Genomic DNA, 72,089 nt, shown 5'->3' on the forward strand with positions numbered 1-72,089 from the left:
TTAGTCATGTCAGCAACCTCGTGGAACAGTGTTGTTGTTACAGACGGGCAGGGATTGCGGACCGTGATGGGATAAGGTTGTGATTGGCCAGGCCTGACTCACATGCCCCATACACCTGCCTGTTCCTCATGAGCTTGAAGAATGGTGAATGTGGGGTGTGGGGGTGTGAGTGGGGAGCAGGGGTTATTACCAGAAGGAGAAGGACTAAGAAAGCTTGCTGGGCAGGAAAATATAGCTCTCCAAGTCTACTGCCCTCTCAAGTTCCCCGCAAGATAGGTCCCCCATGTTCTTCCCTCCCTCTTCTTTTACAGCAAAGGGGATGCCCCATGACCAAAATTTGCTGGGAGTTTTATAACTTGCTCATTTGGCTTAACAGATGGGAAGATTAATTGTATATATGGCAAAACTGAATTGTGTCATGTTAGTTAGGACTTGCTATTGGTTCACATTTCTCTGAAAAATTTAGGCCGCTGCATTACACTCAGAAATATCCTGAAAGTGAAACAGTGAAGAGGCTACTTACCATATTCTCTATAAAAGCCAATGGGCTGCACCAAAGAGCTGCTCAAGGCTGCTTCTGAGGGACTTTATTCTAAGGAAGAGGGCAGCAGTGGGCAGGCATGAACTGTTCTGAGAATCAAAAACAGACAAAAAGAAGTGAATTTCAGTTACTTGGGCTTTTAAAACTGTGAAAAGCAAGATGGAGTCACAAAGTAACCATATATTTAAAATACAGGGCTGCTCTAGCTGATGTGGCTCAGTGGGTTGGAGTCCCATACGCTGCCAAAAGGTCATCGGTTCAATTCCCGCTCAGGGCACATACCTCGGTTGCAGGTTCCATCCCCAGCCCAGTCAGGTCGCATGTGGGAAGCAACCCATCAATGTTTCTCTCTCACATCAATGTTTCTCTCCTCTCTCTCTTCCTTCCACTTACTCTAAAATCAATGGGAAAATATCCTCAGGTGAGGATTTAAAAAAATGGTAGTAATAAAATAAAATGCAGGCCTTAATTTTGATCATTCTGTTCCAGATTCATCTGTTGACAGTAAGCAACGATTTTTTCGTGAAGTGAAATTATATATATATATATATATATATATTTTTTTTTTTTCTATTAACTTATATATTCTGCTCTTAGTACTAATTGTTTGGTTTGTGTTTTCTGAGTGAACTATTTGTTTTGTTTCAATACACAGTCTCTAAAAATATAAATACTATGTATTTTCCTGGGATTCTTAATTTTTGTAAATAAGTGTTTTAAGGTACCACTTCCACCAGTCCCTCTCTCCTCAAAAATGAAGGCAGTCCCACGGGGATTCTCTGATTCCATCCTGTTCAGGAATGAAGCAAGTGTTTAAGTACAGTGTGGACACCTGCCTTTTAGAAATATCTTAGGAGGGATATCTGTTGGACAGAAAGTAGTTAGAAGATTTCTAATGACACCAATGATAAAATTCCTGGTTCTATTACTTTGTTGTTTGTTTTCAATTGTGCTGTGTCTTCAAATTTGGTTTAGTTTGAGGGACTATATGATATCATTTGTCTGGTTTGGTGGACTAAATTATCACAATAATAACTTTTGTTGTTTACAATTGTATAAGGAGATTCTTAAAGCCTTCTTATCTAGGTAAACAAAAAGAAGTCTCACTTTATGCCGATACTTCCAAACAGCCTCCTCCTACTCGGGGTCTAGTTAAACAAAAAGTCATAAAAGGAAAAATCTAAACCTGAACGGTCTGTATTTTTTTGAACATGTAAATGTGATATGTGTGGAGTAATACTTCAGTTTATAATCTCCAAGAGGGTGGAAGCTTTATTTTTGCTTTATTCATGAGAATATTAAAAAATAAGAAATGACAAAATATCTTAGCTTTATAATTTAAATTTATAGGGAAAATGCATTTTGCAAAAGGAAGGAGAGGAATTCTACACTGGAGATTTCACCTGATCATCAAGCTTTGTGTTTATGGAGCACTGATTTATTTACATATCAGAGCTGTTTCTACCTGTGATGAGTTAGGCAGTCACCTGCATTTTTTATTTTGATAGAAGTGCAGAAATATTTCTCACCCAAAATGTCTATTGGGTTCTTTATTGCTGAAGTTTATCATTAGTTTTCATATCTTTTTTTAAAATTTACTATTTCATCTTTCCATCTTTTTAAAATACTGCTGTTAAAATGCATCTAGTTATATGTGGAATCTAAAAAACAAAATAAATGAACAAAAGAAACAGAAAGAGATGTGTAGAAACAGAGAACAAAGTGATGGTTGCCAGAAGGGAGAGGGTTTGGGGACTTGGTGAAAGAGGTGAAGGGATTTAGAAGTACCAATTAATACTTACAAAATAGTCACAGGGATGTAAAGTACAGCATAGGGAATATAGTCAATAATATTGTAACAACTATGTATGATGCCAGGTGGGTACTGGAAATATTGGGGGGAAAACTTTTTAAAGTATATATGATTGTCTAACTACTATGCTGTACACCTGAAACTAATATAATATTGAATATCGACTATAATTAAAACATTAAAAAATTTTAAAATAAAAATAAAACATCTCATTTTGAATCTACACTAATAAAAGACAAGCATGCAAATTGACCATACCTTTGCTATGCCTTAAGCCACGCCCACCAGCCAATCAGAACGACTATATGCAAATTAACCTAACCAAGATGGTGGCCAGCAGCCATGGAGCTGGAGCAAGCAGGAGGCTTGCTTGCCCCAATGATGAAGGAAGCTCTGAGCTCCACTCAAAGCAACAAAGTTTCAATTATAGAAGGTAAATAAACTCCAGATACCTGCTTTCAGCCGACTGTGGCCATGGAGCTGGAGTGTGCAGGAGGCTTCCCTCCTGCCCGCCCTGGCTGGCTCTGAGCTCCTCTCAAGGCTACAAAGTTTCAATTATAGAAGGTAAATAAATCCCAGAATAAAAAAGAAAAAAGAAAAAAAGGAGAGGCTGGGAGCTTCCGTGGCTGGAGGAGCTTGGCCAGCCTGAAAACGGCCCTCAGCCACTCACCCAGGCTGGCCAGGCACCCCAGCAGGACCCCCACCCTGATCCAGGACACCCTTCAGGGCAAACCAGCCAGCCCCACCCATGCACCAGGCCTCTACCCTATATAGTAAAAGGGTAATATGCCTCCCGGCACCGGGATCAGTATGACAGGGGGCAGGGCCCAAACCCCCTGATCGCACTGCGGCTCTGTGTGTGACAGGGGGCGGGGCCCCAACCCCCTGAGCAGCCCTGCTCTGTGCCTGATAGGGGGGAGCTCCCCAACTCCCCCCCCCCCCCCACAGGCCCTGCTCTGTGTGTGATGGGGTAGAGCCATAACCTCCCCATCGGCCCTGCCCTGAGTGTGAGAGTGGCGGCGCCCCAACCCCCTGATCGGCCCTTCTCTGTGGGTGATAGAGGGCGGTGCCCCAGCCCCCTGATGGGCCCTGCTCTGTGTGTGACGGGGGCAGCGCCCCAACTCCCTGATTGGCCTTGCTCTGTGCGTGACAGGGGACGGTGCCCCAACCCCCCAATTGGCCCTACCCTGAGCGTGACTGAGGGTGGCATCACAACCTCCCAATCTGCCCTGCTCTGTGCATGACGGGGCGGCGCCCCAACTCCCCAATCGGCCCTGCTCTGAGCCCGACCAGGGGCTGCACCTAGGGATTGGGCCTGCCCTCTGCCACCCGGGAGCAGGCCTAAGCCAGCAGGACGTTATCTCCCGAGGGGTCCCAGACTGCGAGAGGGCACAGGCCAGGCTGAGGGACGCCCCCTCCCCACCGAGCGCACAAATTTTTGTGCACTGGGCCTCTAGTCTTATATAATAAAAGGGTAATATGCAAATTGATCCTAACAGCAGAAAGACTGGGAATGACCGGTCACTATGACACACACTGACCACCAGGGGGCAGATGCTCAGTGCAGGAGCTGTCCCCTGGTGGTCAGTGTACTCTCACATGGGGGAGCTCTGCTCAGCCACAAGCCAGGCTGAGCACAGCAGTGGTGGAGGGAGCCTCTCTCGCCTCCTCAGCAGTACTAAAGATGTCCGACTGCAGCTTAGGTCTGCTCCCTGCTGATAAGTGGACATCCCCCGAGGGCTTCTGGGCTGCCAGAGGGATGTCTGACTGCTAGCTTGGGCCCAAACCCCTGGGGAGCGGGCCTAAGCCAGCAGGTGGACACCCTGCGAGGGGTCCCAGACTGCAAGAGGGCATAGGCTGGGCTGGGGGACCCCCTCCCCCCCCGAGTGCAGAAATTTTTGTGCACCGGGCCTCTAGTTTATAATAATAGTAAAGAAGAATCTATTTTAACAGCTTCACTGAGATACTATTTACATGCCAAAATTTTACTTTAAAATATACAGTTTAGTCGTTTTTAGTATGAATGTGCAACCTTCAATCACGGTTATCAAATTTTAGAACATTTTCATCACCCTGTTCCATATCCATAAACAATCCTCACTATTTCTCCTGACTCTCAGCCACTGGCACTGCTCTTATCTTGTCTCTCTGAATTTGCTTATCCTTGCATTTCATACAAACAGAATCATACAACATGTGACCTGTGACTATCTTACTTAACACAATGTTTTCAAAGTTTATCCATATTGGTAACATGTATCGGGACTTTATACTTTTATGACCAAATACTATCTCACGGTATGAGTATGGTACATGTTTATCCACTCATCAGCCGATGGACATTGGGGTTGTTTTCACTTTTTTGCCATTATGAATAATGCTTCTATGAACATTCATTATAAATTTTTGTGTGGGCACATGCTTTCCATTCTGCTGGAGGGACATATACCTGGGATTGGAATTGCTGGGTCAGATGGTGACTCTATGTTTACATTTGAGACATCACAAAACCGTTTGTTATAGTGGCTGCACCATTTTACATCACCTCCAGCAATGTGTAAGTGTCCCAGTTTCTCTGCATCCTCACAACACTGAGTAATCTCAACTGACCTATCTTGAAGTTCACTGATTTATTCTTATTGAAACATTTTTTTTTTTAGCAACTCACATTTGTTGTTGTAGTGAATTTTTATTTTGGTTATTTTACTTTTCAACTCCAGAATTTCTGTTTGGTTCTTTGAAATACTTTCTATTTTTGTTAATATTTTCTTTAATGTGATACATTATTTTCATTTTTTCCTTTAATTCTTTCATCATGCATTGCTTTTGTCCTTTGAACAGATTGATAATAGCTCATTTAAATTCTTTATGAAGAGTTTCTTACTGTAATATAATATTGGAGCCAAGATCTGTGTTTCCTCAAGAACTGTTTCTATTAAATGCTTTATTTCCTAGGTGTGGGAAATGCTTTCCTGTTTCTTTCTGTCTCATAACTTATTGTTGAGAAACTGAGCATTTTGACTAATATAAGGTGATAGCTTTGGAAATTAGATTCACACCTTTTCTAGGGATTGTTTTTATTTGTTATTGTTGCTGCTGCTGCTGTTTGGTGAAGTGAATTTTCGGGACGAATTCTGTGTGCAGCCTCTGAAATTTGTGCTCAGGTAGTTCAGTGGTCAGCTAATGACTGCACAGAGATTTCCTTAAATGCACCTGGAGCTTGTAACTCTGCCTTAGCCTTCACTTCCTGCTTCTGCAGTTTCAAGGTCAGCCAGAGGTTACATATAAAGACCTTCTGAGGTCTTTCCTGGCCATGCAAAACACCTGTGCATTATGTGACCTTCTACCATTCCAGGAATAGTTCATAACTTTTCAAAGCCTCTTACAAACATTGTGTTTCACAGACTTTTATTGTTATACTAGAGGCCCAATGCACAAAATTTGTGCAACGGGCTTGGCCCCTGTTGCCACAGTGGCCGCCTCTGCCTCGGCCCTCACCGCTGCGGCTTCATCCGGAAGGTTGTCCGGAAGGATGTCCGGTCTAATTAACATATTGTGCTTTTGTTATTATAGATTTATTCACCTATTTGTTTGCCTTGCTGATATTGCAGCCTAAGGCAACTGTGATATTAAACACTTGTTATGATCTTTTTCAAAAACACCATGGGGATAAAACTGTTTATAGTGAACTCTGACTCAGGACAAACAGCAACAAATGTTGTGAGTGAGACTTTTCCTGGGAGCTGCCAGGCTGTTCAGAGAAGTGCAATTCTTTGGGCTTTTGGGGAACCTCCAAACATATACCCCCATAGTTGCTAGCCTCTGTGGTTGCAAAGATGTTGTTTTTCAAGGCTACCACAGAGCTGGGGAGAAGGCAATGGGAATGGTCAAGTTAAAACACCATAAATCTTACTGTTCTTAATGAGATTCAGCCATTTTTCTTCAGTGTGTACTGTTTAGTTTCCTGTGAACCTTTAGATAACTTCCAGGGTTCTTAAAAAGTTGATTTTGACAGTTTTAACTCTGTTATCATTGTTCTGTGGGGGATGAATTTTCATTTCTTTTCGAGAGAAAGGGAAGGAGTGAGGGAGGCAGGGAGGGAGAAAGAGTGGGGAGGGGACACACACACACACACACACACAGTTTTATTGTTCCACTTATTTCTTCATTCATTAGTTGATTCTTGTATGTTCCCTGAGTGGGGATCAAACCTGCCACCTTGGTGTATCAGGATAATGCTCCAACCAACTGAGCTACTTGGCCAGGGCCATGGATTTACAAAGATACTTAATCCACCACTTCTCCTAGAGGCCCGGTACACAAAAATTTGTGCACTCGGGGTGGGGTTTACCTCAGCCCGGCCTGTGCCCTCTCGCAGTCTGGGACCCCTCGGGGGATGACCACCTGCTGGCTTAGACCTGCTCCCCAGGGGATTGGGCCTAAGCTGGCAATCAGACATCCTTCTGGCAGCGCAGCAGCCCTTGGGGGATGTCCACTTGCCAGCGGGGAGCAGACCTAAGCTGCAGTCAGACATGCTTAGTGCTGCTGAGGAGGCGGGAGAGGCTCCCACCACCGCCGCTGTACTGGCAGCCGTCAGCCTGGCTTGTGGCTGAGCAGAACTCCCCCATGTGGGAGTGCACTGACCACCAGAGGGCAGCTCCTGCATTGAGCGTCTGCCCCCTGGTGGTCAGTGTGTGTCATAGTGACCAGTCATTCCCAATCGTTCTGCTGTTAGGGTCAGTTTGCATATTACCCTTTTACTATATAGGATAGAGGCCTGGTGCATGGATGGGGGCCGGCTGGTTTGCCCTGAAGGGTGTCCCGGATCAGGGTGGGGGTCCCTCTTGGGTGCCTGGCCAGCCTGTGCGAGGGGCTGATGTTCATTTGCAGCTGGTCACACCCCCTTTAGGGTGGGGGTCCCCACTTGGGTGCCTGTCCAGTCTGGGTGAAGGGCTGAGGGCCGTTTTCAGGCTGGCCGGCGACTGAAGCTCCCAGCCTTGCCTTTTTTTCTTTTATTCTAGGATTTATTTACCTTCTATAATTGAAACTTTGTTGCTATCACTGGAGCTGAGAGTCGGCGCCTGCTCACTACAGCTCTGAGGCCACGGTCTGCTGAAAGCAGGTATCTGGGGTTTGTTTAGCTTCTATAATTGAAACTTTGTTGCCGTCACTGGAGCTAAGAGCCAGGCTCCTGCTCACTCCAGCTCTGAGGCCACGGACTGCTGAAAGCAAGTATCTGGGGTTTGTTTAGATTCTATAATTGAAACTTTGTTGCTTTTGGAGCTCAGAGCCGGGCTGCGGCAGGCGGGGAACCTTGGCTTCCTCCATCACTGGAGCAGGCAAGCCTCCTGCTCACTTCAGCTGCGTGGCTGCCGGCCGCCATCTTGGTTGGGTTAATTTGCATATCATGCTGATTAGCCAATGGGAGGCATAGCAAAGGTTCAATCAATTACCATGTTTGTCTATCATTAGATAGGATTAGTATCTCCCCTTAGGAAGATGAGACTAGAAACATATGAAATTGACCAGTGCCTAATGGAGAGGGCGCACAAGATTGAGTTAGGATAAATGGTTCTAGAGAAAAGGAACAGGAGACAAATTTTTCCCATTTACATCAATTATTTATTATATTACAGTAATAAATAGCCATAGAGTGTGTCTGTTGTTCTGTAGGTGTTCTATAGATCCTTTTTATTTTACACAGCCCCGTCAACTTTTACCCTCTAGTTTTCTATCCAATTAGCAGGTGTAGGGAAAAGGAGCACATCTTAGGGGCAGGTACACTTGGACAACAGACAGTGAGACAGGTTTACCTATAAAACGTAGATATAACAATCAGCAGGTGACAGTGTAGCACACTGTAGCACCCACTTTTCATAGGCTTAGCTAAAGAAGTCAAAATGAAATGCTCATTTGTCCTCTGTATTCTTTGCTTTTTAAGACACAGAATGCCTAAATATTTTAGAAAGGTCTCTATGAAAAATGTTTAAGGTTTGAACTTAACATTATAGGCTTCATTTACCTACAGCAGTTATGGCCAAGAAATATCACATATCCAAATGATATTGCTAATGGGACATTGCTATATCATGGGCAGTAAATTATGTTGAGCAGAAAGATTCTATAATCATTCATCTAAATACACCATAGTAGTTCCAGCTCCAAGAGTATTCACATGGAGAAAAATTATTAAGCCTCTTAAATGTGAGGAAAGTTGAACCACATAGGAGTAATGCCTCTGGGCACTTCTTATACTAACTCCTTTAAGTTTCTGAAAAGAGTTCTTCAAGTTGAAGTGAAAGGACACTAATTAGTAACACAAAAATATATGAAAATATAAAAATGCTAGGAAAGGTAATTATATAGTCAAATTCAGTATACTCTAATACTGTGATACGGTGATGCATTAATCACTTAATTCTAACATAAAGGTCAAAGGAAAAAGTATTAAAAACTATAGCTACAATAATTTATTAATGAATACACAATATAAAAAGGTAAATTGTGACATCAAACATAAAAAATTGGGATAAACAGTAAAGGAAGAGTTTTTGTATGTGATTAAAGTTATCATCAGCTTAATATATACTGTTATAGCTATAAGACATTTTACATAGGCCTGTGGTAAACACAAAACAAAACCAATAGAAGAAGCATAAAAGACAAAGAAAAGAGGATGAAAACATACTTTAGGAAAAATCATCAATTCACAAAGCAAGCAAGCAAAAGAAGAACTAAGGAACAAAGAAACCGAACAATAAGAAAACAATGAATAAGATGGTTTTAAAAATCCTTACCTATCAATAGTTACTTTAAATGTAAATGGGTTAAATTCTTCAATCAAAATTCAAAGAGTGACTGAATGAATTAGAAGACAAGAGCTAGGTATATGCTACCTATAAGTAACTCACTGCAACTTTAAGGACACACATAGACAGAAAGTGAAGGGATGGAAAAAAGTATTTCATGCAAAAAGAAACCAAAAGAAAGCAAGAGTGGCTATCCTTATATCATACAAAGTAGACTTTAAGCCAAAAACTGTAACAAGCAGACAAAGAAAGTCATCTACACTAACAAAAGAGAAACATGCAAATTGGTGTCACTCTGCTATGCCCACCAGCCAATCAGGATGAGTATGCAAATTAACCCAACAAAGATGGCGGTTAATTTGCATATGCAGGCACGGAGCAAAGACTGAAGACAACTGAAGATGACTGAAGACTGAAGGGGCTTGGCTTCTCTGCTGCGGCTGGAGCGGAGAAGCCAAGCCTCACTGCTGTGGCCCGAGTGGAGAAGCCAAGACTTGCTTGGCTCGAGGCTTGGCTTCTCCGCTGTGGCCGGACCAAAGGCCTGGGTTCCAGGTGCCGGAGGAAAACTGATGCCAGCAGCCAGGCGAAGGAAGGCCTATTGCACAAATCTTCATGCAATGGGCCTCTAGTTATATAATAATAAGTCAATTCATCATGTGGATATAACAGTTATAAATATGTATTCATCTAAAATAGGCAGCACCTAAATAAATTAAGTAGATACTAACAGATATGAAGGGAGAACGATTATAATAATAGTGGAATTCAGTACTCCCCTTTCAACATTGGATAATTCATCCACACAGAAAATCAATAAGAAAACATTGGGTGTTAACTGTACCTTAGAAAAATGCACTTAACCTATAAATACAGAACATTCCACCTATCATCAGCAGCAGACACGTTCTTCTCCAGCAGAAATGGAACATTCTCTAGGATAAATCATTTGTAGATCACAAAAAAAACCTTAGCAAATCTAATACAATTAAAGTCATGCCAAGTATTTTTTATGACCACAATGGTATGAACTAAAAATCAATAATAGGAGGAATACTGGAAAATCCACAAATGTGTTGAAATTAACCAACATACTCTTAAACAACCAATAGGTCAAGAAAGTCAAAAGGTATATAAAAAATACTTTTAAAGAAAAATGGGAACACTCCATACTAAAACTTATGAAAGGCAACAAAAGCAGTTCTAAGATGGAAGTTTATAGCTATAAGTGCCTACATTAAGAAAAATGAAGCTCACAGGTAACCTAAATATATACCTCATGAACTAGATAAACAAGGACTAAGCTCAAAGTTGGCAGAAGAAAAAAAATAACAAAGTCCAGAATAGAAATAAACAAAATAGTGACTAGAAAAACTATTACAAAATCAATGAAACTAAGAGCTTGCTTTTTTGAAAAGTTCAGCAAAATTGACAAACTTTCAGCTAGACTACGTAGAAAGAAGACCCAAATAAATAAAATCAGAACTGAAAGAGGAAACATTATAATTGACACAACAGGAATACAAAGGATTATAAGAGACTACCATGAACATTATATGCCAAAAACGTTGGATAATTTAGAATAAATGGATAAATTCCTAGAAGCATGCAACCTTCCAAGACTAAATTGTGAATAAAAATTTAAGCAGAATAATAGCAAGTAAGGAGATTAAATCAGTAATCAGAAACCTCCAAACAAAGAAAAGCCTAAAACCAGATGGTTTTAACTGATAAATTCTACCAAACATTTCTAAAGTAATGCTAATTACTCTCAAACTCTTCTAAAAAAATTGAAGATGAGGGAACATTTCCAAACTCATTTTATGAGGCCAGTATTACCCTTTTAACAAGCCAGACACTGCAAAAAAAGAAAAATAGAAAACTAAAGACCAATTTCTCTGAATGTAGATCCAAAAATTCTCAACAAAATACTAGCAAACTGAATTCAATAGCACATTAAAAGTATCATACACCATGATCAAGTGGGATTCATCCCTGGAATGCAAGGATGGTTCAACATGCACAAAGAAATAAATGTGATACACCACATTAATAGAACAGAAGATAAAAACTAATGGTAATTTTAATAGGTACAGAAAAATTTTTTAAAAATCAACATTTTTATGTAATAAAAATGCTCAACAAATTGGGTATAAAAGGAATATACCACAATATAATAAAGGCCATATATGGCAGACCTATACCTAACATTATACTAGATGGTGAAATGTTAAAAATCTTTCCCACTGAAATCAGGAACAAGACCAGGGTACCCTCTCACAATTCCTATTTAACATGGTACTTGAAATCCTTGTCAGAATAATTAGGCAAGAAATAGAAATAAAAGGCATCCAATTGTTGTCTAAGAAGTAAAATTGTCTCTGTTTGCAGATTATACAATCTTAGATGTGAAAAATGCCAGAGACTCCACCAAAAAACTCTCAGAACTAATCAACCAATTCAGGAAAGTTTCAAGATTCAAAATTAGCATACAAAAACCAGCTGTGTTTCTATACAGTAACAATAAAGTATTTGAAGAAGAAATTTTTTAAAATCCAATTACAACAGCATCAAAAGCAATTAAAAACTTAGGAATAAATTTAAACAAGGCAGTGAAAAATTACAAAACACTGATGAAAGAAATTGAAGAAGACACAAATAAATTGAAAGCTATCCCATGTTTGTGGATTGGAAGAATATTGTTAAAATGTCCATACTACCCAAAGCTACCTATAGATTTAAAGGCAGTTTTCACAGAAATAGAAAAAAAATCCTGAAATTCATATGGAACCACAAAAGACCCCGAACAACTAAAGCAATTCTGAAAAAGAAGAACCAAGCTAGAAGCATCACACTTCCTGATTTCAAACTATATTACACACTTCCGGTAATCAAAATTATTTGGTACTGGTACAGAAAACAGACACATAGACTAATGGAACAGAATTAAGAGCTCAGAAATAAACCTATACATATACAGTCAACTAATATTTGACAAGTTAGCCAAGAACACTACAAGGAGAAAGGATGGATAGCCTCATTGATAAATGGTGCTGGGAAAACTGGATATTCACATGCAAAAGAATGAAATTGGACTCCTGTCTTACACCACTCACTATAATTAACTCAAAATAGATTAAAGACAAAAGACCCCAAACTAAAATTTCTAAAAGAAAACATAGGGACATGGCGTTAGTTTTTTAAATTACGTATGGAGTTGGGGAGTACTGCTTAGTGGTTAGACAACCATATGCTTTACATCGCGTTCACCATGATGTTTCCAGTTCCCAACTGGCACCATACATAGTTATCACAATATTATTGACCGTATTTCCTAGGCTTTACTCACTTCCCCTAGATATTTTGTACCTTCCAGTCTGTGCCTCTTAGTCCTTTCACCCCCTTCACCTAGTGCCCCGACATTTTCTCCCCTCTGGCAACCACCAGTTCTCTATTTCTATGAATCTGTTTGCAGTTTGTTTGTTCCTTTATGTTGTTCTTTATATTTCACACATAAGTGAAATCATATGGTATTTGTCTTTTTCTGACTTATTTCACTGAGCATAATACCCTCTAGGTCCATCCCATGCTGTTGCAAATGGTAAGATTTCATTCTTCTTTATGGTCGAGTAATATTCCATTGTATATATGTGCCACAACTTCTTTATCCCCTCGTGTATTGATGGCACTTGGGTTACTTCTATAGCTATTGTAAATAATGCTGCAATGACCATAGGGATATGGGTATATGTATATATATATAAAACGTGTGTATATATGTATATATGTGTATATATACTGGTATACATATATATCTGTGTATATATATGTATGTATGTATATCCATCCTCAGGCAAGGGAAACAAATAAAAGAGAAATAAAATAAATGAGATTACATCAGACTAAAAAGTTTTTGCACAGCAAAGGAAACCATCACAAAATAAAAAAGAACCTACTAAATGGTAAAACATATTCTCAGATGACACATTTGATAAGGGGTTAATATCCAAAACTTATAAAGAACTCATACTACTCAACACTAAAAAAAAAAAAATCCAATTTTAAAAATGGGTAAAGGATCTGAATAGACACTTCTCCAAAGAGGACATACAGATGGCCAATAAATATATGAAAAGATGCTCAATGTCACTAATCATCAGACAACTGCAAATTAAAACCACAATGAGACATCACCTCACACCTGTTAGAGTGGCTATCATCAATAAATCAACAAACAACAAGTGTTGGTGAGGATGTGGCGAAAAGGGAACACGGGGGCACTGCTGGTGGGAATGCAGACTAGTGCGGCCACTATGGAAAATAGTATGGAGTTTTCTCAAAAGATTAAAAAGGGACCTGCCTTGCGACCCAGTGATTACACTTCTGGAGATTTATCCAAAGATACCCCAAACACTAATTCAACATTCGTCTTGACATGGACTTCACATCAAATCATCACATTGCACACCTTAAACTTGCATATGTTGTATGTCAATTATATCTTATTAAGGCTGAAAAGAAGAAGACATTAAGTAAAAACCAAGGACATTTTAATAAAGTTTGTAATGTATCAATATTGATTCATTAGTTGTGATAAATGACAATAGGGGAACATTGGTGAAAGTGGGTGTGAGGTATATGTGAATTCTTTGTACTATCTTTGCAACTTTTCTGTAAATATAAAACCACCCTAAAATTTAAAAACATGATTTTTAACAAAGAAAATATGTAAGATGCCTGGCCCCATTTTTGTTGTGGGTCTTTTCTGAGAGAAAAAGATCATTATGCTGATGTTCTTGGTTCAAAAAGTAAATCTATCTAGATACGCACATACACAAACATCCCTATCGATGTCTTCAATAGTGGTGAATCCAGTGGCTGCTTCTATAATATGACCCATTTAATACAAATGCAATTAGCCTATTTTAATGTTAACAGTGTGTCATTTCTTCTTGTAGTGCCCTGGCTGGTTACAATGGCACCATCTTTGCATACGGGCAAACAGGCAGTGGTAAGACCTTCACCATCACGGGTGGCGCAGAGCGCTACAGCGACAGAGGCATTATCCCAAGGACACTGTCGTACATTTTTGAGGAGTTGCAAAAGGTATAGAACTATAAGTTCATTTTGCATTTGATATATTCAGCAGAAATTTATTGTGTGCAAAATAGTTATTTTGACATTTTATTATATTGTATCAAAGTGAGAAAGTATTATTGTGGAATATCTCTGTCCTTGAGATTGAAGGGGAGTTTGGAGTTTTGCTGACGACGCGGAAATTGAGAAGGTGCCTCTCATTAAAGGGATGCTGTTCCAGCAAATGCTCAGAGGGAGCTCCTCTGACACACACGTAGGTTAAAAGAACAGACAACACATTTTACAGCTAATATTTCTTATTCTTCATTAAGAAACTGGAGAATGCCCTTTTGCCAAGACAGACCTTTATTTTAGCTGCTAAAGCACTGAATTGGACAACTGTTATCACACTTTTAATGGAAGCCCACAGGAATTTACTGGAGTAAAAGTCCAATTGCAATTAATCTATACTAATAAAAGGGTAATATGCTAATTAGACCAGACATATTCCAGTCATCCTTCCAGATGTCCTTCCGGACAAAGCCATGGTGGCGGGGGCCGAGGCAGAGGCAGTTATAGGTGGCCAGGCCAGCAGGGGAGCAGTTATGGGTCAGCCAGGCTAACAGGGGAGCAGTGAGGGAGTGACCAGGCTGGCAAGGGACCAGTTGGGGGGTGATCAAACCAGCAAGCCGAGGCAGTTAGGGGGTGGTCAGGCAGGCAGGCAGAGGCAGTTAGGGGCGATCAGGCAGGCAGGCAGGTGAGTAGTTAGGAGCCAGCGGTCCTGGATTGTGAGAGGGTGCAGGCCTGGCTGAGGGAAACCCCCTCCCACCCCCGTGCACGAATTTTGTGCACCGGGCCTCTAGTATTTCTATAAAGACAAATTCCCTGTCTATATTATAAGCATCATTTATTGTGTGGCTCCGAGTGCCATTTGTTTTATAAATATTTAATACAACATATAATACAACTAACAAAGTAGGCATCCTTATCCCCATTTTATATTTGGGAAAACTAAGTCTCAGATTAAATGTCTTTCTCTGGGTCCTTGTAAGTAGCTGGTTGGAGGCCCATGCCAGAAGTGCATGTGCTTTCCGTCTCCATGCCCGCTGCCCAGGCTGGACCTGCTGTGCTGGTTGTGTCTAAACACATTCTCTCCTGTGAGCCACTTCTCTGAGCTTCAGCTCTCCCTGTTTGGGAGCAGGGAGTGAGTTGTACTAGAGGCTCTCCACAGTCCCTAGCAGTTCCAAGTGCTCGGTTGTCCTCATTCTGTATAACCAATGCCCTAACTAGGTCAGTGTAACAGTCATCGCAACATTTCTCAACTGTATTCTGTTTGCATTTCAAGTTGCAACAATGAGAAGAAATCGCTGAGATCTGCATAATTCTAATTTCCAGCCATAAAGTAGCAATTACCCATTAGTTCAGCTCATCTCTCACTAGCTCACACATTCCAACTCCGCATGCCAGAATATTAGGAACAGAAAGAGTTGAGTATAGTGTATATGTTGAATCCAAACCCCTTCTTTTCATTTATTCATTTATTTCTGACATTAGCTGCTTTGTTTTTCCCCAGATCTCAGAAACTGGGGATATGCTTTGTCTTGGTGTTTATTGCTGAGGCCTAATGTGGAAGCCTGGTGTCTAGGTGGGGTCATGGGAGTTGTGCAGGCCAGCCTGCTTCTACTTGCAGCCCGTGGACTTGGGCAGTTTCTTAAAGGTTCTGGATGTGGGGTTTCTCTGAGAGCTGAGCTTTCTGTACTTAAAGACATCGCCCAGTTCTTGGCATGATGTAGGTGCTCAGTATGTGGTTGTTATTATTACAGCTGTCAGTGTCCACATGCAGCAGGTTCTCGGATAATGCCCTCTCCTTCCGCAGGTACATTATGACGCTGATAGATGCTGTAGGAACTTAACTCTTATGTATGTCAATTAGCCTCTGGTAAAATTGGTTTGATTACATGTCATTTCTCTTAAAGCCACAAAACCTAGTGACAACATGGAGGACTTCTTGTGCTATATAGGCATATAGAAAAAATATCCCTGACCAATTTCAAATAACCCTTTGAAACGCAGAACACATAAAGTCATTCCCCCTGATAAAGTTAAACAGAATAAACAAATCCTTTCCTAATAGAAAATATATTTGTCTCTTTGCAAATTTTGTCTATGGCTATCAAAATACATACACACACACACACACACACACACACACACAAATACAGTTCTAAAAGTCTACCTGTCGCCCCAGTACCTGCCATGTGTCAGGTGCATTGCTTTATGTGTTTGTCATTGACATTACTCTAGACCCCATTTCATCCTGAGTGACCCTGCGTTTGGAGAGCGGCCATCGGACCAATTTACAGCCAGGACAGCTCTCTGTAAATGGACAGTTTCCACGCTGGGGGAGCAGCACGTCCCTTGTAATCTAACTGAGCTGCGGCAAAGCCAGGCAGAGGCAGCTGGAGTGCATCACGGAGAGAGTCCAGAAAGTGCAGCCGCGACATGCAGCCAGGTGCTCGGCTGTCCCCAGTCGTAGCCGTAGAAGCCCCGTGAGCTCTCTAGGGTTCTTGAATAAAACATTTGACGTATGCGGAGTATTTATTCCGAGATAAACTAAGAGCGAGTACATACCGGGCCCGAAAGTGCCTGTGAGTGCGGTAGGAGCACATTCTCAAGGATTTTAAAAGAAGAAAATTGAGTCCATTATTCTAGAAATCACTGCTCATTCTTTTAGAGTACTGTGAGGCTCAGACTTGTTTGGGGCAGAAGAGAAGGCTGTGTGCAGGCCACACGTGTGTTACATTACAATCCGGAGCACTGAGAGATGGCCCTAAGGAACGGCAGCTCCCACATCGCTCAGCGAATTCTACTCCAGTGAAAGCCCAGAAACTGCAGCAGCTGGGGGCCAACTGCATTATCCCTGTCACCTCAGGCCGTGGGCCTGCCATCTTCCTGACTTTTTCTCATTCCTTCTAATTTCTGGAAAGAGAGAGTTTCTCCAGTGTAAATAAACATTCAAGTTAGCTGTTCTTTCTGCCTCTTTTCCTTTCTTTTCATATTCACATACTGAATTCTCCATTTGAAGGTTTTAGAAAGAGTCAACATAATGACAACACCAACAAGAACAGCAGTGACAGCTACAGTTTATTGGAGTCTATTGAAGGCCACACATTTAGGTTGTATTTTAAATACAGAGCCCTATTTTTCTCACAACAGATCTGCAAGATAAGGATGACTGTCCCCATTTTCATCTGAGGATAAGGGTATAAATGACAGAGCCCATATTTAAGCCTCGTCTTTTGTCTGATGCTAAGATGAGTTCAGAGGTGTATGCTCAAACCTCAAACCATAATCTGTGGAATATTTAAGATATCTTCAGATAAGTTTTAGAAACATGTTGCACTGGCCTATAATGTGCTCTGAGAATCTTCCAGAGAGAAACAGCATATGCAAGGTAGGGTGAAAGTGGGTTTACAATGGTCCATATGGAAAATAATACAATCTACACTAATAAAAGACAAAGATGCTAATTGACCGTACCTTCACTACACCCTAAGCCACACGCACCAGCTAATCAGAGCGACTATATGCAAATTAACCCAACCAATATGGCGGCTGGCAGCCACAGAGCTGGAGCAAGCAGGAAGCTTGGTTGCCTGGGCGATGGAGGAAGCCAAGCTTCCTGCCTGCCCTGGCCAGCTGTGGCCTCCGCTCAAGGCAACAAAGTTTCAATTATAGAAGACAAATAAATCCCAGATACCTGCTTCCAGCCAGCCTCCACTGGGAGCTTGGGTGGCTGGGGGCTGTGGCCAGCCTGCAAACAGCCGTCAGCCCCTCACCCAGGCTGGCCACACCCTCATAGGTGAGGGTCCCCACTGGGGGGGGCTTAGCCAGCCTGAAAACAGGCCTCAGTCCCTCACCCAGACTGGCCAGGCACCCCAGCAGGACCCCCCCACCCTGAAGGGGATGTGGTCAGCCTGAAAACGGCCCTCAGCCCCTCAGCCATGCTGTCCAGGCACCCCAGGGGGGACCCCCATCCTGAAGGGGCTGTGGCCAACCTGCAAACAGCCATCAGCCCCTCACCCAGGCTGGCCAGGCACTCCTATATAATAAAATGGTAACATGAAAATTGACCCTAACAGCAGAACAACTGAGAATGACTGGTCACTATGACACACTGACCACCCGGGGGCAGACGCTCAATGCAGGAGCTGCCTTCTGGTGGTCAGTGCACTCCCACAGGGGGAGCTCTCCTCAGCCACAGCCAGGCTGACGGCTGCCAGTACAGCGGTGGTGGTGGGAGCCTCTCCCGCCTCCTCAGCAGCACTAAGGATGTCCGACTGCAGCTTAGGCGTGCTCCCCACTGGCAAGTGGACATCCCCGAGGGCTCCTGGGCTGCCAGAGGGATGTCTGACTGCCAGCTTAGGCCCAATCTCCCAGGGAGTAGGCCTAAGCCAGCAGGTGGTCATCCCCCAAGGGGTCCCAGACTGCAAGAGGGCACAGACCGTGCTTAGGGACCCCCCCCCAAGTGCACAAATTTTTGTGCATCGGGTCTCTAGTAATTAATAAATAATAATGCAAGAATAAACTCTGTTTTGCATACCCACAACTGCACACCTACTTTTGCCCACCCTGTATGTGTGGACCATGGATCAGTTTTCCATGAGTATTTCATGGAATGTTTTAGGAAACACTGCGTTAGAATAAAGGCCACACAGAGTCTGTCTAGTATTTATTGTCTCTGATGCCTGCACTAAGCCAAACTTCAAGCCAAAGGATCATGTTGGAATGGTGCCACCACGGCACTAGGATGCTAGTGTAACTCATGGATCCCTTGCAGGAGAAGCAGCCAGAGACACCCACATGGGTAGTGTTTCCAACGTGCAGTTGGGAGAAATTTTTTTGCATGGAGATTCAGTCCATGCCGTCACCTTCACAGAGCAGGAGAACGTGAAAGTTCAGCTGGAGCTTGAACATTTTCCTACAGTCATGTGCTGGCTGAAACTTGCTTTACTTTTCCATGTATTTGTTTTAGTGAAATGGTGGTATCATTATTTCAATCGTTTGAGCCATTTCAGGAGCAGAGAATTGTATTAATTTTAATTATCCACCTTCCTTACTTGAATGCTATGGCAACTGAGGCCTGACATAGCAGGGCTCACAGCTGGTAGAAGTAGGACTCCAGCTTCTCTCCCCATCTTCGCGACTGGTCCTCTCTTCCCTTGAACGACGCCTGGTAAATGGGTTGTCTTGGATGTGGTTGAGAACTAACCAGGAAGTTAGTCCTTAAGTAAACCCTCTCTGAACATTCACTATGACAACCTGCTGACCTCTGGCACAGGCGCAAATATGTTCCCCTCTTACAACAAACAGGTGTTATTATTTGATATTTTGTATTAAAAACTGAACTCGGAAGTTTCTCAAGAGCTGAAAAATTCCGTTTTATTCCACTGCAGTGGAAGTGGGTTTGTGTGTGTGTGTGTGTGTGTGTGTGTGTGTGTGTGTGTGTGTGTCTGTCTGTCTGTCTGTTGACAGAGCTAAGACAAGAACCAGAGAACCAGTCCCCTCGACTTTTTATCCTGATTTCATTGACACCTATGCCATTGCATTTCAGCATGGCCCGTAGAAAATACCTCTCTCTAATCAGTAGCAGGACAGTCCTGATTTGCCACTTGGGCCAGAAAAACTAACCAGGTAAGGTATAGACCAGTGATGGCGAACCTTTTGAGCTCGGCATGTTAGCATTTTGAAAAACCCTAACTTAACTCTGGTGCCGTGTCACATATAGAAATTTTTTGATATTTGCAATCATAGTAAAACAAAGATTTATATTTTTGATATTTATTTTATATATTTAAATGCCATTTAACAAAGGAAAATCAACCAAAAAAATGAGTTCGCGTGTCACCTCTGAGTTCGCCATCACTAGTATAGACAATGGACTGGTAATATACACCCTGCGATTACCTAATTGACCTAAACCATTTCTGTCCCCTGAATTAACTTTACATTAGCTAATTATTGTCCATTATCTATTTATGTGCTTAGGAAGTACGAAAAGTTTAAAAAGATTTGTGATTAAAGATGAAAACTCTTTTGCTACTGAAATTTTTAAGCCAAAGTAACAATGCTGTGTTCTTTTATGAATAGACTATTCACAGAATGTAAATTTATTTTTTCTTAGTAACCTTTCTTTTTTTTGGCTGGAAAGTAAAACATGGTGTTATAGAGTTCTGCAACCACGTCAGCTCATTGTAAATGTGTATTGACTTTTTACGTATTACGTGGAACCAATACAAAGTAACAGACTGAAGTTGCTTGTAATCATAGGTATTGGCCATTAAAAAAAAAAAAGCTTCGTGCGTATGGTAGCTGGCAACTTGAAAGGGTCACGGACCGAACATGTAAACCATACAAAGTGAGAGAGAAACTGTGAGGAAGCTACACGATCAATGTGTTCATCTTCCTCTGCGCTGAGTCGTCGTCAGAGCCATTAAATCACGTCTCTCCCTTTTCCTACCAGGACAGCAGCAAAATATACACAACGCACATTTCTTACTTGGAAATCTACAATGAATGCGGTTATGATCTCTTGGATCCAAGACATGAAGCCTCCAGTTTGGAAGACTTGCCGTGAGTAGCAGAACAACAAAGACGGGGAGAATTGCTTTCAGATGTTTCCTGCAATTGTTTTCTCTGCAACTTTGCATGTTTCTGGTCTCAACTGTAATTAACAACCACTGGATAACAGAATCCTTTTGTAACATAATGGATGCTTTTTCACTAGTGATAGGAACTCAAATAGCTTAGGACTCACTTCTTGGGGAAATCTCTTGGTGTTGATGGAGGGAGAGCAGTGAGCGTCCTGGGAGTGTGAGCTGAGAGGACCGGTGGGACCAGGCAGCCCCACTCTACTCTGCCCCGTGGAACCCTTCACCCCTCCAACTGTGGCCTTTCTCTGAAGAAGGTATTCAAATTAGGCTTCAGCAGCAAGGAGAGAATGTGAAAGAGAGAAAATGCCCGAGTAGCAAAAACAGCTTCTCGACTATCATTAAGACTAACAGTGACAATCATTTGGTCACGATTGGCACTGGTGGTTTCGTGACCGAACTATAAATGGAGCCTTCAGAGCTTATCTAATAATAGAGTAAGTTACCCTGCCAGCATTTCTATAACATTACTCACTGCTTGTTTGAATATCTGCCTACATTAGACATATGTTAATTGGTAACTGCATATACTTTGCCCAGACATCTTCATATATCAGCAGATGCCAGAGCCAAGAAAACACACTTTAATATTCTTCTTATTAAATATTCTAAAACAATTTAAAAAATACATCAATCCTCTACCAAAAGAGATCAGCAGCCAGTTGTTTAATTTGTAAACCACCTTTATATATATTCTCCCATTAATGTTGAGTGACTGTTTTTACATATCATCTCTCTTATGTTTATAGTATTCATTAGAGAAAGTTAGAAAAGGGGATGTTTGTCGGTACAATAAATATTTCTATAAGAATTAAAGGAGCCCTAACCGGTTTGGCTCAGTGGATAGAGCGTTGGCCTGTGGACTGAAGGGTCCCAGGTTCGATTCCAGCCAAGGGCATGTACCTTGGTTGTGGGCACATCCCCAGTGGGGAGTGTGCAGGAGGCAGCTGATCAATGTTTCTCTCTCATCGATGTTTCTAACTCTCTATCCCTCTCCCTTCCTCTCTGTAAAAAATCAATAAAAAATATATTTAAAAAAAGAATTAAAGGAAAGGAAAATAAAAAATTGAGAGGAAGGAAAAATTACTTACTTCATGGAGGAAATTGGCCTTAAAGAAACTATTGGAATTACATTTACAAAAAGGCAAACGCTTCCTATCACTACTAAAAAAAATCCACTACATTACAAAAAGATTCTGTTGTCCAGTGTTCATTAATTACCATTGCCACCAGAAAGAGTGGCTTCATATGCTCTTGAACTGGGAGCAGCTCTCACAGAAGTCTGCCTGTCTAGTTCCCTGGTTTCATTGTGGTGAGCTGACATATATCAAACACTCTGGGTACCATCCAAAAAGGTAAAACTCTCCTTGTAGGAACAGCAGCATTAACGATACGAGGTGAGGTTGGACAGGCCAGGTGTTGAGGATTTGTGTGAAGTAAAAGCCAGCTTCTGAGGGACTCAGACAAGAGGCTTGGGAGAGATTTGCTCCTCATTTTAACAGGTGACATAAGTCATTTTCTAGCTCCAGTCTGACCTACTAGTATGTACCTCCTGGCTAAATCTCACTTAAAGCTACGTTGAACAAGTCACATCTACACTAAAGAACTTAAAACAGCTTAGCAATAATCCAGAAGTGAAGGGTTTGGCTATAATGAACATGAAAGAGGAGACGTAACATGTAAGGAGAGATATGCAACAATAAATAAATGAGAAATAAAATTAATTGATTATGCTCAGCACCTTGGCTTTGATTGGATTTGAAGAGAAGGTGAATCGTGTAGATTGGTGCCTTCCTCATTTTCCTGGTTGAGGAAAGGAAGCTGTAAGAGGTGTGACTTGCCCAGGGTTTCAAAACTAACTGGTTAATGGTAGAGCAAGGATGAAAAACTAGAGCTCTCACCTTCAGGCCAGAGCAGCAAAAAGAGCTTCAAGATCTTAGTGTGGGGTATAGAGAACTAAGGAGTCGTGGCCCTGAAAAGGAGCTCCAATTGGGAAACCTGACTGGGGGGGGGGGGGGGCTTCCTATACGTGATGTCAGAGTGCCAGACCAACGTCCATCGATTTGCAAATGCGACTAGTCCTTTGGCAATGAGTTTTTAGATGCAATACCACGGCATGATGTGTGAAGGAAAAAATAGGTAAGTTGAACTTCATGAAGTTCAACTTGTATTTATTATTTTTGTTACCCAGCGATGGACTCAGCCTTTCTATAAGAAACCCTGTTTTGTTTTGTTTTTTATTGTTGTTGTTTTTTCCAATCTATTTAAACTAAAAAACCACAACAAATAAACACAAAACCAGTTTACCCATTCCTTCCACCCCCACCTCTGGCAACCCTAATCTGTTCTTTGTATCTGTGAAAATTTACAACACAAAGAATGACCCCTAATGTAAATTATGGACCTATAGTTAATAAAACAACAATAACAAAAGGAATGAATTATTGATACATTTGACAACTTGAGTGAATCTCCAGGGCGAGTGAAAAAGCCATTCCTAAGTACTGTATGATATTATTTGCAAATCTATCTAAAAATATTTATGTAATATTTTTAAACGGCAAAGTTATAGAAATAGATAACAGCTTCGTGGTTGAAGGAATTAGGGAGGGAAGCGGGGATGGTTCTCCAGGCCAGTGCGGGATCCTTGTGATCATGGGCTATTGTGTATCCTGACTGTGGCTGTGGATACACAAAACTGCCTACGTATCACAAACACACACAAGTACAAGAAAAACTGAAACGTCCGAATAGATCAGTGGATTGTGTCAATGCCATTGTCCTGGTTGTGATACCTCGGATGCAGGTACATGGGGTCTCTCTACATTATATCTTACAGCTGCATGTGGACCTACAATGATCACAAAATAAAAAGTTTAATTAAAAGTAATTGGCTCCTCTGTCAATTATTAATTGACCATAGAGGCATGGGTTGATTTCTGGGCTCTCTGTTCTGTTCCACTGATCTATAGGCCTGTCCTTGTGCCTGTACCAGGCTGATTTGATTACAATGGCCTTGTGCTGTGGTTTAATATCCAGTATTGTGATCCCTCCAACTTTGTTCTTCTTTCTCAAGATTGCTGAGGCTGTTCTGGGTCTTTTTTGGTTCCATATAAATTTTTAGAATATTTTTTTCTAGATGAATAGATAAGAAAGCTGTGGTACATTTACACAATGGGACACTATGCATCTGTTAAAAAGAAGGATCTCTAACCCTTTGCGATAGATAGCATGAAATAAGCCAGTCAGAGAAAGACAAGTACCGTATGGTCTCACTTATATGTGGAATCTGATGAACAAAATAAAGTGACAAACAGACTAGAAACAGAAGCATGGATACAGAGGACAGACTGACAGCTGTCAGGGAGTAAGGGGGTGGGGCAGACAGGATGAGAGAAGGTAAAGGGACATGCATAGTGCATAGACACAGATAAGAATGCAGTGAGGGCCAGGGGAGGGAGGGTGGGCCTGGGGGGAGGGGAACAAAGAGGGGGAGCAATGGGGGACATCTGTAACAATGCCAACACTAAAAATAAAATATAATTTAAAAAAGTAGTTGGCTATATATTTATATAGAGATATATATGTATATACACACATATGTGTATTAAGCCTATTCTTTATTTAGTAATTTAAATGAAAATAGAACCTCTGTTTTTGAAAGCTCTTTATATCAAATGCTATAGTTAGAATCTAAGTGTGTCTCATGAAGTAAAACAGTATAACTGCTGGTCTCAACTGTAGGGAAAATAGTCACCTTACTTTGGTGTAATTTTAGTATTCCTAAATAGGGACACGTATTCCATTTAAGGTTCCAAAGTTGGTCATAGTTATTATTGTTACGAAGAAAGTCAGTAGACTTCAGAATCTAGTATTGAAATCTTGTCTGTGTTGTGTTTTTTAAGTAATTTGTCATCAAAGGGAAAAAAAAGAGTTGACAAATGTTACATTTAACTCACCAGGTTCCTGATACCTAATCAATGTAAAACACTGCAAAGTGCTCCGGGAGTTACAAAAAGGATTAATGCTCAGCCTCTGTCCTCGTGGCTTTAGTCTAGTCGTGTGGAATCACTCAGTCATTCTGTAAACATTTCTCGAGATCCAATTCTGTTCCACACACTGTGCTGGGCACTGAGTTTACTAACTTAGTCTTTGCTCTCCTGGAACCCATCGAGTGGGCAAAACTAGCGCAGAACAGCAAAAGGAGGGATATGAGCAGCACCGTAAGAGAGGCACCAGAATGACAAGCGCTTACAGGAAAAAGACCACGCCAGGTGTGCGACCAGGGAGAGATTCAGGGAGAAGGTGGCAGGTGAAGTAGTCCCTGAGGGGGCATAGGACGGGCAGTGGGTGTGGCTTCCATGTGGAAACAAGGTTGAGAAGTTGATGTGTGTAGCTCGTTCTGTGACAGTTACGGACCTGTGGGACTGGGACCAGTCAGGGAGTAGGTGCGCACAGTAATACTGGAAAGATGAGTGTGAGGATTGGACAGTCAAGGGGTAGCCCTTGGGGATGTTTATTCAAGGACATAGCATAATTGGAGCTGCTTTTTGGAAGAAAAATCAGTCAGGAGTGACTCTCTCATAAAGGAGAGTCAGAGAGACCCCACAGCATTGTGGGAAGTCATTAGGGCCATTTAAGTGGGAGTGGGAGGGAGTCAAGGAGAGGCAAAATTAATAGTCCAGTTGATTGAGATTTAACTATGTATCAGAATCTCCTGGAATGGTGGTTAAATGTAGATTCCCGGCCTTCACCTTCAGAAAATTCAAACATGAAATATGTCTGAAGAAGTTTCCCAGGTGATTCTATCGCAGGTGGTTTGTCTTACCCCTTCCCTCATTGCCCAGGTAGTTCTTTCTTAAGATACAGTGGGGCCTTGACTTACGAGTTAATTCATTCCAAGACCGAGCTCATTAAGGAGCTCGTTAAGGAGCTCGTTAACTCAAATTACTCTATCAACTCAATGCAAAAAATCGGCCGAGAAAGCTAGTATCTCAGAAAACTCGTTAGTCGGGACACTCGTAAGTCAAGGCCCCACTGTACCAGGAAAGCCTCTCTAAGTGGGATGGGCTCTGTCATATGTTAGTCTTTTTGCTAGGGACCTTACATACATCATCTCATTGAGGAGGGAGATGTCATAATCCATGTGTTACACACGGCTACACAGGTTCACGGTGATTGAGTCGTATTTCCCCAAGATTCCATGTCTGCCAGAGACAGACCAGAATCAACCTCAGTTCGTCAGACCTCTGAGCTGGGGACATTTGTGCTCTTGCCAGGGAAGTCCATGTTGTGTCCTGGTGTCCATCTGAGCTCTGAGCAGGCTGGTTTTCTGGGCTTCTTCAGGTCTCTGGCAAAGTTTTGTCCATTTCAGCTCTCTTTTAGGTGTCAGCCATGCTGCGAGGCTCTGAGATACCTGCTCCTGCCCTCAAAGGGTTCTAAGATAGTAGAACAGACTCATAAACTGATCATTTCCACTTTACACAGCCAGTGATAAGATGCCCTGGGCTCCCTTGGGGCAGAACAAGGGAGTTCAGAGACGACTGGAGAAAAACCATCCAGTATGGTCTCCAACCTCAGCGGGGCCCTCAGCCTGCTAAGGACTGGCTCCATGTGCCCAGTCCTTTTCTCCCATTCCTCACAATAATTATATCGAATGTCTGCTCTTTTAGCCAAGTACTACCTGCCCCAATTCTCTTGGAAACCAATTGTATTCTTTGCTCAGAGAGAATAGAGTAACTGCGAAACATGAATTCCTTCAACTTCCTGCCTCCCATCCTGTCCCACTCACCTACTTTCCTCCAGTCTCAGGAAACTGTCTATATCAGCACCTCTCAACCTGTGGGTCGCGACCCCTTTGGCGGTCAAACAACCCTTTCACAGGGGTCGCCTAACACCATCCTGCATATCAGATATTTACATTACGATTCATAACAGTAGCAACATTACAGTTATGAAGTAGCAACGAAAATAATTTTATGGTTGGGTCACAACATGAGGAACTGTATTTAAAGGGCCAAAAGGTTGAGAACCACTGGTCTGTATGAAAGCCAATCCTTCTACTTATGCTCTGTGCCCTTCTTGCATCAGCCCCAAACCTGCTTTGTTTGGCCTAGACATTTTCTTTTCTTTTCTTTTCTTTTCTTTTCTTTTCTTTTCTTTTCTTTTCTTTTCTTTTCTTTTTAATTGACTTTTTTTATATATAGAGAGAGAAGAAGGGAGAGGGAGAGAGAGAGGAAAAAAAAACATCAATATGAGAGTGAAATATTGACCTGCTGCCTCCTGCACACCCTCCACCAGGGATGGAGCTGCAACCCAGGCACGTGCCCTGACTGGGAATCGAACCAGCAACCTTTCTGTGCATGGGAGGGGACAACACCCAGCCAACCGAGCCACAATGGCCAGGAGAGACCCAGTTTCTGATTAAAATTTTTGAAGTTAGAACCTTTAAATGAAGCATGAATCCTTTAGTTCTTACTCCTACCTATTGCATTACACTTGATGTTTGTGTTGTTTTTCTGGCCCCACTGAGCTTTTGAAGAGATTTCTGGGCCTCTAAGCACAGATCTCAGAGTTAAAACTAACTCTACTCTTTTCTTCAACTGACTCAGTTACTAACACAGCTGGGAGGCAACCTCTTCAGAAGCTAGGGTGCTGTTCTGCACGATGATCTGAACAAGTGACCAGTGGCCAGTGCTGGTAGGACACACACTGTGCCCGTCATGGGCTGGCCAGAAACGTATTCCTAGAGAAATGGACCATTGCCAGTGAGCATGGCAGAGGGAATACAGAGCCTGTCCAGCCTGAAGACAGCACACTTCTACCCAAAGCCTGTCTCGCTAGAATAATTCACAAGACAGAAGCTGGCATGCCCAGCTCTGAATGGACAGTAGAAAGAGATCTTTCTCAGAATCAGAAATGTCTTAGGCAGGAGGCTGTCTTCCCCAGCCTGGCTACCGTAACAAAGCACCTTACACATGGGCGGCTTAAACAGCAGACCCTCACCTCTCACAGTTCTGGGAACTGGGAAGTCCAGTATCAGGGTGCTCATTCCCTGGCCTGCAGGTGGTTGGCTTCTTGCTGTATCCTCACGTGGCTGAGAAACAGAGCTTGGGTCTCTCCCTTTTTATAAGGAGTTTCATCATGGAGGCCCCACCCTCAGGACCGTATCAAAACCTAATTACCTTCCAAAGGTTCTGCCTCCAAATACCACCACTTTGGGGATTAAGCGTCAGTGAATTTTGGGGGGCACAAACATTCCGTCCATAACACTGGTGTTAGTTTTCACCAATGGTTGCCTAATATGTGATGTGTAGAAGATGGCAAAGAACAGCTGTAGTGTTTTCACTTTTGCTTCTGGAATATAAAAGTAAGCCTGTGGTACTTAGGGTTTTTAGTCACGTGAGATTAATTAATGACAGGAAAGACATTGTCACCTCTGTCGATTTCATTTTCCTCATGCCTTGTATACAAACACATGCAAACAATTTCTTTTTCTGAGAGTAAGAGGTGAAATGCACTTTTTAAATGATGTATTGGTATGGATTTGACTTACTGGTTAGTCTTCATAATTGCTTTATAAATGGTTTGCTTTATTCTGATACTACATCATTTTTGTGGTTTTTTTTTCAATCCGCTCCAAATTTTGAGTGTATAAAGGAAAACCATAGGAATACCTAAGGGAGTTTTGAAAATTTAGGCTTATTGTGTCCTTTGGAAGAATACACAGAATATGGACACACATCTAATGATTGCATCTCAACTAATAGAGAAAGAAATTATCACAGCATCATATATGCCAAGCATTTACTGTATTGCAAGAATCTCAGCTCTTTGGGCGGCATTGTAAAGAACATGAATTGTAGTCTGTCTTTAATTGACTTGTCATTTCGTTGGAAAATATAACATGCATGTGAATCACCCCAAGAGACTTCTTTAAAACTCAGCTGCTCTCCACTGTCTAAGAACGTATGTCCAGGCAAAAAAAGGCATGCAGGCGACTTAGAGCTGCTGTAGTCTCACGTCAACCAATGTGAGCCCACATCAACCAATTATTTTCTGTCATAACCCATCCAGTCCTTTCGTACCAGTGTCTGCTCCATGACCCTCAATGCTTTCCTGATTTTACTGGTATATGCCAAGACCAGAGATCTGATTGAGCGAAGAGCTGGCAGTGCTGCTGAGGTGGGAGCAGTGCTGAGTCAGCCTAGAGAGGACAGGTGGGAAGAGTCTTTAGAACAAAATCTAGGTGACTAAGGGGAAAACTTCGCATCAGATGGATCAGAGGGATCACCTGAACCAGGTGATAAAGGTTTGCAGGTGGCATATGTATCTCCCTGCTCTGAAACGTTCATAGAAGTTAGTCTATGTATCATTCAGTCGATTACAATTGACCTTGTGTTTTCAGATTGAATTTTTGGATAGTTGAAGACATTTCACAAGAGGCAAGTTAGTCATCAGAAACCAAAGATCTGACTGATGCTACTCAGGCTGCCAACCGCTATTATCTCTCAGTACATATCTAATTCAATCTAAGAAGCAAGCCCTAGGAATAACCCCATTAGAAGAAATAATGGCAAAATAGATGTCTTTTACAATAACAAAAGAAAGTAAAATACTCAGGAAATATTCAGAGACTTTGTGAAGACAGTAGTACATATTTTTTTGGTAAAATCAAAAGATTTGAGAATAAATACAAAGCTATTAGTCTTGTTCTGAATGAGAGGGGTGAATACCTTGAAGAAGTCAGTTCTTCCCATATTAATGTCAAGGGTCAGTGAAATTATGGGCAAAGTCTTAAACTTAAAAACAACAACATTGAAATGATTCCAGAGTTTATCTGAAAGGAAACCAGCCAAAAGGGCAAAGAAATGTCTGAAAAATAGGGAAATGAGGGAGGACTTGTGACACCATATATTCAAATTAGGTAAAAGCTCTAATAACAAAAGCAAGTTATACCACTTCAAAATTAGACAATGAAGAAAGAATAGATAAACCAGAATCAGATCCTATGCCATGTTATTTTTAACGTAGAGGGAAGAGTTTTCAGTCAATGATATTGCGCATTTTTTTGTAGGTAAATTAACAACTACCTATAACAGCAGCTCAACTTATAGCGGCTTACCCCTCCCCCTACACACACACGCACACGCACACACACACGCACGCACACACGCGCACACACACACACAGAGAATAAGGATTCTGGGGGGTGGAGCCAGGGCTGCTGTGGAAGCTGCAGGATGCCATCAGGGCTTCTGCCTTTCTGCTCAGCCATTCTCAGCAGGTGGCTTTAGTCCTTATGCAGACGGTTGCTCTGCCTTCACTATCCCATCCACATTCCTGGAGGACAGAAGAAGAGGAAGGAAAAAGGCAGGTGTTGGCTGAGACTTATCACTGAGCAGAATTATATCACATGGCCAGCCCCAGTTGCAAGGGAGTCTGGGAAGTCTAATATTTTAAAATAATTTCCTAAACAAAATCAGAGCCTAATAGGGAGTAATGAAGGACAGATGCCACATAGGCAACCTGCACTGTGAGCCACTCAGTTATTTAGGGGGAAATCCATGTAGATCCCTCATTTCCTTTCCTGCACCTGTAACCTGAATGATAGAAGAAAATATATGATCATTAATTATATGTATCATTAATATGTATTAACTAGAGGCCCGGTGCATGAAATTTGTGCACTGGAGGTGTGTCCCTCAGCCCAGCCTGCACCCTCTCCAATCTGGGACCGCTCGGGAGATGTCTGACTGACAGTTTAGACTTGAACCGACAGTTGGACATCCCTCTCACAATCCGGGACTGCTGGCTCCTAACTGCTCACCTGCCTGCCTGCCTGATTGCCCTAGCCACTTCTGCCTACCAGCCTGATCACTCCTTAACCGCTCCCCTGCCAGCCTGATTGATGCCTAACTGCTCCCCTGCTGGCCTGATCGCCCCCCAACTGCCCTCCCCTGCGGGCCATCTTGTGGCGGCCATCTTGTGATGACATGGGAGTGGCCATCTTGTGACGACATGAGGGTGGCCATCTGGTGATGACGTGAGGGCATTGCGTGAGGGCATGAGGGCCACCTAGGCTTTTAATAGTATAGATCAGGGGTCCTCAAACTATGGCCCGCAGGCCACATGCAAATACAAATATTGTATTTGTTCCCGTTTTGTTTTTTTACTTCAAAATAAGATATGTGCAGTGTGCATAGGAATTTGTTTAAAGTTTTTTTTAAACTATAGTCCGGCCCTCCAACGGTCTGAGGGACAGTGAACTGGCCCCCTGTTTAAAAAGTTTGAGGACCCCTGGTATAGATGATAATATAATAACATAAATACATCTATAATTTTACCATAAATCTGCAAAATATGTTTAAGAAAATTACCTTAAGGAAATGTATTGACTTATTGTCTTTGTGGGAAATGAATGAGTGTTTCATATATATGGTAAATCTCAATAAAATAATTAAATAACAGTAACCAATACGTAAATAAATATAACCATTTTTGAGAAAAGTGTTTTCCTACACACTAACTATACCTACTATGGTTCTGTCTTCAACTACCATGGATAATTCTCAGTTTGGTTTTGCATTGGCATGGCCTGGCCAAAAGCGTCCAGTACTCTGTCTTGAATGGTTCTGGTGATGTCTGTTCCCATAGCACAGTTAGAAGCAGAAGCTTCTTGAAAGTATGAAGATGTTTCCACACAGACACCAAGCATCCTTGAGTCTTGTAGGATACATTACATGAAATGACTTAATCCCATGCTCATTTCAATTTTTCTCTTTTCCAGTCAGGGAGTAAATCACATACAGATAATTTTAGAGTAGTTTTTAGGTGCGCTACAAAGTTATTGGAAGGTACAGAGATTTCTCAAAACCCACCTGCCCCCACACATGCATAGCCTTCCCCATTATCAACACCACTCACCAGAGGGATACATTTGTTAGCAAAAATGAACCTTCATTAAGATATCAAAATCTCCCAAAGTCCATAGTTCACCTTAAGTTTCACTCTTGCAATGTACTTTCTATGGGTTTGGACAAATGTATTATGACACATGAGAGCAGTGGTTCTCAACCTTCCTAATGCCGCGACCCTTTAATACAGTTCCTCATGTTGTGGTGACCCCCAACCATAAACTTATTTTCGTTGCTACTTCTTAATTGTAATTTTGCTACTGTTATGAATCGTAATGTAAATATCTGATATGCAGGATGTATTTTCATTGTTACAAATTGAACATAATGAAAGCATAGTGATTAATCACAAAAACAATATGTAATTATATATGTGTTTTCCGATGGTCTTAGGCGACCCCTGTGAAAGGGTCGTTCAACCCCCAAAAGGGTTGCGACCCACAGGTTGAGAACCGCTGCACTAGAGGTTCGATGCATGAAATTCATGCAGGAGTAGGCCTTCCTTCCCTGGCTGCCGGCACTGGCTTCCCTCTGGCACCCAGGACCCGGGCTTCCCTCACAGCCCCGGCTTCATCGGGAAGGTCATCCAAAAGGACATTTTGAAGAATGTCTGGTCTAATTAGCATATTATGTTTTTATTATTATAGATGTCCATCATGATAATACCATACAGACTATTTTTACTACCTTAGAAATGCTTGGTGCTCTGCCTAGTCATCCCTCCTCCTTACTATACGTCTTTATAGTTTTGCCTTCTCCAGAATGTCATGTAGCTATAATCATACAGTATGTAGCCTCTTCACTTAGTAATATCCATGGCTTAATAGCTCACTTCCTTTTAATGTTGAATAATATCCCATTGTTTGGATGTAACAAGTTTATTTATTAATTTACCTATTGAAGGACATCGTGGTTGAATAAAGTTTTTTAAGTGATGAATAAAGCTGCTGTAAACATCCATGTGCAGGTTTTTTGAGAACGTGGTTTTCAACCCCTTTTGGGTAAATACCCAAGGAGCACAATTTCTGGATCATATGGTAAAGTATGTTTAGTTTGTAAAAAACAACCAAACTGTCTTCCAAAGTGGCTGTACCATTTTATATTCCCACCAGCAATGTCTGAGAGTTCCTATTGCTCCACAGTCTCACCAGTTTGATGTTCTTAATGTTCCAGATGTTGGCCATTTCTATAGGTGTGTAGTACTATCTCGTTGTTTTCATTTGCATTTCCCTTATGACATATAATGCAGAGCATCTTTTCATATGCTTATTTGCCATCTATGTATCTTCTTCGGTGAGGTGTCCAGATCTTTTCTTCATTTCTTAATTGGGTTGTTTGTCTTTGTATTGTTGAGTTTTCAGAGGTTTTTTTTTATATTTGGGATAACAGTCTTTTACTGGATGTGTCTTTTACAAATGTTTTCTCCAAGTCTGTGGCTTATCTTCTAATTCTATTGACATTATCCTTTGTGGAACCAACGTTTTTAATTTTAATGAAATACAGTTTATCAATTATTTCTTTCAGGAACTTTAATAGTTTTACATTTTACATTTAGATCTATGATCCATTTTGAGTTCATTTTTGTGAAAAGTGTAAGGTCTATGTCTACATTAATCTATTTGCCTGTGGATGTTCAGTGTTTTAGCACCATTTGTTGAAGAGACTGTCTTTGCTTCATTGTATTGCCTTTGATCCATTGTGAAAGATCAGCTGATCATATTTATGTGGGTCTATTTCTGTTCCACTGATCTATGTAAGTCTTTTTGTTGTTGAGTGCTGATATCACTCGAGGATATTTTTCCACTGATTTTTAGAAAGAATGGAAGAGAGAGGGAAAGACAGAAACATTGACGTGAGAGAAACACATCAATTGGTTGCCTCCTGTATGAGCCCCAACCAGGGCCCCAGGCCGGGGAGGAGCCTGCAACTGACGTGCATGCCCTTGACCAGAATCAAACCCAGGACCTGTAGTCCATAGGCCAATGCTCTATCCAATGAGCCAAACCAGCTAGGGTAAGATCTATGTAAGTCTTAAAGTTGGTAGTGTTGGTCCTCCAATTTTGTCCTCCTTCAATATTTATTTGCTATTCTGCATCCTTTGCCTCTCCATATAAACTCGAATTACTTTGTCAATATCCACAAAATACCTTGCTGTGATTTTTATTGGTATTACTTTGAATCCATATATCAAGTTGGGAAGAATTGATATCTGTACAATATTGAGTCTTTCTATCCATGAACATGGAATATTTCTCCATTTATTTAGTTCCTCTTCTGTTTCTTTCACCTGAGTTTTGTAGTTTTCTTTCCATAGATCTTGTGTATATTTTGTTAGATTTATACCTAAATATTTCATTTTGTTGGGTGCTAATATAAATGGTATTTTGTTTTTTATTTCAATTGTCACCCAGTCATTGCTGGTATTCAAGAGAACAATCGGCTTCTGTATATTAACCTTGTAGTCTACATTGTTGCTATAATCACAATTCCAGCAGCTTTTTTCCCCCTTTAATTCTTTTAGATTGTGTGCATAGATGATTATGCCATCTGTCAACAAAGGCAGTTTTATTTCTTCCTTCCAATTTACCAGTTCATATACCTTTTCTTTCTTTCTTTTTCTTTTCTTTTTTTTTCTTTTATTTGTTTGCATTATTGCATCAGTGAAGATTTCCAGTATAAAGTTGAAGAGCAGTGGTGAGAGAGGACATCCTTGCCTTATATCTGATTTTAGTGGGAATGCTTTGAGTTTCTCACCATTTGGTGGGATGTTAGCTATATGTTTTTGTAATAGTCTTTATCAAGTTGAGAATGTTCCTCAATATTCCTAGTCTACTGAAAGTTTGTATCATGAATGGGTGTCAGATTTTGTGAAATGGTTTTACTGCATCTATTGATATGGTTATGTGATTTTTCCTTTTTTAGTGTGTTGATGTGATGGATTATATAATTGATTTTTGAATGTTGAACTAGCTTTGTATACTTGAAATAAATTCCACCTGGTCGTGGTTTATAATTCTTATTATATATTATTGGATTTGATTTGCTAATATTTTGCTGAGGATTTTTGCATCTATTTTCATAAGAAATATTGGTCTATTTTCTTTTCTTGTACTGTGTTTGTCTAGTTTTGGTATTAGAGTAATGCTGTCCTCATAGGATGGGTTAGAAAGTATTACTTTTGCTTCTATCCTCTAAAAGAGATTGTAGAAAATTAGTATAAATTTTCCTTAAATATTTGCTAGAGAACCTGGTGTTTTTAGTAAGTTAAATTAAATAACTTAATTTCTAAAATATCATGTGATTGACTATATTTTTACTTATCTATAAAAAGATCTAATGCTAGATCTATAAAGAAAAAATATAATTTGGAGCTACTCGAAAGAATTTTAAAATTATCTCAATAGTAGTTAAATAGCAAAAATATCCATTACTTTTAGCTTGTTCTGTCTGTTGGCGGCAGTGGGAACCAGGTGTTAGACCAGTGGTGCCTGGGTTCAGCCACCTTGGTACTGGCTAGGAAAGAATTCAAGACTCAAATTATAGGAGAACATTTATTTGGAACACCACAGAGGTAGAAGAAGTAATTTGTAGAAGAAATGAGCTTAGGAAACAAGGTATAGAGGTAAAGGAAGGACCCTTGGAGCTTAGAAGTGAGGAAAATCAAGGTGACTCCCCTGGGGGTTAGGAAGGAGAGGGGAAAGGCAAGGGGGGCCTCCAGGAGGGAGAGCCAGCTGGGCCTTTCATCCTAAGGGTTTTAAGGGTGGAGATTTTAAGGGGGTCCCAGGGAAAGACCTCAATGGAATACTCATCAGCTTTCCAGGTGTGTCCTTTCAGGGCTGGGTTCTCCCCTGATTGATAGGTGAGCACCAGGGCTGCTTTTCTGGGCCTGAAGCTGAAATACAACTGAGGCCTAGATGTGTTATCTCTGGGGAGGAAGGGCCAGGGCTTCCAAACAAGATGGCCAGCAAGATGCTAGGCGAGGAAGGGTCAGCTTGGGGCCTTTAGATTGTCCGTTGCTAGACATACAGGGCTTTCCACCCTGGTGACCTTCTATGCCTGGCCCATCGTCCTGGCTCTGCTTTATGCCTCTCTAACTGCCTACTACACGTCTAGGTTAAGACCAATACAAAAATGTATTGTAGGTTCATAAAACTTTCTCAATTGATATGTTTCAACTCTATAATTTATAACAAATGAAATCTTTTAGATTTAAAAAAAATCAACATAAAGAAAATGTACCTTTGAAGTTGTTAAAATACAGGAAGGAGGGGCCCCCCTTACATATTTCTCCTAAAAATTTACATCTCTTTTCTCCCAATCTTCACCATAGAGAACGTCTGAGAATGTGTGTTGGGGTGGAACATAAAAGGAGGTTGAAAACTGCTGAACTAGAGAATATCCTCTTTATTAAAGTAAATAGCGAGACCATGTTAACAACATGTGAAACATATCTAGTTACTTAGAAGAGACTGGTGGTTCCCCTCCCATTTTCATGAGGCCTGCCTACTGCTGATACTGCTCTACGTCAAGGTAACTAAACAGGGCTGCCTCTAGTCCATAGGGCACCTTCGTGTGAACTATTAAAAGGTACCCCTGCCATTTGCTGGAAAATTGTTGTAATATGCTTGTTTCGTTAGATGACACTTTACTCGGACTGACATTTGTCATAATAAATATACAACCTCATTGTGTTCATTGCAGCCCCTGGGACATGGTACCATTATGTAGAGCCCCGTCTGCACAATGGCATGGGGCATTCCCAAGTAGAAGAAAAAGAAATCACCTATGGCAACATTTGCCTATAACATGAAAATGAGAAACCAGATTCATTGCAGTAACTCTTGGAAAGTTCCTGTTGGGCAAGTTGGTGGTGGTGGAATGTTGTGGAGGCGGGCGAGGGGGCTGGGAGGTTCTTTCATTGATGGCTTCCATTATTGAGAACAAGAGCTTGGCTATGGCTCTTTATATGTCTTCAGTTAGAAAGAGCCTGCAAATTCCAATTACTTAGCTAAATGGAAAAGATTCTCTGTTTACAGAGAAAATACAAAGCTTGCTTCTTCCCCATCATTAAGCAGACCGAGTATACTTAGCAAAACTTTTCCACTTAGGTGTCCAAGTTAAGACTATCAGAGACTTTTGTTTGAAATCTAAACTTTTAGAAACATTTTGTAGGAAAAACGACTCACAGGCTCTTTCAAAAAGAATCAAATAAATAGTTTGGGGGTTTCCATCTTGGAATTGGGATGTTTATTTAAGAAACTTTAATAAAGCCGTCTTTCAAGCCCACGAAAATTACAGTCAGAATCAAGTGGCGACTAAGGATTCAGGAAATAGCTATTGATTTGTGAGAGAGTGGGGGAAAGAAAGTGCCAGGAAGGAAGCAACTTGAGGAGAAACTTTTGCTAATGGTTCTTATTTCCTCCAACTTTGAAAAAGAATTCCACCCGCAGAAGTTTAAGACATTCTCACTCCCAGATTAGCCCACCTAGGTGAGAGGTAGCACCCAGGGCATGACTGGGCTTTTCTGAGCAAAGACGTGAGAGGGGATGGGGCTGACACGCAGGCTCAAGGCTTAATAAAAAAGGGATTTTTCAATGAGTACAGGCAGGGCAATAAGGGAAGTCCAGAGCTTCCTGCCCAAGGGATTGGGCAGAAACCAGGGAACAATGGAAGGAGAAGAGCTGGCCAGGGTGATCCTGATTGGAGAGAGAAATTTGCACTGCAGAAGAATCCATATGGATGCCAGAGATGGAGTCCTTCATAAGGTGCCCCGAGATGCGCCCTAAGCAGGGGCACAGCCATGAAAGAAGCTAAATTACTTTGGACACCAACCTGCCTTTTTATTTATGTTTCAAAGTCTCCCTGGGCAAGAAATCAGAAAATAGAGAGGGAACCATAATATCAGAGGTCAGAGAAACATGTAGTGGTACGCTATGAAAGACAGCTGAAAATGACATGCAGAGAAGGGGGCATGTGCAGAGTTATTTTGATCAAACTGACAAAGCTGGACCAGCAAATACAGAAGTTCAATGGTTCTGAAGTAGCCACACTGGAGATCAAAGGCTCTGCATCAGAAAAAAAAGTAGCTTAGCCAAATGTCACTGGTGACATTTCACAAACACTTTCTACCTTATGCTCCTAATTATTATTTCTATCTATAATAATAAAAGCATAATATGCTAATTAGATTGGACATCCTTCCGGAGGAAGCCGGGGCTGTGAGGGAAGCCTGTGTCCCGGATGCCAGAGGGAAGCCGGTGCCGGCAGCTGGGGAAAGGAAGGCATACTCTTGCATGAATTTCATGCATCAGACTTCTAATACACACACACACACACACACACACACACACATATATATGCCTAAGCGACCATTACAACTGGTCGACCAGTTGACTGATCACTATGATGCACACTGACCACCAGGGGGCAGATGCTCAACATAGGAGCTGCCACCTCACAGTCAGTGCACTCCTACATCCAAACCCTTGGGATCCCTCCCACCTGCTGGCCGGCCCCAATGGCCCCGATCACCGGCCAGGCCACAGTACCCCACCTGTGCATGAATTCATGCACCCGGCCTCTAGTAGAAATATGATCCTAAATTCATTTGGGTTGTCCAGTAAATAAACACTCTTAGAATGCCATAGTTCAGGTGTCCTCAAACTACGGCCCGCGGGCCACATGCAAATACAAATATTGTATTTGTTCCCATTTTGTTTTTTTACTTCAAAATAAGATATGTGCAGTGTGCATAGGAATTTGTTCATAGTTTTTTTTTAAAACTATAGTCCGGCCCTCCAACGGTCTGAGGGACAGTGAACTGGCCCCCTGTTTAAAAAGTTTGAGGACCCCTGCCATAGTTGCTTGTTTTCCATGTTTTTTATTTCAGTGAAATAATGGTGAGAGATATATGTATGCTGTGTCCTTACTATCACTTAGGTTGACTCAGCAATGATATAAACCCTGTGGAAGTTTAGGTGGACCCATAATCCTCGCCTGAGCTTTAGTTACTGTTGTGGTGCCTAGTTGACCAAGCAGTAGCATGCTCAGGGAGGTGGAAAAGGAACTTCCCAGGGAAGGACGGGCTATTAAGATGTGACCTTGCCCATTAGATGTGGCTTAAGAGTGACTTAAGTGACAACCAAGAAGATGAATAACTTTCCCAGTTGGGCATGAGGTGGAGCTGGGTGGAAAGTAAGATGAAGCAACCAGAAACCTCCCCATATGCCTGCCTTGAAGGGTAAGGAAAGATGAAGCTAGTGGCTCTCAATCTTAGCTGCACATGAGAAATGCCTGGAGCTTTTACAGATTCTGATACCCAGACCACACCCCAGGACAATCAAATCAGAATCTCAGGAGGGACCTTGCACCAGTGTTTGTCTTGTTTTGTTTAAGTTCCCAGGTGGTTCCTGTGGCAGCCAAGTTGGGGACACCTGGATTAAATGAAACACCGCAGGTGTCTGGCCTGCTTGGTGCCCAGTGAGTACGAGCATCCTCTTTGACTCACTTTCTGCTGCTCCCTCCCCCTCTTCTGAACTCGCACAGAGTAGCACTGCATCTGTCTTGGCCTCACCACACACATGAGAGGTGACTGCCTCAGAGTTGGAGAATTCTTTTTATCTTCATGTTGAAACAGACAGGACTCTCCTCCCACTTTTATGTACCGTCTCATTGCTTATTTCATACTTTTATCTTCCTTCCAATATTACCCAGAGACTGTGGGTTTAGGACGTTTTCTAACTTCTGTGTCCCTAGGGATTGAATTTAGTTAAATCTTCTCGAGCACTTCAAAAGGATCAGGGTGAAAACAAAATTGAAGGAATAAAGGAGGTTCCTAAAAATAGAACACAATTCATCCATTTCAGTTAAAGATGCCTTCATGTTTTCCAAGCATTTTTGGACTCACAAACATTTTTAATAAGCTTACTTATGAGTCTTGCTGAAAAATAAATAAAATACACTTGTTTTCATTAAAGGAAGAGATCTTTTTCCATCTTAGTTGGTATTGTTGAAGGAGACAAAAGGAGTCCAAAACTCGGCAAAAAATCACATAATTAGTGACATATTGGTCACAGATGTGCGGGGAGAGCTACACTTTCTTCCCGTGATTAGTACTCTAAATGCCCACAAATTACATCTGAAAGTCAGATAACCTCCTTATAAAAGGGAAGGGTGAGAATTATGGTATTTGAAAAATCTTCATTTTTAAGATATTGTAGGTGTGTTTTTATAAACAAGCGAGTAACAAATGTTTACTTGCCAATTGTATTTTTAGAGATGTAATGCCAGAAGATGCCCATCTTTACTTATTATCCTCAAGTCAAGCAAGTGCAGTACTTGTAAATGATAAGATTTCCTTCCCTTAACAATTCTTAAGAAGGTCAGGAAGGCAAAACTCAAAAGGCAGACGGGAACTCTGTCCACTAATTTCATTGCTTGCATCTGGAGGCCTTTGAAGCAAAGTAGGGGGAGTTTGGCCAAGTTGTATTCAGTTGCATAAAGTGCTCAAGGACTTTAAGGAGAATGTGGACAGGCCACTCTGGGCGCAGGGTTAGGACTCACCTGGGAGGACACGGCGTTGACGCTCGGATGTCCGTGAAGGCAGTTGTGATAGATGAACATAATTCCAGCCCCGAGACTCTGACTACAAGGATGTAATGGAAGGAAAGGGCATATCGTAAAAGAAAAAGGATGAAGAAGCACATCTGATGGACATAAAAGTAATAATGACAAACTAAAGCTTTTAGAAGACTTCTTGAGAATGTTTTACTCCTGTTGATAAGAAAACTAGACAAGGCAGTGACTCCTAGAGGGAGGACAGATGCCTCGATTCTCATCATGTTTAAATGACTGAGCTGACCAATTTCACATGTCACATAAATTGAAATTGGAAAAAAGGTGGAAAGTCAGCAAAATAATTAGTGCATTGCCGATGTAAGTAACTGAATTATGACACAAATGGCCAAGTTTCCTGACATAGGTAGAAGGTTATCTATTTGCATTTTTAGTTCGGTAATACGCATTTCAAGATGATTTAGTGAGCTGATGATTGCAAAGACAGGTAGCTTTAAATCAGGAGCCCCGAAGCTAGATGATGTCCTGTCAAGGTCATGTCAGTGTGTGATGCGAATTGAGTCCTGTCTGCTGCCTTGTGTGTTATTTGATTTTTATAAGTTCCAGACATCATACCCTACATCTTTTAAAAACTAAGCCTATAAAAAAAAGACCAAGTTCCTTTCATTTTCAAAGTACCTCGTTTCTGTTTTTCCCACTTCCTAGGAAAGTGACGATATTGGAGGACCCTGATCAGAACATTCACCTGAAAAACCTGTCTCGCCATCAGGCAACCACGGAGGAAGAGGCTCTGAACCTGCTTTTCTTAGGAGACACCAACAGGATGATTGCAGAGGTGAGAGACTGTCCCCTGAGGCTGCTAGCACACTAGAGGAGAGCATGGGATTTTAGGGACAGCAAGGACCTTACACATGATCCCATCCAACTCTCAGCTGCCGAGTAGGAAACCTAGATCCAGAGAAGCGAGACTTTCCCAAGCTCAACAGTGACTTAATGAGCAGGAATTAGCATCTAGGCTCTTAATTTTTATATTTTTCAATTTTATACAAATTGGTTTGCAGCTAATGAATGACAACTCATTAAATATCTTAATTATAGGAATTTTTGCATAATGCTTGCAATTTAAAAATACACAATTCATTCTTCCTAATCTCAAATTACCCATGTGTTGGTGTGTGTTTATGTTTCCATATGTTTTCGTGTATTCAGTGGAGGATCACTTATAAAGCATTTGGATTAGTGCACGGGATGCAGGACGTGCTCTCTGCATTGGCAGCTGTCGCTGGCAGATCTGGGAACACTGCCACAGAGTGTAATATGAGTATGTTTTGGTGTAATATTGGGGACATACTTATACTATTTGTTGTTAATCTGACCTTCAAATCTAACTGGACACCTGTATTTTACCTGGGATCCCAAGGCAGGAGCCAGGATTGACCCGCCGTGGTCAGGGGACCCTGACCTTAACCAGTTACAGGCTGGAGATTGAGGGTCACGAAGCTGTCATCCAGCGACCCTGTGGGTAAAGGAGTGGGGTGGTGGTGGTGGTGGTGGTGTGGGGACAGTTCCCCCAATGCGCAGCTGACCGTTAGTCCTGGCAGTTTCCTTTTTAAACCATGCTCCCAGATTCTCTGTCTCTGGTGACAAGCAGCAGGGGAGTACAATAAGCTGGGAGGATCAGCATTCTGGGAAAGTCTATCAACTGACCTTTCTTCCTGCCCCATTTTCACTCTCTTGAATGTACTACCTTAGATACAAGACAAATAAATGGAAATGGAACCCAAATTCAGATACTGAAAATACGGCGTTGACATCTATTTCTGTGTTGGGCCCTTACTTTTGTTGTTGTTGGTGGTGGTTTTTACAGTTCCGCGTCAGTACTTTTCAATAGACTAACTTCTATAAGTTGAGCTTATGTGCCACATATGATATGGACTTAAGGACCCTTAAACTATTACTTTCATTTCAGGGGACTTTTACAAAGTATTTTTTAATCTTTATTTTTGAAAGCATTACATATGTCCCCTTATTTTCCCCATTGACCCCTTCTAGCCCGCACCTGCCCCCCACCCCAGGCTTCTCCACCCTATAGTCTGTGTCCCTGGGTTATGCATATATGCATACAAGTTCTTTGGTTGATCTCTTCCCAACCCACCCCCCACATTCCCTCTGAGATTTGACAGTTTGTTACCTTTACGTAGTTTTAAATTTCAGAATATCTTGTTTTGCTTTACAAAATTGGCATTTGTGTTTGCTTCAACATTTTGTCCATGTGATCATCTGTGGTGCTCTAATTTGTCACAATAATTAAAGATTAAGGAATAAAGGCAGAGTAGAAATTAAGGAGTCTGATGTAGCATGCCCCATTAAAAACCCTGTTCCTTCATACACAGTTTAATAAACAGCAAACCAAGAGACAGAGACATATGAGAATCAATGCTACTGGAAAACCAGTGGGGAAGCCTGTCCCTGCCTCAGTGCTAACTTCCTTCGAAAGTGACTCACTTGTCTGAGAGAAGTCGAGCCCTGTCCCCACAGCGTCCCCTCATCTATAATGGGTAATTGGGGGCTCCTGGCCCTTAGTTACCATGACTTCTATAAGCTTAAAAGCTTGGCCTTTGCTATCTACTTTGTCAACTTAGCTCACTACATCTTTTCACACTGGTATAAAGTTTTAAGGATCTCAGACTTCCTTTATACAAGCTTATCTGTCATGTTCCTTCATCTTACAAAATCCCCACAGTCTTTTCCTATTACTTACTGATGAGTATCTAATGATATTATTATAAACTAGAGGCCCGATGCATGAAATTTGTGCACTCAGGGAGGGTCCCTCAGACCGGCCTGTGCCCTCTCACAGTCCAGGAGCCCTCGGGGGATGTCCGATTGACGGCTTAGGCCTGCTCCTCGCGGAAAGCGGGCCTAAGCCATCAGTCGGACATCCTTAGCACTACTGTGGAAGCTGGAGAGGCTCCTGCCACCGCTGCTGTGCTCACCAGCCGTGAGCCCAGCTTCTGGCTGAGTAGCGCACCCCCTGTGGGAGCACACTGACCACTTGGGGGCAGCTCCTGCATTGAGCGTCTGTCCCCTGGTGGTCAGTGCAGGTCATAGTGACCGGTAATTTCGCCATTAGGTCGATTTGCATATTAGCCTTTTATTATATAGGATACGCTGAAACCTGAAGAAGTCCAATTCAAATAGTGCTGATATGTATTATGTTTTTTTTTAATGTATTCCATTTTCCAGTGAAAAGCCTAATTGTTTTAAACCAAATCTAATAGATGTGGGATGTTTCTGGGCTTGCTTCTATTTTTTCTTTGGTAAGCATAGCTACCATGTTTTCCTGAGAACCTGCTCAGAGGACTTGACATTGTTGTAGACACTGTATAATCATATTATTTCTGATTCTTATTGTATAGAGGAAACTGAGGCACAGGGTGTCAGAACACGGGCTGAGTGTCCCGGGCTGACTGACCCAGCGCCGTGTTCTTTCCTTGTGCCTCATTCCACAAATGCCACGACCACACTCACATGTGTCAAATTCTTCAAGTGGGGATCTATTTCTGAATTATTTAAAAGGATAGCAAGTTTTTAGCACTTCAGTTTAATCTCTTGAATTCATTGAAAGCAAATACATAAAAATATAAATGAAAAAGAACTGTCAATCCCTGGAAATACTTTATTATTCAGTCTCTAATGAAGCATGTTCTAGATTGAACCTCGCTGACGGAATGTAATTTGACAGCACAGAACAAGCTTACCAGGATAAAAAGAAAGCACTATTCTTTTTTTTTTTTTTCTTCTCAAAAATAAGCTCCCCAAATTCCCATTTACACGGAGACATCCAGAAATTGCCATAGTAACCAGAAAACAGTTGCAAAACAAAGTCTGCAAATGTGGGACACCAGTGGAGTGCTCTTCCCTTGCAAGTTCTCTCTCAAAGCCAGCATTTCAAGGAAAAAATGATCAAGATTAGCCTCATCCTCTTCTTACTTATTCCAAACTCTTAAATAGTTTCTATAAGTCTACCAGTGTTTTGAATAAGACCTGATTATATCCTTAGGGTAAAAAATTTTTAAGTTGACTTGCTGGGCCAAAGAGCATAAATATCTTAAAAAATGAACTGTGTGTGGCCCACCAGTAGCAAGCATGACTTTGTTATTGGAGAAGTTGGGGCGTCCTCTCCCCCACTGGCTGCTGGGGCTGGTGTCTTCACAATATCTCCAGGAAAAGAATTTTCTGAGACTCGCACAGGAGGATGAGAGATTTTTATTTTCATGGAATTACACCCTTGGGTTTCCAAAGTCCTGTCCCAGTCCTAGAAGGAGTGTAGCTGGGTTTCAATAGACCTAAAAGCAAAGCCAGTGTCCAGAATTTCCCTCCCATGATGCATCCAGGTCCAGTTAGCATCAGGCTAGCTGCAGTCCATTAGTCTAGCGAATGCCAGGAAGCAGGAGCGAGAGGGCCCCGCAAGCCAGGAGTCAAGTGCAATTTGCCAAAAGAGCAAACTCCTGTGTTCAAGGGATTGAAATATCCCAAATTTCAGGCCCTTGCAGTGGCCACACCCATTCTGGCCAATAACTTGTTCCCAGGTGTGACTGACAGTCAAGTACTTCCCCACATCACCCCAACTCACTGCACATGCACCCATCCTCCTCCCTGTCCAGTCCCTTCCCCCTGCGACCTGCAGGGGATAGACCTGTGCTTCCCTGGGGAGTGTAAAGATGTAGCTTTCTGGCAAAGCTGCCCAAATGAGATGCCTATAATATGTAGCTTTCCTGTTACTAATAACTAGGTGAATTACAATGGCCTACACTTGATACTTTTTGTCTTATCCTATATAATAAAAGCCCAGTGACCAAATGACAGAATGACCAGAACAACCAGTCGACCAGTCGCTATGACGCGCAGACTACCAAGGGGCAGATGTTCAACACAGGAGCTACCCCCCTGGTGGTCAGTGTGCTCCCACAGTGAGAACGTCTCTTGGCTGACCAGGATGAGCAGCACTCCCACAGCTGGCTGATACCTACAGGCCATGCCCCCCACCAGTGCACAAATCCCGTGCACTGGGTCTCTAGTAGTTAAATGTTTCTATCAGTTAATCAAGTCTAATTGAGCAAGACAGTCCTGCACAGTTCCATAGCTGGGACCATTTTCTTGACCCTGCCCATACTCTAAGCAATCTGTCCTCAAGCGTGGTCAGAGGATAACTTGCAGTAGAGTTTCCTGTCATAGTCAAAAGACAAGTTTCTGGGACCCCATTTCTAACCCATGGATTCAGAATCTCTGCAGCAGAGCCCAGGATTGCACATTTTAGCATGTATATGTGCTCAGGCGAAAGTTGGGGACAGTTTGGTATTTTCCATTAAGAAGCTGTTGAAAAGTTTGTGAGCAGGTCTATAGTATGCATCCTCACCAACATCACTAAATTTGAAAATTTGGCCAATTTGGCAGACAAAAAGTGTATATATATATATATATATATATATATATATATATTGTGTATATATATAGTATGGCTTGTGTTTGGGACCTGAAGAAGTGCCACAACAAATGATGAGACTAGATAAAAAATATGAATTTGGAAACAGGGGGCCAGGCAGAGAGCCCAACTCTAGTAGGAGGGCTTCACTGGTGCCCAGGCCCTACCAGCCTTTTATTCAATTTTAGATACACATATTGCCCTTAGTCAGGCAGGCAATTCCAGTAGCAGACTGACTACCTTAAAGGGCAGTAAATATTAGTAAAGATTTACTTTGAGACTATTAGGTCAGGAAATTGCTTGAGCCACCATTGTCTCCACTAAACAATCGGTGCATAGCTTTGGCCCTTGCCAGAGCTCAAGGTCCATCAGTCTTCTGGGTTCCTTGTTTACACTTTCCTGATAGTGTAGACAATGGGTAGCTTCCAGCATTTCCCTGGAGTGCCAGAGGAGGTCTGGTTGATGTGCTGACTCTGTGAGACTGGGATTCAGTCTTGCTCACCTTGCAACCTCCGCTCCTAAAACGGAGCCTGATGCACAGCAGGGCTCAGTGAGTGATTATTGAGTGAATGGACATTAAGAGTAACTTTTCGTCTTTGTCACATATTCAGCAAATACTTTCCCCATTTTATAAATTTTAGTTTAGTTTTATGTTCTTCATCTGTTCAGATCAGTCTTTTCATTTTATGGTTTCTGCTTTGGGTATCATGCTTAGAAGTGTAACATCTCACTGACAAATTATTCCACTTACAAGAAAGTGTTGTGTTATTTTGAATTGAAGTGTGATGCCCAGTTGCATCCCCCCATTGTTCCCATAGTGGCCTGGAAATGGAAAGGGATGGTCGGTCATCATCAGCTTGGAGTGAATTTATCAGAAGTTTCTGGAACGTGGAGATTTTACCTGAATCTTGAAGAAAGAAAGAAAGAAAAACTGTCCTAAGTTAACAAAATCAATGTTCATTTTGAATCCTCCCTCTAGAAATAGCCTCCATTGATAAAAGTGCCATTTTAAGGAGTGATAAAGTAGCTCAAAGTGAATCATAAGGGTAACATGAGCCTCGTATACAAGCCAGTTTGGAAAAGAGAATAGTGCCTGGGGTCCTTTCCACCAAAACTTCACAGTGAAGTCTGTTACGGGTTAAACTGTGTCTCCCCCTCCCCACCCCCACTTCCTGTGCCGAAGTCCTAACCCTGGTACCTCAGAACCTGACCCTGTTGAGAGCCAGGGTCTTTCCAGAGGTAATCGAGTTAAAATGAGGCCATCAGGGTGAGCGCTGAACAATATGACTTGTGTCCTTCTTGAATGGGGAAACTTAGAGACAGACACATCTATGGGGGATGCCGTGTTAACATGAAATGGTCATCTAGGAGGAGGGTCCTGGAGTGGGTCCTCAGAGGGGAGACCAGCCCTGTCCACAATCCTGTTTGGGACTTCTAGTGTTCAGAACTGTGAGATAGTAAGTGTCAGTTGTCTAAACCACCCAGTTTGTTGTATTTTGTTCTGCTCCCGGCTCCATCCTTCCCAGGTGTGTGTCCTTGGGCATGTCACTTAACCCTCTAAGCCACGCTTTCTAATGTGTGAAATGAGCATAACAACACCTCCCTTCTAGGATTATAGTAAGAATTGAATTAAATGACATTTGGAAAGACCCCGCGGTTCTCAGCGAGCGACTATTTAAAGACAAGACTGTTAACTGGTTCCTCTCTATTGTCTCACTACCTGGCAACCAGGTGGTCAGTCATTAATTAATTGTTTTATTGAATTGATGGGGAGAGGGAAGCCTGATGATTTCCGGTAATAAGACCTGAAATCTCAGGCCCAGAATTGAATGTACGTGAGTACAGAGCACATCACAGATGACTTTGACTTCAAACAAACAAACAAACAAAAAAACAAATTGTGAGACCCCAAACCTTTTGGAAAAGTTGAACTTTCCAAATAACCTGCCAGTGATGTTTATCGAATTTAATTTTCCAGGAGCTATTCAAGGCCTTTTTACCTAATTCTTGGCTTAAAATAAAAACATGCTAGATGTATCTGAGTTGTGCTGCTGTGCTTTGCAGACTCTCAGACTCTGCTCATTATCACACTCGGGAGTGAACTGGGTGACCTTGCGGGTGTGTAAAGGCAGTGGGAGACCGTGTGAGCTGAGTCAGTGGTTCAGGCCACTCTCAGGAGCAGCGTCCTTGTTGTCTGTAATACAAGGAGGAAAGGGTACGTTTGCTATTAGGTTGTGTTTGTTATCAACACTAAGCCTCTGTCGCCTTGTGTGCTATGTGTGGGAATCGAGGATTTGGGTCATAATTAGTGTTACAGAATCATCTTCCACTCCACCCTTAGAGGGACATTGACTCACATATACTTACAGAGTCTTGTTTGAAAGATATGTTAATTGTAAATAATTAGCACCTTTAGTCCAAGATTTGTGAGCCTGGGAAGAGCAAAATACGCAGCAGGCTAAATATTTTGGATCCTGCTTTTGTTATATTACAAACTAGAGGCCTGGCACACGAAAATTTATGCACTTGGGAGGGGAGGCCCCTGAGCCCAGCCTGCACCCTCTCGCAGTCTGGGACCTCTCGGGGGATGTCTGACTGAAGGCTTAAGTGGACCTAAGCTGGCAGTCAGACATCCCTCTGGCAGCCTGGGAGACCTCGGGGGATGTCCAACTAATGACTTAGGCTCGCGGGGAGCTGGCCTAAGCTGTTAGTTGGACATCCTTAGCGCTGTCATGGGGGCAGGAGAGGCTCCCGCCACCATCGCTGCACTGGCCAGTCATGAGCCGGCTTCTGGCTGAGGAGTGCTCCCCCTGTGGAAGTGCACTGACCACCAGGGGGCAGCTCCCACATTGAGCGTCTTGCCCCTGGTGGTCAGGGCGCATCATAGCGACTGGTCATTCCGCCATTAGGGCCAATTTGCATATTACCTTTTTATTGTATAGGAAGGATAGCCTCTCTTATTAGTAGGTCCCAATAGGCAGCTAAAAGCCTTAGCAAAGATGTGTTCACAATTGTAACCTCTTCTTTTTGTCTACTGTATATCCTTACTAGAAGGAAATAAACTTAAATTTTGAGTACATACTCTATGCCAGGCATTTCTTTTTTTTATATTTTATATATGAGAAATATACATTTTAAAATAGTGATTCTGTGTTATAACATAGTTTGCTTTCTGCTCTCATCTAATCTGATTCATGCTATTGCATGAACCATGAATTTTGAGATCTAAAACATTTATTAAAATAAGCAAAGTGGTATGGTACAGTCATTATTAGAATGTTAAAATGTACATAGCCTCTATACATGATTACAGAAACATAATCTTTTTAGCTGTAAAAACTTAGCTGTAGAGTTTCTTCTGATCATTAAAATTCTCATTTCTGATTAAACATAGCAGAAGAAAGTAATTTTTACTCCCTGTTATTGAAATTCGCCAGCAAGAGCAACAACATGTGAAATGTAGAGGCGGAATAAAAGCCATCTTCAGTGAAACAAGGAAACAGCCATAACCTCAACCCGGAGGAAACCTGCCAAATACTATGAAATTTGACTTATGGCGACGGAGGGTGCTGAGAGCCAACATACATATTCTCCAGCCTCAGGCAGGATACAATTTCCCCTTTACGAAAGGGTCACAATTCTCAAACCCAAATCTGATGATCATTTGGTCAGAGTGTTGAGATCTAAGAACATAGGCAAGTATGGGGGGAGCAGTGTTACAGAGATATTTATTCTGCACTACAAAAGGTGCATCCTAAGAAGAAATGTTAAAGACAGACCTTTTTGTGGTCAGCAGTCCAGGCGCATTGCCAAGAAAGATGTTTTTTTGGTTTTTTTTTAGTGGGGTTCAGTGAGTTTGTGACTTAAGGGGTTTTACCATCCCAGACCTCTTAGTGCAAAAAATTGAGGAAAGTGTATGCTGTTAAGGCTAAGGATATAGCAGATAGTAAAAGTATCTTAATTTGAATATTTCCTCATCTATTCCCAGACTCTTCAGGGAAAAGATGACATGTTCAAAGATAAAGTTATTAGAAAGAAAACATCTGCAGACCTATCCATATATAAGGAGTATAGGTGTGGGGGGAGCACTAAGGAACATATACTGGTATTTGAAGGTTGATTACATCAGAAGCAGAGAGTTTGTTCTTTATAATCTTAAATACATGCTTTAAATACATGCTTTGTTTTACAAAAATAGCTAAAAATGTAGAAGGGTTAAAAATAAAAAGATTACAAGACAAGAGAAGAAGATCAAAAGGAAACTTGAGGCCCTAGCTAGTTTTGCTCAGTAGTTAGATGTTGCCCCATGAACTGAAGGGTCACTGGTTTAATTCCCCATCAAGGGCACATACCTCAGTTGCAGACTCAATCCCTGGTCCCTGGTAAGGGTGCATTTGGGAAGCAACAAATCAATCTGTCCAATCTGTCTTTCCTCCCTCCCTCCCTCCCTCCCTCCCTCCCTCCCTCCCTCCCTCCCTCCCTTCCTCCCTCCCTCCCTCTCTCTCTCCCCTCCTTTTCTTCCAGTCTGTCAAAAAAAAAAAATCAATGGAAAACATATCCTTGAGTGGGGATTTTTTTGAAAAAGCGGCCTTTTTTACTCAAACATTAACATTGTTATTTTTGATTGGGAGGTTTCTACTTTCATATTTGCTCCTTTTTGTGTTGTTCATGCCGGGGTTGTTGTTCTGGCATTAAGAAGGGTTCAGCAATCTGGAGAAGGGCTGTGTATAACTCAGGGGTGGGCAAACTTTTTGACTCGAGGGCCACAATGGGTTCTTAAACTGGACCGGAGGGCCAGAACAAAAGCATGGATGGAGTGTTTGTGTGAACTAATATAAATTCAAAGTAAACATCGTTACATAAAAGGGTACAGTCTTTTTTTTTTTTTTAGTTTTATTCATTTCAAACGGGCCAGATCCGGCCCGCGGGCCGTAGTTTGCCCACAGCTGGTATAACTTAATAAAGAGTCCAGAGTTGAAGCATAATTTTGAAAGGCATTTGGGGGTCAGAGGAGCCTAGCTAAAGAAACTAAGATCTCTTTGTCTCAGGAACCCTTGCTATTTATTAACACAAATTGTCCTAAGGTGAGGTGGAGATATACACTTCAAAGGGTAGGGTTAGGTACAGATTCCATTGTCAGATTGGAAGAATGTGCATGTGGCTGTTCAGGTGTTTGGCCAGTAGGAGGCAATAACATGTAGATTAAGATGCCCCGAGCTGTCTGGCAGCAAGCAATCATCCTTTTCAGGTTTGGGGAAATGCCCTCAGCCATTCCCAACAGGTGACAACCTATATGACTCAGCCCTAGTTCCATCAACCTTTTGATGAAACTCTTGCAATGATGACATGTTGGAATTGGCTTCCGGCAGTTCGAATGTTTAATGTAGTAAGTGTGATAGCGATGAACAGTGCTCACCAAAATGTCTAGCTTATTCTTTCTTGCACAGGCTTCCTTGAAGAGGGTTCATGTGACTTGCTTTAGCCAATGAAGTGTGAGTGAATGCGAGATGCTACTTTTGCATTGAAGCTTTTAAGAACTAGCATGAGGTTCTCCTTGGTCTCTTTCCCTCTTGTGGCAGCCCTGAAGCTTATGTTGAGATGGTGCCTCACAAGCTGGCAGCACCTTCCCAGCCTTGCTGACGCTCTAACCACTGAGCAGAGCCACCATTAAACCATATTGACAAATAATGTAAAAAAGAAACCTTTGTGATTTTAAGCATCTGAGATTATGGTGCTATTTGTTAATTTGCTACCACAGTGTAACTTGATCTATCTTGATGAATATAATGTGTGTGTCATTTATAACAATTCATTATTCCTCATAAGATTCAAATGTAGCGTGGCTTTTTAATTAAAAAAACAATGTTTATGTTAGTGCTACATATATCATCTGTTTTTCCAGTGAGTTTGAAACAATATTAAAACCTATAAATCTGGACAAAAGTGTCAAAAATTACAAAATTTTTAAAAGGGAAACTCGATTTAAAAAAGAGGATAGACGGATATAATAGACAACTGGGATGCGTTAACTTATTGCCATTAAGGACAAATTTTAGCTATGATTTCTGAGGCAGACAAGTAGAAAGAAGGGAAACATTTAGGCATTTTGAATTACATAGTTTTTATTGTTCAGAGCAAGCTTACAGGCACTAAATGTAGGTACAATATATGCAAGGATCTTGTGTGGCAAAATGGTCAGTGTCTTGCCTGTGACTTCGAAAGAAATGCAAAAACTTTATACTTCTATTGGTCTTGTATAATATTGAGAGCATTATATTATCCTATACTAGAGGCCCAGTGCACAAAAATTTGTGCACTCGGGGGGCAGGTCCCTCAGCCTGGCCTGTGCCCTCTTGCAGTCTGGGACCCCTTGAGAGGTGACCACCTGCTGTCTTAGGCCCGCTCCCTGGGGAACTGGGCCTAAGCTGCAGTCAGACATCCCTCTGGCTGCCTGGGAGCCCTCGGGGGATGTCCACTTACCAGCAGGGAGCAGGCCTAAGCTGTAGTCGGACATCCTTAGCGCTGCTGAGGAGGCAGGAGAGGCTCCTACCACCACTGCTGTATTGGCAGCCATCAGCCTGGCTTGTTGCTGAGCAGAGCTCCCCCTGTGGGAGCACACTGACCACCAGGAGGCAGCTCCTGCATTAAGCATCTGCCCCCTGGTGGTCAGTGTGTGTCATAGTGACCAGTCATTTCCAGTCGTTCTGCTGCTAGGGTCAGTTTGCATATTACCCTTTTATTATATAGGATAGAGGCCTGGTACATGGGTGGGGGCCAGCTGGTTTGCCCTGAAGGGTGTCCCGGATCAGGGTGGGGGTCACGCTGGGGTGCCTGGCCAGCCTGTGTGAGGGGCTGATGGGTGTTTACAGGCTGGCCACACCCCCTTCAGGGCAGGGGTCCCCACTGGGGTGCCTGGCTAGCTTGGGTGAGGGGCTGATGGCTGTTTGCAGGCTGGTCAAGCCCCCCCCCCCAGTGGGGACCCTCACCCCATGGAGGTTTGGCCACCCTGGGTGAGGGGCTGATGGATGTTTTCAGGCTGGCCACACTCCCTTTAGGGTGCCTGGCCAGTCTGGGTGAGGGGCTGAGGGACGTTTTCAGGCTAGCTAAGCCCCCAGCAATGGAAGCTCCCAGCCTCTCCTTTTTCTCTCTCTCTCTTTTTTTTTATTCTGGGATTTATTTACCTTCTATAATTGAAACTTCGTAGCCTTCAGAGGAACTCAGAGCCGGCCAGGGTGGGCGGGAGGGAAGCTTCCTGCTTGCTCCAGCTCCGTGGCCACTGTCAGCTGAACGCAGGTATCTGGGGCTTATTTACCTTCTATAATTAAAACTTTGTTGCTTTGAGTGGAGCTCAGAGCGGGCTGCGGCAGGTGGGGAAGCTTGGCTTCCTCCATCATTGGGGCAACCAAGCCTCCTGCTTGCTCCAGATCTGTGGCTGCCGGCCACCATCTTGGTTGGGTTAATTTGCATATAGTCACTCTGACTGGCTGGTGGGCGTGGCTTAAGGCATAGCGAGGGTATGGTCAATTTGCATGCTTGTCTTTTATTAGTGTAGATAATAAAGAGGTAATATGCAAATTAACCCTCACACCCTCACAAGATGGCTGCCTATGACCAGGCTGGCAGGGGGGTTAGTGAGGGATGACCAAACAACTGAACAAGCAGGCTGCAGGGGGCGACCAGGCCAGCAGGGGGGCCATGAGGGGCAACCAGGGTGACAGGGGAGGGGCACTTGGGGGCGACCAGGCCACGGGGGGGGGGCAGTTAGGGGCAACCAGGCCGGCAGGGGAGAGGCAGTTAGGAGCAACCAGGCTGGCAGGGAGGGGACAGTTGGAGGTGACCTGGCTGGCAGGGGGGGCAGTTAGGGACAACCAGGCCAGCACGCAGAGGCAGTGAGGGGTGATCAGGATGGCAGAGGGGGGAAGTTAGGGGCAACCAGGAAGGCAGGCAGGTGAGCGATTAGGAGTCAGCGGTCCAGGATTGTGAGAGGTATGTCCGACTGCCGGTTTAGGCCTGATCCCCCAAGGGGTCCCGGATTGGAGAGGGTGCAGGCTGGGCTGAAGGGACGCTCCCTACCCCATGCCCAAATTTTGTGCACTGGGCCTCTAGTATTAAATATAGTATATTTAATTAAATATATTATTCAGGTTCCAACCAGGAAGATAAGTCACTGTGTTTATTATTTTTTATCTTTATTGTTGAAAGTATTACATATGTTCCCTTTCCCCCCCCATTGACCCTTTCTAGCCCACCCCCACCCCCCACCCCAGGTCTTCATCACCCTGTTGTCTGTGTCCACAGTTTATGCATATATGCACACAAGTTCATTGGTTGATCTCTTCCCACCCACCCACCATCCTCTGCCTTCCCTCTGAAGTTCGTCACTCTGTTCCATGCTTCTATGTCTCTGGATCTATTTTTGTTCATCATATTGTGTTTCTTGGATTCCACATTTGGATGGACCTGGATAGTATTATGCTAAGAAAAAGATAAGTCACTGTATTTAAAATGAGAAAAATCAACGCAGATAGTTTCCTCTCATGGGTGATGGAAGAATCTGAGAAGACAAACCGGATGCTGGTGCAACTCAGAGGTTACCACAATGAGAAGCCACTAGGTCAGGCAGGCCTCAGCTAGTAGGAGCCACCTGCAGGCGATTGGAGGTGTGCGGAAGGGAAAGGCAGAGTAATTCTCCCTCTCCCTGTCTTCCAAGTGGGAAGACAGCTACCAACTCACAGGGGCCTTGGGAAAAGCTACCTTTAGAACTCAGCATCTCTGTGATGTAGAGCAAAGGAGAAGAAAGGGATCAGAGAACTCAGATCAATTGCTTTTTGCTTATCTTACAAATCAGGAATATACACGGGGGAAACTGGCAGAAAATCAATGTTTGCTATAGCTTTAAGCACAGAAGCTATTTTTATAGCATTTCTTGCTGATAGATATTTTCATTTTTTGACAGGCTGACTTTTGTATCTATCCCTTATATTGGTTTCAAGCTAGGAGAGAGGAGACAAAGGTCTTATCAGCCACCCAAAACCTTCAACAAGTAATTTGATCATGTTTGAGGTTTGCCACTTGGAGTCTTGCCAATTCTAACAGCAAGGGATCATTGTGGCCACAGAGAGAACTGTGATTCTTCCAAACGTGGAGAGATAGTATGGGCCGATAACATGGAGTGAAATATTATACCTCAGACTAGACATCTGTGCTTCTAGTTCTTCCTTCAGCACCTCCATCTCTACTGTGAGTGGCATGTTCTCAGATCCTCATCTGTTGCTGATCTTGATGTCCAAACTCAAAGACTGCATTGAGAGCTGTTGCCATCAACGTGATAGGACCAATTTCTTTCATACAAATAACATTTTTTAAACGTTTACCTGAGTTCTGCGTGGTGTGTAATCCCAGAAGCTCCTTGTTGTCTATACACAGGTCAGTAAATGTATTGTCAGTGTACTTGTAATCTGAAGGTAATTAGAATGTGTAAAAAAAGGTTTTCCTTAAAGACAGTTTAATGAACTGCTATAAATTCTTGACATCATTAGAATTTTTAGCCCCATCATAGTATTGTTCCAGTTATGTGTATGGTCAGACTTGGAAATTGGTAAGCCAGGCTGAATTTTAAAAGGAAAAGAAAAAAAGTTAGTCAATTAAAAAAATAAGTAGATATGCTAGACGGATGAGTTACTGACTGCCACTGAGGATTAAATTTAGCCATGGTTGTTCTTGCAGGTACAAAAGGGGGGACTATTTGGGGTTATAGAGTTTCTGTTGTTCAGAGACCAATTCTTTATGCTGATGATATGATAACATCAGTTCCAGGATGACAAACAGAGATGATAATTGAATATAACTCTGATTAGAGATACAGCTAAAATTCTTTGCAATTTGCCTTATGTGCCAACTTCAGCATACTTGGATTTTTCTATATAAATGTGTTTCACTTTGATTTTCCAAATCCTGGAGAAATGGCCCACAGGGAAGCAATCTGCTGAATTCTGACATCAACAGAAGAAGAGCCATTGCTAACTCTGACAGTCAGCTCTCCCCAAATCATTGTCAGCTAATAAATCTTTGAGGGTGTAAAAATAAAAATCCATCAGACTATTTCCAGACCTGTTAGGAGGGATATAGCACAATAAAACATAGTAGGATGTTCTTATTCGAACGGTGAATCATAATTGCTGGAACATTCTTGTCATATGTCCCAGATTGTTCCAACGCTTACTTTTACATTTCAAGCAGAATCCGCGTGCCTACTCTATTTTTCTCTCTTACAAAACTGCTTTGACAACATGATGGACCTAGAAATCCTTCAGCCAGGGAAAATGATTTTGATTGCTTTTCTAACAGCTGTGTGTCCTATAAAGAGAAAAATCAGAAAGGAAGATGGCAGTTTGGGATCATTAGTTTCAGCAGAGGGCTATCTCATTGGGGGTATTTTGCTGCTAGACAGCGTGTTCTGAAGCCATCTCAGAAAAAGATGAAGGCAGGTGTTGATGGCCACATGCTAAACCAGCAGGTTTGGTCTGGCCTTGCTGACCACGGCTCAGCCAGAGAACATGAAGAGAGCTCATTCACCGTGTGAAGAACTAGACAGGGAATTATTTATCCAGTGAGGCCAGGGTTAGTCATCTTGAGTTCAGGGTGTTTTAACCTGAATAGCTAGGGTATCAGCTTAGAGAATGCATGGAGATTGGCACTTTCAGTCTTCGATGCAGATGGAGTAGGTGAGGGGAGGACCAGATCAGCTGGGACATGTAGGTAGAGAGCGTTATTAGGAAGGAGAATTGGGGTGGAAAGCTGGGTTCTGGACTCTGGCTGCTGCTGTTGGTCTTACCTGGTTTTCTTTAAAGAGCCTATACATCATGTATTCCTGTTCAGTCCAAGAGAGAGTTTCTTAACCTAACCTAGTCTACACCAACGGGAATTCCTGTGGAGATATTTCACTCCAAAATAGCAGAGTGATTAAAAAGAAAGACTTTGATACATAAGAATAGAATATAAGGTAAAGCTATGACAGGAAATAAACACATATTTAAAGATCCTGGAATATCTTATATGTGATATAAAGACAGTATGTAGATCACTGAAGGCTGCATTAACTATAATCATTTTCAAAGTTATTGAAAATATGTGAGATTAAAAAGAGAAAAATTGTTACAAAAACATAAGACCACATTATATAAACATAAAAACCATATTTTACTTATCAATTCCTGCCCCTAAAATCAAAATTTTCAGTCTTGAAGATGGGCACACACACATAGCATTATGAATATCTTAATTTACAAAGTTCTTAGTTGATCTACCGATAAGAATCAGAATAGCAGGACTGGTTGTTGTACGTCTGTAAAACCCAAAAGGGAAGAGGAATGCACAGCCTTTGGGAAATGTTTATCAGGCTTACCCAATCCGATCGTTATACTGTTTCTTTTAAATTTCTCTTTTGGCCTAGGAGTATGTCCTGCTCAATAGGAAGTGATTTTGTCCAATGAAATGTGAGATTTTTTTAACCATATGAAATAGCTTCTGAGAGTGGAGCCTTAGTCTTCAATGCAGGCTTTCGGTGTTTCCTCCGTTTAATGCTGTGCTGTGAAAAGTGTCCTGCAAAAGCAGCTTCTGGGACCACTGTACAACCACATTGCTGCTCCTTCTGTGCAGACAGTTTGAAGCCACCATTGCCTGAGAGGGTCATTGTTGAGTCACCTTTTAGATCCTCATCACTCTTTATAGTGCACAGAACTGGCTGGCTGCCAAACACTGGTAGCCCAATGGATCACACCATCGCACCCCACGACCACCTGGAGCATATTGTCCATTACAATGTCATGTTTAAAAAAAAATGATGGACATTCAAAAATCCATTTGGAACAATCCTTTCTTTGCATTTTTCTATTTTGAATATCATGATCTCCTACTATATGCACATATGTCTAATGGCCTTTATGAATGCAATGCCTAACACCATTTGAGAATAGTCCAAGGGAATTAATGAAGATAAGTAAATTTTGAGTAGGATTATTTTGGGAGGAGGAAAGGGGCATAGTTGCCGGGGTTCATGTCCCAGCATCAAGAAGGGTTCAGGAATCTGGAAAAGGGGCTGCGTGTAGATGACATAGAAATCCAGAGACTAATAAAGAGTCCGGAGACGAGTTATAATTTTGAAAGGCATTGGGGATCAGAGGACCTTCAGCTAAAGGAACTGAAGAGTGCCTCCTTGTCTAGGACCCTTGCTTTTATTAACACAATTTGTCCTGAGGCAAGGTAGAGATAATACACTTCAAAGGGTAAGGTTTCAAAGGGTACAGAGTCCATTGTCAGAATGGGGAATAGCCTACGGCTGTTCAGGTGTTTGGCCAGTAGGAGGCAATAACATGTAGATTAAGATGCCCTTTAACTGTCTGGCAGCCACAATCAGTTTCCTATTCAGGTTTGGGGAAATGCCTTTAGCCATTCCCAACAGGTGACTACATGTGTGACTCAACCCTGTTCAGTCCCCAAGTCTCATCAACCTTTTGATGAAAGTCTTGAAATTATGACATGCTGGAATTGGCCTACGGCACATAGTTTTCCAGTAAGCAATACTAGGCAATATTTGACCAGAAAGAGGGCACTCTACGCAAGAGAAAGGGTAGTTGAAGGTAGAGGGGTACTGGTTAAATGCTCTGGAACTAGGCACAAAGCATAACTGAAGCCCAAGATAGGCAAAGAGATTTGAGTTGATCTGCTGTTTCAAAAAATTCTAATTTTTAGACTCAAATGAATTATATTCCATGCACTCAGTCTGCAGATGGAGTCTCCTAATTATTTGGAGATTTTTAGAAGTTATGAAACATGCCTTAGCATCCAGAAAACTAGAAATGAGCAAGAGTCAACAAGTTAATAAACATTTTTGAGCACTTTATGTTATGTTATGCTAAGGGTACAATGATGACTAAGACCCAGTTCCTGCCCTGGAGGAGTTCAGAGCCCAGGAGGGGGGAGGAAGACAGTGGAGAGCCTTCCTAGAGGAGGTAACCTTCCGACGGGCCCTCAGTGAGAAGTGGGACGTGGCTGTACTGGAGATGAGAAAGGGAAAAACCTGGCCTTCATGGACCACAGACTGCAGACATGAGGAATCTGTAGGGGTCCCATCGAACCTTTTAGGCGTTTACCCTGTCAATAAAAGTCATCTATTCTCAACTTTCCAAAAAAGTAAACCTTTTTGGGAAAGAACAAGTTAATTGTTTTTTAATATCAAGCCATAAGAAAAGGATCTGTAAAAAGATTACTAAATAATAGCCAATAAGCAATTAGGGAAGAATCAGCATTGATTCACCTTAAACTAATTTCATTGGCTTTTCTGATAGGGTTATAAGAATTCACAGATCAAGAGAATTCACTTTATGTTATAAAGTCTCCCCAAATACCCTCTAGGGCAGTGATGGCGAACCTATGACACGCGTGTCAGAGGTGACACGCGAACTCATTTTTTTGGTTGATTTTTCTTTGTTAAATGGCATTTAAATATATAAAATAAATATCAAAAATATAAGTCTTTGTTTTACTATGGTTGCAAATATCAAAAAAATTTCTATATGTGACACGGCACCAGAGTTAAGTTAGGGTTTTTCAAAATGCTGACACGCCGAGCTCAAAAGGTTCACCATCACTGGTCTAGGATGTAGTGAGGAACTGAAGGCACACAAAAGTATTGGGATTAAAGCCAATTTGAAAATACCCATAACTGGCACCTAGCAGAGGAGGGAGCGGTGGTGTCTTAATGGAATGCTGTCCTGCCCTACTTGGTGTTTTGCACATCATTTGGTTGAGGAGATACAAGTTATTTTCATTCATAGATAGCTCAAAATTGAAAAAAAAAAAAAAAGAAAAGATCTGGAATTATGTCAACAGATTGTAATGTTGGGGTAAGAACTAATCAAATGTAGTCATCAAATAAGTGTGTGTGTTTTCCATAGAAATTCCTTAGCCTGGGTAAAGGGCTGGAACTAATGTGGTGTAACACTTCATGTGCTATTTACTGGCAACATTCAGTGTAGATTGCCCAGATTCCAGTGTCTTCTGTGGTTAGGAGACTTTTGAAAGAATCTACTCAATTCAGTGTGAAAGTGCTACATTTAAAAAAGAGTTTGCTAAACAGTTGCATAAGAGAGTTGAAGAAACTAGAGATACTTAATCTCGGGAGCATGTCAGTTCCATTCAGGGATATAGGTAGGATTGACATAATCAAATACGTCTTTTTAAAGTGGTACTCTGTCTGCAAGGTGGAGAACAACTGAGGGAGCCAACGTAAAGATGGTAGGCTAGGGAGAGAATGTAGTAACCCAGATGAGAGTTAAAGGATATTTAGATAGAGATGAGGAGAGTAGACTGGAATGGGACAGATTGGATATCCATTTGTGGGCCAGGGACTGAGGGAAAGTGACGAGGTTGCTTTGGGGAAATGTTAGGTTCAAGATGTTGGCAAGGCATTTTAGCAACAATCATGAGTCGGGCTCTTAGACGTTCTAATCTGGTGTACAGAGAAATTGTGGTTGGAAATAAGGATATAGAGGCACTGAATAGAGTGAATATCAACAGTGATTGGCGTTTATGTGGCCTCTTCAGCTCATGGACCACTTCAACAATCAGTAACTCAACTGCTATTTTTTTGCAGCAAAGCAAGTGTTATTATGGCGTACAAAAATATGAAAACTGAAGTTACTTTGTGTAAATTTTCATAAGATTTCAACACTAGTAAGTGATGGAACCAGACTTAAAATGAGGTCATTCAATATCAAATTCTAAGTTTTTCCCCCTTTTTTAAAAAAAAATTTGAATTATAGTTGACATGTAATATTATATGAGTTTCGGGTGTACAGCATAGCGATTCAGCTTTTCTATACCTGATGAAGTGATCACCCTACGTCTAGTAACCATCTGTCACCATGCAGAGTTATTGTGATGTTATTGACATATTCCCTAGGCCGCACATTACATCCCTGTGGCTTGTTTTATAACTGAACGTTTGTACTCCTTACCCCCCTTCCCCTTTTGCGGCCATTCCCCACTCCCCTCTGGCCATCATCAGTTTGTTCCCTGTGCCTGTGAGTGTGCTTCTGTTTCATTTTATTAATTCGTTCTTTTTTTTAGAATCCACATAGAAGTGGAATCATACAGTATTTGTCTTTCTCTGGCTGACTTATCTCAGTTAGCCTAATAGTCTCCAGCTTTGTCCATGTTGTCCCACATGACAAGATTTCATTTATTATGGCTGAGTGGTATTCCAGTGTGTGTGTGTGTGTGTGTGTGTGTGTGTGTGTGTGTGTGTGTTCTTTATCCAGTCATCTATCAATAAACACTTGGCTTGCCTCCATCTCTTGGCTATTGTAAACAGTGAAAATCCAAACCACAATGAGATACCACCACACACATGTCAGAATGGCTGCTATCAACAGTACAACAAAGAGCAAGTGTCGGTGAGGAAGTAGAGAAAAGGGAAGCTCCATGCTCTGCTGGGTTGTAAACCAGTACAGCCGCTATGGACAATAGTATGGAGATTCCTCAAACACTTACATAGAACTGCCCTATAACCCGGCAATTCCACTTCTGGGGACCTGTCTGAGGAAAACAAGAACACTGATTCGAAAAGATATCTGCACCCCAATGTTCATGGCAAATTCTAAGATTTTGGGTGTGAGTTTTAACTACACTACAGTGCCTACTGGTGAGAATTAGAACAGTGGAAGGAAGAGTTCCCCAAGGAGGAAACAAATGATGGCCATAGCTTGGGGCATGCCTGTTTTAGGGACTGGAGAGAAAAGGGCCCAATAAAGAGAAAGGGGCAGAAGAGGACCGGGGAGTGTGTGACTCTAGAAAGCGGGGGAAGCGGGTGAGAGCTCCCAGCATGAGGACGGGCAGCATTCTGAGGTGTGACCCGCAGCGTCAGATGCTCCAGCCGAGCGCAGATCGCCTTCTTCACTGCACACTTGCCTTCTTCGCACCGTGGACTCTCATCGTACACGTTTTGTCTTTAGCTCCTGAGCTAGATGACAGATTCCTTGAGGGCAAGGCCCGTGTCTTACTTTCCTTCTAGCTCTGTACTGCCTGCCCAGAGCTGTGTGCATGGACTGATATGAGATGTGAAAGCTCTCTGCATGGGGATGGTTAATTATCACTAGGATTTTTCCAAAGGCACAGTCTCCAGTGCCAAGAGCGCATTTGTTTAAAATGTGCGCTTAAATTTGAATGAATCTGCCTAAACGGTGCCATCTGTTCTTAGGCAGTTTCAGAAAGGTTTTAATACAATTTTATCTTGAAAAGGACAAACGCCTATGAGACATAAAGACGTCCTTAAATAAACACAGAGCAGACACCCGCACACTCAATCACACTTAAACGGCTGCACTGAAAGAATGTTTTCTGAGGTTTAAGAAAATTTTAGCTAAGAGGACACCAACTACTACTTCATGCAGAAAATATTTATGAGACGTTACAAAATTGTAGGCATGGACTCCTACGGCATATTACGGCATTTTAATTACAGACTCCAGAAATGCGATGTAATTGATATCAATCTCACACTCCTTTGAAATGGGTACACTCTTCCCCTACTCACTCAGGGCCTACATTTTACTGTGGCTTCACTATCTCAGTTGAGAAGACAGCTGTTGGGGCAGTCGCTATGGTTTTCTTTTATATCGATTGTCAACTTGACGTTCATTACAGTACTGTAGGATTTATTGTTGTGTGAATGTAACAGTGGAATGAAACCCATGTTTAAGTTCTGCAAATAACTTACAGTCACTTCCAGAACACCTCAACTTAGGTTCTAAATTTGAGTCTGCGGTTTTACATGCACAGTTATTTGCTGATCCACTTTAGCAAAATCACACACTGGCTAGGCCGGGTATAGTTATTGTGGCGACAAGAAATGGGTCAAATTTTCAGCCTATTTACCTCACTAGCTACATCATCATCACCAAAACTATGCCAGTATTTTGACATCTGGGTATTTTGCGCATTGGCGTAAGTCAATGATAGTGTATATCAAGAATTTATATTTACAGGCAATTTCTGGTTGGAATAGCATCCAAGCATGTTAACCTTCTGCACACATGTGCATCCATATGGATTCTTTGTTTCAATTCCATTCTGCAAAAGTGGGGCTCTGAAAACTCATATGAACACTCATTTGGGATATTTTTAGATTATTTTTACATGTGTTTGGATATCACAATTTGCTTCCAATAATTTTTAAATAAAAGCAGTGGGATAAAATTGAAGTCCCCTTGTTGGCTTGTTGCTTCTATCCCTCACAAAGGCAACTACTACCATTGACTTGCCATATCCTTGCAGTCCATATTTTTTATTCTTAAAGACCTAAGTTATAGCACCATGGATAAATATTTCTACATTGCACACTACATTTTTAGTAATTAAGTTCTAACATAGTGTGTACATCATTTTTAGCTTGCTGTGTCCTCAGCCTTCTATTTTAGAAATCAGCCGAGGTCACTCTACCCAAAAGTCGCTTTATTTTAACATCTCTATAGTTTAAATTATCCCAGCTTATTCATATTTCCACCAGAGATGTTCATTTAGGTTGTACATCTAGCACCAATTTCTTCCTCAGTGTTTCAGTCTCTCTCTCTCTCTCTCTCTCTCTCTCTCTCTCTCTCTCTCTCTTTCTCTTTCTCTTTCTCTCTCCCTCTCTTTCTCTCTCCACCCTCCCCTTCCCCCCCTCTCTACCTCTCCTGGTGTGCCTCTCCCAGTTTCTCTCTAGGAAATATACCTGGTAGTCTGTTGCTGGGTTGTGGATTATAAGCATTTGCAAGTTTACCACATATTATCAAATTGCTCTCAGAAACGGTTCTTAATTTACATTCCCACCAGCAGCATATAAAAGTTCCCATTTCTTTATATTCTTACAAACACTTTTGTTAAACTTTACTTAAAATTTGTTTTTGCCAGTACAATGGATAGGAATGAAATAGTTTATTGTTATAACTCTAATTATTTTGCTCTACCTATTTACGAGTTTAAACATTTTTTAAATACTTATTAACCATTTTCAGTTCTACTCTTTATGGGTTGTCTGTTCATAATCTTTGCTTATTTTTTTCTGAGTTGTTCATCTTTTTCTTATTGATTTGTGGGAGCTCTTTATTTCAAATATTAATCTTTTGTCAGCTATATGTCTTGCAAATATCTTCTCTCAATCTTTAAACTTTGTGGTAGATTTTATCACACAGAAGTCCTTTAATTTTGGATTATCAGGTCAAATATTTTAAATCAATTTGTTTTTGTATTTTATGTCTTATCCTAAAATATCCATTACTACCTTGAGTTAATTGCAATATGCTACCATATTTTCTTATTTAATGTTAAAGTTGTATTTTATACTTAAGTCTTTAATACAATCTGGAATTTACTCATGTGTATAGTGTGAGGCTATCTGAATTTATGGTTTTCCAGATGGATGGCCATTTATCCCAGCACCATTGTTGACTGGCCATCCTACCTCACTCTGGGGTGGCCACACCTCTGTCCTACAGAGCTCCTGAGTGAGCACAGCATGTTCCCTGGCCCTGTCACCTGGTCCTGTGCCAGGACCCTCTGTTTTAACTATGGTGGCATCATGATGCCCCTTGATATATAGCAGGACAAGTCCCCTTTCCTGGTTTTTCTTTCATATAATTGTTTTTGTTATTTTTCAATATTCTTTCATCTGATTTTTAGAATCAATTTGTTTGTTCTGTTCCAGAAACAAAACCTGTGGCATTTTATTTCAACCACATTGAATATGTAGGTTAATCTAGATACATTAACAATAGATTAATTTTGATTTCTCACCCATGAAACAGTATTTTAATATCTAGCACACCATTAATTTGGGTTTTCTTTTTGTGCCTTTAATATAATTCTGTCTTTTTCCCTACAAATTACACATTTTGTAGGATTAATCCCTTATTATCTCATCGTCTTTGCACCATTATGATACTTCCTAATTGTTGCTGGGTCATTAAAACTTCATAGACTTCGCATTTTGATCTTGCAGAAAGAGAAACAGAAAGAGAAACATTGTAAGTCTTAACAGTTTGTTTGTAGATGATCTTGCATGTTCTATGGAGGCCACCGTATTTCCTGCATATACTGACACTTGATCTTGTACTTTCCTATCCCTATGTCTGGTATATTTTTTTCTTGTTTATTCCATTGGCTGGGACCTCCGGTTCTGTGTTAGGTGGTAGCAGGGATGTTGGGCATCCTTGTCTACAGGTTGTGTTTACAACTGTGTAATGAATTCACTCCACGCATCCATTCTCGCCATGATCGCCAGATTGAGCATTTCGATGTGGCTAGCCAAGGTTAAGGTGTGAATTGTTGTCATGTAATGAAATAAAATTGTCATATTAGTAAGAGGACCCAAGTTTTACCGCATTCAAACTCTTTTCTCCTTTCCTGAATTAACCCATCTACATCTGCTACCAGGCATTCAATATGTAAAACAGTTAAAATAATTCATGTAAGGGTCTCAGCTACAAGTGTTTGGTGGTGGTTATTCCATTTGACAGCGCTGGTGTTCATGGGAAATGTCTTATCGGAAATAGAAATTTATATATGTTGATATTCTTCAACATTTCTCATTGTTCACATTGTTTTTGTTTTGTAGACTCCTATGAACCAAGCTTCCACTCGTTCCCACTGCATTTTCACTATTCATTTGTCAAGCAAAGAACCGGGATCTGCAACTGTCCGGCACGCCAAACTTCACCTGGTGGACCTGGCTGGCTCCGAGCGAGTCGCCAAGACTGGAGTAGGGGGCCAGCTCCTGACAGAGGCCAAGTACATCAACCTGTCTCTGCATTACTTAGAACAGGTGAGGTGGGCAGAAGGGGCCGTAACTATCCACCATTTGTTGACAGTGTATTTTGCATCTGGCGTTCTCCTGACATTTTGTTTTGCTTTACTTCTTTTCTTCTTTTTTTGTGGTGAAACATACATAACATAAACATTACTTTTTAATAATTTTTAATCTTCACCTGAGGATATGTTTATTGATTTTAGAGAGAGAGGAAGGAAAAGAGATAAAGAGAAACAGAAAGAGAGAAAAGCAGAGAGAAATATCCATGTGAGAGAGGAACATCGATTGGTTGCCTCCAGTACGCACCCCAACTGGGGATTAAAGCTGCAACCTGGGTATGTGCCCTGAACTGGCCATCTTTCAGTGTACCGGACAACAGCCAACCAACCAATTTGATTTTGAGGGCAGAGAAAGCTCATCTGAATTTAGCTAAATAAAAAATAGGAAAAAAAAATATCTCTAAAATGAGTGAATTGAATGAGATTTCTCAAATCCCTATCAGCGCTGAGTGTAAGTGCTGGGAGTTGAATGTGAAAGATGGCTCCTACTTCCAAATTCTAGAAAGAAGAGAAACATGATCAAAAACTGGAGTGGAGAAATAGAGTGTATCGGCAAGGCAGAAGGACTTGTTAATGAGTGACGGAGGCTAAAAGGTTTAAGGGGGAAAGCACCTTTTTAAATTCCCTAATGAACCTTTGAGACTGATGCTGTTTTGGTGTCGAATGCTTTGTAATGGTCACGCTGGCTGAAAAAGCGATTGAGAGACAACCTAGGGAGCTCTGTGTGAACAGGTGCACGTAGTCAGGCTCAGCCCGAGCACAAGGCCGCGGGCACCTCACCGTTCTCGTGTCTCTGTAAGAGTCAGCATTCCTGGGCTCTTTCATCTCAGGTGTTTCTCCTTCTCCTTAGCAGAGCTTCTTACTCAGTAAGACACTGAGGAAACATTGAGAGGAAACCATGATGGGCTGTATGCGATGTGCTTTCTGTGAAGAAAGGTACCTCTTTGTTTCAGATGGTAGCACGGCCTGTCGTTCCCTCTACGTCCATCTGTTCATAGAAAATAACGTTCATCAGTTGAACCAGAACTTCCGCCAGTTGTAATCACTCAAGAGAAATGCGTTGCCCCTAATCCTTTCTTTTTCTTTGTTTTACACCATCTTTGCAAGCTGCTACTTCTCATTAAAGCTCTTTCTCTCCCCACAAACTTCTCTTCAAAATCCTCGGAGCATCAGCCCCATGGGAAACGCATTGGTGGCCATGTGGCATTTGATTTTCTGTATAACGGCTGCATTGATTTAACACATACTTACGAGGAGCACCATGTGCTGAGGTCTGAGCCTGCCCGGGAGCACAGTGGTGAGCAAAACAGAAACGGTCTTTGTTCCGAGGGCCGCGTGGCCAGTGCAGGGAGACACGCACTGAGTAAGGATGCACCTGCTGTCCTGGTGAGAGCTGTACAGGGAGAGTCCGAGGAGTGAGAGAGCCGGTCGCCGTGCATGTAGACAGCGGAGGGAGCGGCCATGGGGCTCTCTCAGCGCTGACATTAGGCAGACACCTGCAGAATGAGCAGGAGCAAGCCAGGCCAGAACTGGGTAGAACCTGGCAGGCAGAGGGGACCGGGAGTCTGCTGGCCCTCGGCTCCCGGCCAGGGCAAGGGCTGCACCAGGATCGCAGTGACCCTCACATGGCATTCACCACTGGTTCTGAATGTCATTCATCTGTTTCATATTCACCCACTGTATCATTCCAATTGTTAACTGTTTGCACTGATAATCAGCTACTGGAAAGAGGAGATTAGCATGAGAGGAAAGAGCATTAACATGGAAATGTATGTGGAGGTAGACATGTGGGGTTAAGTCAGGAAGTAGCTGCCAGAAAGAAAGGAGGTGGGTAATAGAGAAATTTTGGAATTTCACACACAAAGAGATAAGAGAACCACAGAGTACACAGAATGAGAATAGAAACAGCAGGCAGATACTGTTAATGAAATAACAATTCAAAGACTTTCATAATCAAATTTTCTTTGTGTCTAATGAGACTGGAAGTGTAACACAAATGAGTTTAATTAGTTTCATTCATTCATTTATACATTCAACAACTTGTGATCGCGTGTCCACTGGGCGCTGTGAGTTACCTAGGCAATGGGAATAAATGTGTGATTGAGAATTAGGCTGTGCTGTCATGCTCTCCAGGGAAAGAGCAAATCATGTAAGTGACTTCTCACTGAGCAGGACGATAAAAGCTATAACAGAAACCCATGGGTCAGAAATGAATTACATCCTCTGGGTCTCAGTCACTGTATAAGGGAGATGGATTTGGCCTGGGACATTCTGGCGACCTTGGCTCATTAATTAGCTCGCAATGGCTCTGCCCTCAGCCAGAACCAGGAGCCCTCCCACCCGCTTCGGCCCAGGCGGCCGGGCCGTGCACCTGGCTGGGCGCTCAGGTGAACAACGCTGTGTGCCAGGGGCTGTTGGTTTTGGAGTTCTCCTGGTGAATGCAGTACTGTCTCCAAAGGTCTCCTCAAAAGCATCTTAAACCACCACAGCAGGGTACTCTCAGCCCGGAACTCCAGTCCGTGGAGGATAAAGGGGCCGAGCAGACTTGTTCTGACCCTGAGCCTCCCGGGCGCTCCTGGTGTGACGGTCCCACCCGCCCAACACGCAGCGAGAAACCGCCGTGAGCACAGAAACCCGAGTCGGGTCACTCCCGCCAGTGGGCTTCCGGGTGTCTGTTTCCACTTGGCTGCCGCGGAGCACTTTGTGCTCAGAAGAGAAGCCCGAGGGTGCCGGTGCCCTGTGACCACGCAGATCCTTTCAGTTTCCCCAGGGCGACTTCCGTGCACCTCTGAGCTCTGACAAGTAAACCTCTCTCACTCATTCAGCAGTAAACTGCATTATTGATGTTAGGCATGGCTTCTAGGTACTTGGAGGTACGATTACGTATAATGTGAGTTTTGCTCTTGTCACCGAAAGAATATCTTCAGGAACATGTTATTGTATTTATATATGAAATCCAACATGGACGTGAATGCTAAAAAAACAACCCCGGCTGTATGACCACCTCCTTCCCCTTGGGTTCCCACCCACTGCAGAGCCCACAGCAGCCCCAGCTCTGCTCCTCCCAGGCCCGGCCACTCTGCAGAGCTGGGTCGGGGCTGATTGGGGGCCCCTCAGCACTTCATCGCTGAGGTGGTACCTGCTCAGAGTCTCTTCTGAAGAAATGGCCTGCGACTGGGTCTCTGTGGCTAAGACAAGTCTCTACGGCAGCAGTTCTCAACCTGTGGGTCGCGACCCCTTTGGCGGTCGAATGACCCTTTCACAGGGGTTGCCTAAGACCATCCTGCATATCAGATATTTACATGACGATTCATAACTGTAGCAACATTACAGTTATGAAGTAGCAACAAAAATAATTTTACGGTTGGGTCACAACATTAGGAACTGTATTTAAAGGGCCAGAAGGTTGAGAACCACTGCTCTATGGGGCTCGTAAAGGACATAGTCTGAAGATGCCTCCAAACCCATTGCCTTCTGTTTACCAAGAATTAACCCAAAAACGATCTCTATTGATTTCCAAAGCATTTCTGAGAGCCAGGCAGGCATTCTCATCCCACTGTCACAGGTGGGGATTTTGCAGGTGAAGCAACTGAGGCTAATACATTTAAGAGATTTACCTAAGATCACACAAGTGGGGAATCTGGATTCCGACTCCAAATCCTGGGTTCTTTCTTTTCTCAGGAACTGACTTCATTTCCCCAATTTTTAAAGACTGTATTTTCTAATCTATACTCCCATTTTGAATTTTAATTATTTCCTTTAATAACTTTAGAACCCTTTCTGGGGAGGACATTGGGATTGCCTCCGTGTACACCATTCATTCTAGGAGTAGCAGCCAGGAGCCCATCGCAGCTCTAGGAGTGGACCCTGACTGGTTGGAACCTGTCTTTCTCCAGGCTGCAGTGATTGGTTCCTGGATGAGCCCATGACCCCAGGCTGCAGTGATTGGTTCATGGGTGGACCCATGACCCAAGTTGGTCCCTAGAGAAGCTGATTGGGAAGAAAAGGCCCTTTCTCACCTCAGTTATGAATAAGGAAGTTAGTAATTGGGCATTTGGCAGCCATCCTATGCCAGGAGGAGAGGCAGACTTCTCCTATGTGAAAGATAGAGCAGAGATACAGGCATAACTGAGTCTGTGGTGGTATCACTGAGCCAATCAATTTCCCTTATGATTAAAGCCAACTCAAATTATGTTTTCTCTTGCTGCAACAAAAGACAAGTTAACTAACACCACTTAGTGTCGACAGGAAGTTTAATATGTTCTTCTTTATGTTGTCTAAGTTGTCAATAAAGCTGTTGAATAGAGTAGATATCAATATTATTTCTTGGAGCAGGGAAAAAATAGTGACATTTGTTTTATGAAAACTTCAACCTATTTAGAACATTGTTAGATATTTAACTGGTGATTCATAAACACTAGTGCCACTCTCTCTGCACATCTGTCAGACCTGCCTTGCCGCTCTCAGATACTTCATTGTCCGCTTGGCTCCGCTCAGCGCCCTGGGCGGCCACCTGGCCACTCAGACTTGGGTCTGGCCCACTTCCTTTCCAATTACATTGAAATTAGTTCTCAAAAATCCCATTCCATGCGTGTGACCCTCACACTGCTTCCCAGTGAACTAATTAATCTGCTCATTTATCTGTTCAGATTAATTTAACAGAAATGTGGTGAGCACATGTTGAACACATGGTGAGTGCGCGTCTGACCATACCACCGTGCTCTGCAAGCGCTGCAATATCCCCACTTGCCACTGAGACATAAAGTCGTAGATTCCAGAAGCTTCCCTGCAGCTGCTGCAGAAAAGACAGATGCCTTTGTTACCACACTGTCCTGTAAATCTGACCGTCCTCAGGGCCACCACCCTCCTCGCTCACCTCCAGATCCCACACAGGGGTGTCTGCTCCATGGAGCTACGTCTCAGGCAAAACATGAGCTGCAAGAGAGACTAGGAAATGCGGTTTTACAGGACCTAAAACTAGAATAGGGGTTGTCATAGGAGCTGAGTGAGACGATTTGGTTTCTGCCACACGTACTGGCCACTGGGCACTGTTCCAGGCAGTGGAGATAGAGCAATGAACAGGAGAAACAAAGTCCCTGGCCTGTGGAGAGAAAGCCTGAGGGGGGCGGGGGGAGGGTGGAGCGGGAAGGCAGATAACTTACAAGTTCATGAAATTGCTAGTGGCAAGTGCCCGAAGAAAAATGGAAGGGAGTGACAACTTAGAGATAGGGATGTTGCTTTTTATAGGGATTTGAGGGAAGCCCTGTGAATAAGTGAAGTTTGAGTAGAGATTTGATGAGAAGCAGGAAGCTGTGTGAAAATCTGGGGAGCCCTAGCTGGTGTGGCTCAGTGGATAGAGCGTCGGCCTGCGGACTGAAGGGTCACGGGTTTGATTCTGGTCACGGGCACATGCCCAGGTTGCAGGCTCAATCCCCAGTAGGGGGCGTGCAGGAGGCAGCCGATCAGTGATTCTCTCATTGATGTTTCTCTCCCTTCCTCTCCCTTCCTCTCTGGAATCAATGAAAGTATATTAAAAAAAAAGAAAATCTGAGGCAAGAATATTTCCAGTAAAAGGAGCAGTTCAAAGGCTGTGAGGCGGTCAGCTCGGCATGGCAAGGGCGGTGGGAGCAGTGAATGTACAACGGAAGATGGGGTCAGATAGGTAGACAGGGACCGGACCACACAGGAGTGGGGGCTTGATACTAAGTGTCTCGTGAAAGTCGTAAGCAAGGCAGTGACTTGATGTAACTTACATTTCTTAAGGAACCTTCTGGCTGCTCTGTGGAGAGTAGACCATATGAGGGCAAAAGGAGAAGCCAGGAGACTGATTCAAAGACATGTGCCGTTGTCCCCGGAAGGAAGGTGGAGGCTTGGGCTGCAGTGGTGGCAGAGAGGTGGGGAAAAGTGGTCCAGTTCTGGGTATGTTTTATAGTTAAACCAATAGAAAGTTGCTCGTGATCAGATGTTGGAGGTGAGGGGAAATAAGAAATGATGCCTGAGATTTTGGACTGAGCCAGTAAGTAGATGGTGGTGCCATCCTATCTAATAAAAGAGAAACATGCTAATTAGCATACGACCGCTACCCTTCCCATTGGCTAATCAGGGCAATATGCAAATTAACTGCCAGCCACGATGGCGGCCGGCAGCCAGGCAGCTTGAAACTAACATGAGGCTTGCTTACTTCAGTGACAGAGGACTCCAACGTCCCCCGCCTGCCACTGCAGGCCTCTGAGCTGCAACTCTAAGCAACTATGTAACAAATATAG

The 72,089-nt window shown here is 42.3% G+C and overlaps 1 long non-coding RNA gene across 1 annotated transcript; it reads left to right on the forward strand.

Moving 5' to 3' along the window:
• Positions 1 to 14,144: 14,144 nt before the first annotated feature.
• Positions 14,145 to 41,265, forward strand: LOC118660321. The gene is made up of 3 exons (XR_004968869.1): positions 14,145 to 14,266; positions 20,760 to 20,869; positions 41,142 to 41,265. It is a non-coding gene; the product is annotated as an uncharacterized LOC118660321 (long non-coding RNA).
• Positions 41,266 to 72,089: the final 30,824 nt, after the last annotated feature.

The sequence above is a fragment of the Myotis myotis genome, unplaced genomic scaffold, assembly GCF_014108235.1.
Source record: "Myotis myotis isolate mMyoMyo1 unplaced genomic scaffold, mMyoMyo1.p scaffold_m19_p_7, whole genome shotgun sequence".
NCBI lineage: Eukaryota > Metazoa > Chordata > Mammalia > Chiroptera > Vespertilionidae > Myotis > Myotis myotis.